General features: G+C 41.2%; 2 protein-coding genes across 3 annotated transcripts in view; one reads left to right on the top strand and one right to left on the bottom strand.

The window, feature by feature from the left end:
* The window catches only part of cndp1 (carnosine dipeptidase 1), an 11,818-nt gene extending 11,077 nt beyond the window's left edge, over nucleotides 1–741 (bottom strand). The window contains exon 1 of one of the 2 annotated variants that reach the window (XM_084357772.1): nucleotides 676–741. The gene's annotated coding sequence lies outside the window, so the exon portion shown is untranslated. The remainder of the gene's footprint in view (nucleotides 1–675) is intronic. The other variant, XM_084357771.1, reaches the window with a different exon arrangement.
* A 29,379-nt stretch (nucleotides 742–30,120) lies between these two features.
* On the top strand, nucleotides 30,121–68,462 carry taf2 (TAF2 RNA polymerase II, TATA box binding protein (TBP)-associated factor). The gene is made up of 27 exons (XM_084357748.1): nucleotides 30,121–30,603; nucleotides 30,859–30,913; nucleotides 31,387–31,547; nucleotides 32,857–32,975; nucleotides 34,273–34,414; nucleotides 35,761–35,992; nucleotides 37,892–38,076; nucleotides 38,274–38,387; nucleotides 41,162–41,261; nucleotides 42,303–42,388; nucleotides 42,516–42,651; nucleotides 42,759–42,913; nucleotides 43,366–43,480; nucleotides 44,282–44,391; nucleotides 45,059–45,124; nucleotides 46,820–46,946; nucleotides 48,374–48,499; nucleotides 51,869–52,009; nucleotides 52,975–53,085; nucleotides 53,277–53,470; nucleotides 53,789–53,928; nucleotides 54,453–54,522; nucleotides 55,135–55,244; nucleotides 61,601–61,830; nucleotides 66,596–66,760; nucleotides 66,928–67,030; nucleotides 67,129–68,462. Exons 1-27 carry the CDS (start codon nucleotides 30,554–30,556, stop codon nucleotides 67,425–67,427), a joined length of 3,642 nt encoding a protein of 1,213 aa, XP_084213874.1. The 5' UTR covers nucleotides 30,121–30,553; the 3' UTR covers nucleotides 67,428–68,462.
* Nucleotides 68,463–72,089: the final 3,627 nt, after the last annotated feature.

Here is a 72,089-nt window from a genome sequence, read left to right as displayed (position 1 = left end):
ACTCTGGACACTTTGTCTTAAATTGCAAATTAGAGAGAAACAAACAGTGTGCAATGGAAAATGTGTTTTCAACTTTGGCATTATTTATTGCTCTGTATATATGTATATTTAGCGGAGTGTACATTTCTTATATTTTTGTTTTGATTCTTGTTTATATATAGTTATTATTCTTATTATTATTTTCTGCATATTCTGAACTTCGAATGGGAGCAGCTGTAACGTAAACAATTTCCCCTCGGGGATCGATAAAGTATTTCTGATTCTGATTCAGATTCTGAAAATGGTTGCCAAGTAGTTTTCTGTTGATCAGCTGATCATTTAATTGACTTATTATTTCAGCTCTAGTCTGAATGCTTTTTTAAAGCCAACCCCACACCGGAGGATGTAATGTAGACTAGTCTATCTAAATTGTTGCCAGATCAACAAATACATTTTGTTTTAACCAGTCAAAGTTAAGAATATTCACTCTAAAAAAATCAACTTTTAAAGCCGGTCATCCGTAACTCATGTATTATTACACAATTTAAACAACTTTTCTGGTCTTATAAAACCTAAAATTCCCCTCACCAAAAAGAAACGCATCAAGTCATCAATAACACTACACTCACAGTATATCACACACAGCTGTGAATATTTTCAAAGTACAACAACACTGTACATGGCCTTCGGTCTTACCTTGCTCTGCTGAAGGTGTGTGCGACAGTCTTGTCAGGCAGGCAGACTGTGGTCCCGTGCTGTTGCCTGGACATTTATATACCCTCTCTTCATATCAGCCTCCTACTGGGCCCCGGGGTCACACAGTGAAACATTTCCTGACACAATGCCAAGACAGCTGACAAATTAATTTTTTTCTTGCTGACAGGCACAAGAATTACACTCAATCTATTGATCGGGCTCCAAGAGTGCTCACCAGGGTTCAGCAGGAACAAAAGTAGCGTGGTATATGAACAAATTCCTGTTGTCTGTGTTTTGGAATCTCCAAGCAAACCCCTGGTTACACAAAAGTAGAGCGGCTTTTCTTGGTCTATATTAGGCAGGACCCCCATTGTGTGGAACTTAATGCTGAGCAACTAGTAAGCATTCCTAGTTGACATGCAGTTATATTAGATTATTACCCCACGACAGGTTTGTCTGAAAATATTTAATCCCATCACCTCTTCATGTTCATTGGATAAATTGTCCTTGGTAAAAACTTCCTGTCTCTTTCTGTGTGTCCCAGTGTGAGACAGGACAAGAGCAGGGGGATTTGTCACATTAAAATCAAACTTATAGGGGCTGAAAAGACCAAAGCTTTGAGGCAACTGGAACCTTTGTGTGCATGTGTTTGAGTTTGTGTGTGCCTGATTGCACTATTCTCTTTTCATGGAGTTGACAGCTTGTCATTGTCCATGAAGATATGGACTAATCACAGTGAAAATGAAAACAGGAATTAAACAAAAAAGAGAAAAAAACAGTAAAAGTAAAAAAGCTACCCGTTTCAAATCTTACTTTAAATTGCAGCATTTTTGATAAGTGCAACTAAATCTACAAATTTGCAGAAATAATCAATGCTTTTCACTTCTTTCCAGTCGGCAACAATTATAAGTAAAATGATCAGGTAGTGATTAGCAGAGTTTTTAGTGTAAAAGGTGGTCAATAGACACATCATCTGTTGTCTGTCTGCTTGTATACACTGTCAAACACACCTTTTCTCTCCAGCTCTTGAAACTGCCTGCTACTGGATCTGTTTTCAGGAAAATAATAATAATATTGAATCATTTTCAGATCAAAAGAGTAAAATCTGAAGTGAAGTCATGAGTGATGTGTTAAGTGAAAGTTCACGTTAAGTCAAATTCAAGCCACATGACTCGAGTCCACATCTCTGCATGTAGAGCAGGCAACATATTGCTGCAAATATTTTAAACGCATAGGGAGAAGAATACATAAATAAATACAGAAATCAATACATAAATGAATAAATTAAAAAATGAATAAAGTGATAAATACAATTTTAAAAATAGGAAAGTAAATAAATTGTTAAATTAATACAAAGGTAAATAAATGCAGAGGTAAAGTAAATCAGAAATATCAGTTAATGTCAGATTGTATAAATTAATTAATGCCTACATTTATTTTCAATATTATTTTGGTGCAGTTAATGGCATATTAATTTATTTATTGAACCTTTATGTATGTATTTTTTTCTTTTCTTTTTTTCCCTTTTTAGCAGTTTCAGTCCTTTCACTCTGTGTCGCCCTTCGTGCCCTCGCCCTAGCTGCCATCTCCTAATCTGAAAATACAGTCTGACAGAGACCTTTAATCTGTTACTGAACCTGGAAAGGCATGACAGCATGAACATTTGTCAGGTTCAACTTAAAGTTTAGTTTAAGGATGATAATTAAGATTTTAAAATTTAACCACAAAACTAAATAAATATAATCTAAAAAATGTACGGTGAACAAATAGATAACGTATTCTATTATATTTTAAATGAGTGAAAGGATGGGTGAATTCATTGAAATTCTAAGGTTTTTCAAATAAAATAAATTTGCCTAAATACTGCAAACACAGCGGAAAGTCACTGCGGATGTTAATGACGAAATGACTTTAGGATTCTATGGTTGCTATGGGTTGCACATACCTCACTCACACACTGTATGACCTCGTCATCACGTCCGTCTCAGATCCATGAACCAGGAGAGAGACAGCGCTTTGACAGCGCTCATTGTTGAAAGATACATTTTAACTCTTGGCAAAGCTTGCTAGCCAACACAAGCTGACAGTTAGCTTGTTATTCAACGTCAGCAGACAATAAGTTCTTTAGCTTCCCGGTCGGCATGTAATTAGCTGCTTTGCACTCAAATGTTAGGGGAATATTAATATCAGATTTCTCTGTAAATAATTAAAATTTCAAAAAATGACTAAAGTAATTATTTAATCGCAAAGCATGTTAGACATTGTGAGTATCTTTGAAGATTGTCGCTCACAGATTTAGTGTAACTTAAGATAGCTAGCTAAATAAGTTTACTGACTGCAGTGATTAATTGAAATTTGACAGAGATAGGCCTGCAAATTATTGAACTAAATAAGCAAACTGACTGTTCTACATTTTTAAAAACTATTTTTTGAGGGAAAAAGTACTGAATACTGCACAGTCATGTATGTAGCACAACACCTTCAGTGCTTATCAGTGTAGCATGAAATGGCAAAAAATAAATTACACATTTTTATTAGGGAGGAGTTCAGACTGTTATTAGGCAATTGTTACAATATCTTATATTTCGAGAGTATTTCTTTTGCTGTGTCTAGTGAGTAGCAAAGGCAGCTGTTAAGAGCAGAACTATGAAAGTCTGGTCCTGAAAGCATTTATGTACATAATCTCTATTTAACGATTTGAATGACATCATTTCCAGGTAAATTATGTTTAATCTGGGTTTCTGCAAGACAGTCAAATTTACCAGATACTGTACGGATCACTTGCATGGAGATCTGTCTTATTCCAGAGTTTTAAAAATAAAAAGGGGTCAACATTGCATGAGACAGTCAAGGTCAAAAGTTTACATGCATTTGTAAAGAACAGTCCACATGTTCTCGATGGAGTTCAAGTCAGGACTTAGGAAGACCATTCAAAAACTTTAATACAAGCCTGATTCCTATGGAGCCAGATCAAAGCCAAAAGGGTTTGTTAATTTAAAAAATAAAAATAAAATGAAACTGAAAGTTCAAGTTTTGATCTTGAGTTATAAAAAAAAGAGAGAGAATTTTCAAAGGAAAAGGTTCATTTCAATTCTGAAATTCTTTTGAATAAATTATTTATTTTTAATTTTCACTTAATTTAATTTAATATTTGTGTTACAGTGAGGTTATTTTTAGGACCCAAATGCAGAGAATGGAAACAGGAAATCAGTGAGTAAAGGATTTATTTTACAAACTGATTTTTGTAAAAAAAAAAAAAAAATAATAATAATAATAAAATCTAGGGCGGGAGGTGGTGAGTGGAAGCCGGGCTGGCAGATTGTGAAGATAAACGATAAGATAAGATAAAAAATGTATATATTAACATTTGACTAATTTAAATCGGCCTGTAAAATAATTTACAACACAGAAACCTGTGGTAAGTGGTATGTGATGATTCAGATGTGAAGCCTCAACAATATAAACATAACCTGATTCTGGGTAACTGATTTCATTTCAGAGTCCATCTCTAAATCCACAATAAATGACTTCATCTGTGGGTCCCAACAGAGCACCAGGTCCACTGGCAGCAAAACAGCCCACAGCATAATACTACAGCCACCATGCTTGAGAGACAATATGGTTTTCTTGGGGGATAAAGGCCTGGCTCCAAGCATATTGCTGGTCATTGGAGTTTTCCCAAGCTTTATTTAGCTGCGTCTGGAGCAAGGAGGTAGAGTGGGTCATCCAGTAGAAGGTCAGATGGTCGCTGGTTCCATTCTCCAAAATTGATCATTCAAGTTGTTCTATGTATATTTTTGACCCAGCAGATTTGGTTACATTTTCAGAAGACCTATAATAAATTAATTTTTTAACCAAACTTCATACATGTTTTTTTTGTTACAAAAAAAAAAATCATTGGAACTCATGACTGCAATGATAAACAGTACATGTTCTTTACAAGTCTATGTTATCTTTTGACCATGACTGTATTGAATGTATAATGTCTGTGATGATTGTGGACTGTGTGTAGAAGTGATGCGCGGGTCGAACCGTAACCCGGGAACACACCTGTGGGTCAGGCGGGGTTGGGTCAGCTTTACCAGAAAATATCATGGGTGCGGGTGACAGGTCAATGTGACTGACAAAGCAGTGTACAGAGTTAATCTAGGTTGTTAATAACATAAAGCAAAAATTTACAAAAACATAATGTGTGCAAAAGTTCACTTTCCATTTTCTTTTCCCTCTTTCTGTCACTCTTTGTGGAGAAGCCAACATCTGTATTTAACCTGTGTTATTATTTATTATTTGTTTTGGCTGCACACATCCTTTTGGTTATAGTCACTTCCAAAATTGGCACCTGGTTGTGGTTTCACATTTTAACCTGTTCACTTCACAGCAGGACAGGAACAAAGAGGGCGAGTAAGGCTCCAGTATTTTCTGTTGTCCGTCAGGTCTTCCTTTGATTATTATTGCTTGTCAGTCTTCTTGTTAAACTAAACAGTTAAACGCATCTGGACATCATGGATTTTTTGGAACAAGTGAGAGCTTAGCCTCTTAGTGGCTTTTGAATTGATAGTAGTCACTACACTCTGTCTCTCAGTCATACACAGACACACACCACACGCACACAAGCAGATTTATAGTCACGAAGCTCACTGTGAGTGTTTTTCCCCTCTGTAAGTGGTATCCGTACTTTTATTTACACCGCCGATGGAGAATGTTCATAGAATGGGAAGAAACCCAACGCCAGTCACTTCACTTGGACGAGTGCCAGCAGGACGTCCTTGCCTGTTAGAGGGATCACCTTGTGCATACCCTCTTAGTCCTCTTCACTTTTTCATAAAACATGAAACTTGGTACACTTGTACAGTTTGGGACCCTGAACATTTTTCAGAGATGGAGCCATCGCAAAAATTCTACATTTTACTTTCGGCCGTAATTGAATTATGTATTTTGCATCATATCTCCTGAACCATACATAATAACACAGAAAAGATGCTGTCTAACCCTATGTTTTGATGGTCAAGGATTACAATGTATGCTACATCATGAATTGATCAGATAAACAGTTAATGGTGAATTCAGATACGTGGTGATAATGACACTAGATAGTCAGGGTAATATGTCAAAAAACCTTTTACTTCTCCATAGAAGCATGAATTGGTACAGATGTACAGTTTGGGGAACTGAACATTTTCAGATATGGAGCCATTGCAAAAATGTCATGTGGCAGCCATGGCAACCCTTTTTACTTTCCACCATAAGTGAATTGTGTATTTTGCATCATAGCTCCTGAACAAAACATGACAAGACAGAAAAGTTGATGAAAAGTTTACTATATTTTGATGGTCAAGGTGTCACATTCAGTCATTTTTCTTTTGTGGATTTGTGCTGTGGTGTTTTCTGTGTGTTTGTTATGCTTTCAGAGGTGCACTGAGGCCTGGACTACACGAATACGGATATTTTTTTAAGCGGATATTTTTGTCCTCGTTTTAAAAAAAAACTCTGTCCACACCACAGAAATATCTCTGTCCATACGAAGAGGCAAAACGAAAATGATCGCCTCTGAAACCTGCAATGCCATGCCCGTCCGATAGGTGGCGATTAGCAAAATGTAAAATACCACAGAAGAAGAACGTTATGAGCATGCCCAGTCAAACGGTCCAGAAGAAGCAGTCAAACGGTGTCAGTTAGGGTAAAAAGTTATGGCGAAGAAAACGAAAATAGAATCTTTTGTGTGGACCGACGATGAAGTGGAGTTGTTGCAACAACGTTATGTTCATGTGAGAGCTGAGATGAGACCTAAAAGTGCAAAGCACACATAGATAGCCCAGTACATGTCGGCCATTGTTGTTGACAACCGTTTTGCCTCAATGCGCATGTGCGAACGGCTTGTTGCTAGGAGCTTGACGTCATCGCGTCAACACCAGCTCCGTTTAACATCGCTACACGGATCCACTCAATCGGATATTTTTTTATTTCTCCACGTTTTTATCTGTTTAAAAATATCTCCATTTATGTGGGTGAAATGCGTGTTCGTGTGGTTGAGAGGCCCAACTGGACAGAAAAATGTGCGTTTAGGAATATATCGTATTCGTGTAGTCCAGGCATGAGAGGCTGGGCGGGGTTTCCCCTCACCGGAGCTGCTGACTCACACACACCTGCAGCAGATTGGCAATCAGCGCCTCATTGCTCTTTTGCCTTCAGTGTTTTATACTTAATACATCTACCAGCGGCCCTGCTTCCAGTTACTCAGCCTTCAGCACCTCTGCAGCCAACAGCCTTGCCCTGAGTTCCCCTGAGCTCCACACTCTACGCTATCCACCAGCTCGACCTCCTCTTCTCCGGCGGATTCTCCAGCCAGAACCTGGGACTATTCATACCTGCATACACCCTGTGAAGCCTCAATAACTTTCCTTGGTACACTACTCCCTGCCTTGTTATCTACTTCAGGGTCCTATAACACATACTAATTGTAACAGAATCATCTAGCCAAGAATGGCCTCAGTGGATCTGGAATCCCTCCACCTGGCACTCAATGCCCAAGGCATCCTCGTTGGCAAGCATGAGCACATGCTCCGGGAGGTCCAAGCTTTATGCTCCAACGTCACTCAACTCTGCCACCAACTCAACCAGCTTACCTCCCAACAACCTGCACCACCCTCGCTACACCATCTACTGTGAGTAAACTACCTGTTGTAAACTCTGCCCCCCCAAACAGTATTCAGGAGATTTGGGGTACTTGTGGTTGTTTTTTGATACAGTGTTCTCGTGTATCTGATTTACAACCCTCCAGCTACGCTACTGATAAATCTAAGATAGCTTATACTATGAACTTATTGAGAGGAAAGGCAGCACAGTTAAGCAACAGCTTAATGGGAGGGGGGTTCAGCAGCTCTAGATTCACACAGCGCTTTTGTTACTGAGATGTGGAGGGTGTTTGATTATCCGGTACAGGGGGCAGAGGCAGCTAATATATTGTTTTCATTACACCAGGGTTCCCAGTCAGCAGCAGCTTACTCCACTGACTTCTGTATCTTAGCAGCAGAGAGTGGTTGGAACGAGCCAGCACTCGTTAGTTGTTTTTAAGAGGGGGTTATTAGACAGCCTAAAGGACAAGTTAGCCTCTAGAAAGGAGCCAGCTTCCTTAGAGGAATTAATTACCTTGGTCATAGGATAAGACAACCGTCTTAGAGAGAGACAAAGAGAGAGAGAGCTTTCACCAGTGGTAGACCGGCCAGTGAGAGGGGGCGCACTGTTGTGCCAGACTTCCTCCACTTCCAGCTATCGTATTCGCATGAAGCTTCACCGCATCCCCGAGTAGTCATGTGAGTCTTTTCCAATTCATGTTTTTGTAGATTCTGGCGCTGATGACGGCTTTATTGACTCTGCCCTGGTTGAACAAGTACTAATTCCCATTGAAGCCCTCGATGCCCCCCAAGACGTTAAACGCCTTGGATGGACGGCATTTGGCTACAGTCACTCATCGCACATTGCCCATCACCTTAACCATCTCCGGAAATCAGTGAGCTCCTCCAGCTGTTCGTCATTCCCTCACCCACTTCACCAGTGGTACTGGGTCTCCCCTTGCTTAAACTACACAACCCTCTACAGGTCGGCAGCCTCCATTTCCAGCTAGAGCACCTTCTGCCACTCCCACTGTCTCCATTCCGCAACTACACATGCCAAGGTATCTGCCACCATCCCTCCTAAACCTGACCTGTCTCTAGTGCCACCAGTGTACCATGACCGGGCTAAAGTATTCAATAAGGATCTAGCTCTGTCTCTGCCACTTCACCGCCCATATGACTGTGCAATTGAGCTTCCCCTGGTGCTCCGCTCCCCTCCTGGCGCCTGTACACCCTGAGAGAGAATCTATGGAGGAGTACATCAACAACTCCCTGGCTACTGGCTTGACCAGGCCCTCCTCTTCCCCCCTCAGCGCAGGCTTCTTCTTCGTGGGCAAGAAGGATGGGACCCTTCGCCCCTGCATTGTTTACTGAGGTCTCAATGACATTACGGTGAAGAATAAGTACCCCCTTCCCCTGATCGTTCCCTCTTTCGAGCCACTGTGTCATACTAGGATAATCCAGACCTGTACAAACACACACTGAGTACAAACACACACACACCCCCCACACCATCAGCCCACCGCCAATGTGCACTCCACCATTGCCCACCTACCAGTGAGATACCTAGCATCATAATACATAATATACAATATACCGAACCTTTTTTTGAGGCAGTTCGGTATATTGTTTTTTCGGTTTTGTGTGTAGCAGTAATGGATTCAGTGAAACGTTGCAGTTAGCCTACTTGTAAAGGACATCAACATAGTGCATGTTGGTTTTTATTTACTATGCATTATTTTAGGTATTTTATTTTTTTCTGTTACACAGATATGTTTTATTTTGAAAGGGTTTGGTAAATGAAAAAGGAGTGAATGGAGGGTAAATTGATTGAGGAAGGTAAACAAGCATCACATGGATATAAGGAAATTCACAGATAAAGGAAAATAACTACAGTGTTGAACTAAATTACAAAAGTGATTTATTAGCCCGGTTGAAAGTGGCAACAAGGTAAAAGCTTATGGTACATTTATGTTTGTGTTGAAATTTAAGTTTGTTTTATGTAACGTAAAGCTAAATGCCACAAGCTAATTATAGATATAGATACATGGACTAATGGCTTTTTATTTGATTTATTTTAGCTCTTACGTTGTTGTTGTTGTTGGTCATAAAGAATTGCTTCGAAGAATAAAATACTTCAGACCACCACCAGTAAAAGCTTCATTAATTTTAACTGGCGCTACACTACAATTTGCAACACACATTTTGCATTGGCTGAGATCTATAGGGATGCAGGTGATTAGCAGTGACAGCAAGCAGGCAAAGAGGGATTGGTTATCTTGCCACCCTGACTTGCTTGAGGCACTGAATTGAATTGAACGTGCGAAGCAATTGGCTAGGAGGGGCAGGTGGGCGAGGGTGTTAAAATGTAGCGCTCTGATTGGCCAAAAGCTTTTCACTCCACTTACACGCAGATTGTTGTGGCTCAGCGGCAGAATCAACTTCATAGATTGAACTTACATAGAAACTGAAACCGGGGAACTGTGAGATGCAACAAAATGCGTACCTGGAGAGCAGCAATTCGTACAAGCATACTTAAGGGTCAAAATGCGTACCGAGTACGAAAAATGATAATCACAAAACTTCACAACATCACCTATCATTTTGTCCGTATTCGGGAGGGCGATGAGTGGAAGACAGCCTTTAACAACCTCTTTGGCCACTTTGAGTATCAGGTGATGCTTTTCGTCCTTACAAACGCGCCAGCAGTTTTTGAAGGTTCATCAGCAACTACAGCCAAGTCAGCTGAGCCAGCTGACCTCAACCACCTCACCTTTCACCTGGTCTCCCAGAGTCTAGAAACTGTCACATTCATTAATTTTTCTGTTTTTCTGTTTTTTTGCTGTTGTGTTTTGTTTTTTTGGGGGGAATGGGGTTTGTGCTTGTTGTGCTTTCAGAGGTGCACTGAGAGGCTGCGGAGGGGGTTTTCCCTCACCGTAGCTGCTGACTCACAAACACCTGCAGCAGATTGGCAATCAGTGCCTGCTGATAAGCCCTGGTCTTCACTATACCTGCTGCCAGATGATTTCTGAGCTACCTCTCCTCCTCCTCTATGGCAGATTCTCCAGCGAGAGCCTGGGACTATTTATACCTGCATACTCTCTGTGAAGCCTCAATAAATGTCCTTGCTACACTACTCCCTGCCTTGTGGTCCACTTCTTGGACGTGTGGCTCTCTTCCCATGATCTACCTCTTCAAGTTGACTCGGGTAAGCTTGCTCCTCGTTTCACTGGACCGTTTGAAGTGGAGTGGCGAAAATGCATGGCATTCTCGCTTTTCATTTAGGCATCCATGTTAACAGGTAAGACTGTTCACACTGGATGTATGAGACACGCTTCTCACGTGCCTGTCAAGCGTGTCTGCTGCATCACATGACCTAGAGATTCAGAGTCTCGCCTATTTCTACTGAGACAAGCGCGCGGTTCTCGTCAAAAACAGGCCTGAAAACGACCTGTAGACGGTCATATCCAAATCATACCAGCATTTCACTCCAGTTTTAATGTCTGCATCTGTAGAATATGTCACAGACATTAAGAGAATGTTGATGAAGGTTCTCATGTATCCAGGTCATTGTAATTCTAAGTGCTGTATCATAGGCAACTGGCCCCGTTCAGTTTCTTGAAGATGTTTCACCTCTCAAGAGAATACACACAAGTGAGGGGGAGTTTCTTTCACTTTTCTTACACTTTCTCTCCCTACATGCCTCCTTCTCTTTCCTCCTCGTGCTCTCTCGCTCATTCAGGAAAATCATGTCATCATAGTTATTGATCATTATCAAAGGCAAACTCCATGTAAACACAGAGGGTAGGCACGAGCCGCGCTGCAGCAGTTATGGAGCTGCCACCCAGCCTATGTGAACACAAACACGCGAGTGAGCAGCAGCAGCTCAGCAATGCAGCCACCACGTAGCACACAGACATCTAGTGGGTGCTACCACTAGATGTCTGTTACGTCCTCTTCCACCTCTGGGTGGTGTAGTTCTCCCTGCTTGTATTTTCTTTTGGCTGCTCTAGTTCTCTGCCTCTCCCTAATATGTTTCAGGTGTGAATCCTAATCATGGGGTGGAGCCTCTACCTATAAGAGCAGGTCTTCCTGCAGTGTTCGGGCTCTCTCTCATCCCAGGGGTGCCTCCATGCCAACTGTTGCGCCTGCCATTTTCCTGCTTTTGTTATGTTTTCACATCCTTGATTTCCTTTAAATTCCCTGTTTAATATCATTTTGTAAATAAATACCCCTAGAGATGTGCTCCTTTTGACTTTGGTCATTGTTGTGTTGCAGTTAGGATACCTGGTTGTAACATAATGGGGGCTCGTCCTTTGTTGAACTTTTTTTTTGGGTAGGAAGCTGTAGGTTTTGATTGTGACTTTTGGTGAGTACCTCGAGTTTGCTGGGTGTTAGTGATTGCACCTCAATTAGTAGTCGCCGGGCGGAGACAGACTCCGTCACTTTGTTATTTTAGTTTGTTATTTTATTGGTGGTAATCCTTATTCGGTTTGTTATCGGTGGGCTGCAGTTGGCTGTGTAATTGGTCTGTTGTGCCTACGCGAGCTAAACGATAAATCCAGGTAGGGAACCCACCGAAGACTAGAGAGAGGGTGAGTTTATTTTTTTTGTTTTGGTAGGGGTTGAGGTGTAATTGCAAAACATCCAGTCATCCGGTGCTCACTAGATGTTGCTTAGTTGTAGTCTTGTGCACTGCGAGTGCAGTGTTTTAACAGGTTGATCTGTATTGGATTAGACTTTGGGCTGCTGTGATTTTGTGGGTTGTACCCATATTTGTTAGTCTAAATCTTCGATTCTCCTGTTAAGTGTTGTGGTGTGGTTAAAGGGTTTTTTTTTGAGAGAGCTGTGGTCATTTGGGGGGATTTAATGGCCACTTGTTTGTGTTTTGTATTTTAGTTGCAGCCATTCTAGTTTGCTTGTTTGTTTGTTTGTTTGTTGATTGTCACCATGACATCGGTGGCAGAAGATTTCATTGAAAATCCATCGGTGGAGGCATTCCATAGCCTCACGAAGGATCAGCTGTTAGAGGTGGCAACTGCGTTTGACATTGAGCTTAGTAGCTCGGAAAAACGGTTGAAACACACAGTTCAGTCAATAATTCTTCCTTTTCTTGTTGAAAAGGGTAAGTTGCCACCTGTAGATATGAAGGAAGCTATTCGGCTGAAAGAGCTTTCTATCCGAGAGAAGGAACTTGACAACGAAAGAGAGAGGTTGCATTTAAAGGGTGATGAAAATCAGCTTGAGTTGAGACGTCTAGAGATTAAGGCAAGAGAAGATAATCTTGATTTGGCTCAATCTAGCTTGTTTGATATAGCAAAGAACATCCGACTCGTACCACCATTTGTTGAGAAGGATGTAGAAAAGTATTTTCCGCACTTTGAGAAGGTGGCATTGACACTTAAGTGGCCTAGAGATGTATGGCCGCTGTTGCTTCAGTCTGTTTTAACTGGCCGTGCTCAGGAGGTGTATGCAGCACTGTCTGTAGAACAAAGTGCAGACTACAACAAAGGCATCTATTCTCCGCTGCTATGAGCTTGTTCCAGAGGCGTCCCGGCAGCGCTTTAGGCGCTATAGAAAAACTGAGCGTCAAACCTATATGGAGTTTGCACGCGAGAAAGAAGCTCTTTTTGATCGCTGGTGCTCTGCAAAGGAGGTGAATAGTCAGGCAAAGATGCGTGAATCAATGTTGGTAGAAGAGTTTAAGAATTGTATACCTATGGCTGTGTCGACCTATCTGAATGAACGTCAGGTTAACACCTTGCGTGAAGCTGCAGTCTTGGCAGATGAGTTTGCCTTGACCCATCGCGTTTTTTTTAAAGATAGGCACAAGTCTGACTCTTCCCAGTCTGGTCATATCGAGAAGTCAAGTAATTCTTCCAGTAATTCTGAGCCAATCTGTTATTACTGTAAAAAGCCCGGGCACATAGTGGCAGAATGTCCCGTGTTGAAGAAGAAACAGGCTGCTAAGGCCGTGGGTTTGATTAAAGCGACTCCACAGCCATCATCCATTGTTGCATTTCCTAATGACTCCAAGTCTGGGTACGAGCCTTTTCTCAGTGACGGTTTCATGGCCTTACCTGGTTGTAACATACTACCAATTCACCTGTGCAATTCAATAAATTCCTTTGATCCATTCCCTCTGTCTCAGCATCCACTTTTGGGTCCAAAGTCAACCTACAAACTGTAACATTTCTTATTTTTGCTCTTCTCTTTGGTAAGAGAAAATTGTAAGAGTGGTCGAGAGCAGGGCAGATCAACCAGAACCTGGAGACGGCCCTTTGTTTTGTCTCTGCTAAACATCGCACCTCCTGGAGCTCCCATCACCCTTGGATTGAAAGTGCCCACATTTCCCTTGCCAGCTTGGCCACACGTATGTCCCCATTTATGGTTGCTAATGGCTTTTGGCCCCCTCTTTTCCCCGCTCAGGAGGAAGAAGAGGCTGTCCCAACTGTCCAGGCTCATCTCCATCGTTGTCAGGAGGTTTGGAGGATTGCTTGTGCAGCTCTCACTTGCTCATCGCTCCGTTCATCCTTCTGGTATCTATGGTAAAACCTCTCGTGCTTAATTCTAGTGCTTCTAGCTCCAGTATCGTTTTGTTTGAACCGCATGTCTTACTCTTGAACTCTCATCGTTTTTAGATTTTCTCAAATTTTTGTTTGTATCCACGATTTTCTCTTATTTTGAGAGTATCCATTGAACCAATGTTTTCTTATTTTTGCTCTTCTCTTTGGTATGAAAAAATTGTAAGAGTGGTGGAGAGCACTCTTAACAAGAAAAGAGAAAAACATGCCGTTTACACAGTTTACACAATTTGTTTGTCTAATGCACGGAATCATGTTTTAAATTATAGGAACATAAAAAAAAGCTTAATAGAATCAAATTTAGATTATCAGCCTATATGTTTTAGAGGAATTTTAATGATTGGATTGTTTAATTTGTGGTTAAAAATATTTTTGGTCAATTTATCCTAATTAAGACTATAAAAACCCTGGGATGATAGCATGTGTTCAGCACCTGAATCATGGCTTACCTACTGCTACTAGATACTTGGCAAACCAGGCCTTACGCGTTCCCTTTCAGTCGACTCACTCAGTACAACACATAGTATGGGATATCACGCCCCTGCGTGGCCTGACTGAAGACACCTCTATTCACGCCTTTACAGCAGATGATCTGTGGTGACGTATGTGAGGCCCCGCCTGCACATATATACGTGCACCGCCACAGTCATCCTTCAGTTCTTACGCTCTTCACCTCACTAAGAACACCTCTACCAAGTCAGGCTAACTAGCTGCTGCTAGCTAGCTTGGTCTTGTTGTGGCTGCCAGCTCGAAATTAGCTTAACTGCCCCTGTTGGTGTTAGCCCATGGCTACCCGCGGAGCACTAATTTCGTCTGCTAAATCTGGTTTGTGTGTCTCGATATGAGCGCGGAGCCTAAGCGAGTGAAGGGAAAGTCTTCTGTTCGCCCCTGTCCTCAGGGGTGCGGCTTCTCCCTTCACGAAAAAGACTTCCATGAAGCGTGTCCCATCTGCCTGGGGATTTTCCACGCTAGGAGAGCGTTGACTGAGCCCGAGTCCTGTGAGTCCTGTCTCTAGCTCTGGAGCTCAACCCTGGAAAGACGGGTCAAGTTTGTGGAGAGAGTGCTGGGAAAGACAGCCATTGCACGGCACGACCCCCTCCTCTCCGAGTCGAGGGACCCGGCTTCGTCCGAGTCCGGCAGCGAGGAGCTCTTGGTCGAAGACCCCGTGGGGAGCTGGGCAGACCACACGGAGTGTGCTGACGGGCTAGCTGGGTTTGAGCCGGCCCCCTCCAAGGGCGCTAGCCAGCCGCTACCCGGGCTAGCCTATTACCATGAGGATGATGATGACGTGTTGGACATCAGCCTGGACGTGCATGGCTTATCGGAGGATGATCCTCTCACTGTACCGCCGTGCAGCTGAGAAACTGGGTGTGGACTGGCCCTCTCCTCCACCAGCTCAGAAGCCATCGCGGTTCTCAGGGTTTTTCCTTCCTCCCAAACCGACGAATGTCAAGAACAACCTGTCCATGTTCCCTGATTTATTTTTTATTTATTTAACCTTTATTTAACCAGGTAAAGCTTATTGAGATGTAGAATCTCTTTTTCAAAAGCGACCTGGCCAAGAGGCAGCAAAATCACAATTACAAGCAGTAATACAGATAAATAACAATAGTCCAATAAATAAAAATGAAATTATCAGGGATAGATTAAAGGAGGTGCAACATCTGATTTAAAAACAGTGACAGAGCCCAATGCTTTCGAGTTCCTTAGTTTTAAGAATCTTAGCAAGGTTATCAAGAGGGATCAGGTTCGACATTTCTAATTCATCTTGCAGAGAGTTCCATGCAGAGGGGGCAGCAAAACGAAATGCCTTTTTCCCCAGTTCTGAGAAAACACGGGGGACAGTTAGAGTAAAAAAGCCACTGGAGTGTAGCCTGTAATGTCAATGATTCCTAACAAGGTGAATACCGAGATAGGAAGGGACCATCCCAAGTAGAGCTTTATAAATAAAAGTCAACCAGTGAGTGAATCTCCTGACAGACAGGGATGACCATTCAGCTTTTTTGTACAGGGTGCAATGATGGGTCAAATTTTTGCATCCAATGACAAACCTCAGGGCACAATGATACACAGTATCCAGAGAACGTAGACATGTGACTGGAGCATGCATGTACAGTACATCACCATAATCAAGCTGTGGAAGAAAGGGTGCTGACAAAAGGCGTTTCCTGGCTCCAAAAGAGAAGCAATATCTATTCCTAAAGTAAAAGCCCCATTTTACCTTAAGTTTAGAAACTAAGCTTGAAATATGGCACTTGAAAGTTAGACGTTCATCAACATGGAAACCCAGGTACTTATAGGACGAGACCAGCTCAATGGCTGTACCTTGACAGGTTAAAACGGGAAGATTTTTCGACTGCACAGTAGCCCTGGAAAACATCATAACCTTCGTCTTCTCAGTGTTCAAAACCAGCATCAGCCTTTGCAGACGGGCCTGAACAACATCAAAGGCCAACTGTAAAATTGTGAAAGCTTGCACAACAGACGATGCAAAACAATAAATTATTGTGTCGTCTGCATAAAAATGAAAGAGGGCATCTGACAAATTATTGCAAAGATCATTTATATAGATCCAAAACAAAATGGGTCCTAACACCGACCCTTGTGGTACCCCCTTCAAAACACTCAAAAATGTTGATGAGGACCCTGCCATCTGGACACACTGTGATCTGCCCGATAAATCATTTCTGAACCAAGAAGCTGCGTGCTCAGATAAGCCCACTTTGTGCAGTATATCAATCAGGATATTATGATCGAAGGTGTCAAACGCCTTGGACAAGTCAATAAATAAGTCTACACATACTTTCTTTACATCCAGCGCTTCAATGATGTCGTTTAGAACCTTAAGGGCTGCAGAAACAGTGCTATGTTTTTTCCTAAAGCCAGATTGGTATATTGATAAGGTGCTAGTTTCATTGAGGAAATCCTTTAATTGATTGCTAACAAGTCTTTCGAAGACCTTTGCTAAAATGCACAGCTTCGAAATTGGCCTGTAGTTGTTCACAATTGAAGGATCTCCCCCTTTTAGCAGGGGAAGAACAAAGGCAGACTTCCATATACTTGGGACCTCACTATTAAGAAGACTCAGGTTATACAAATTTGATAAAGGCTGAGCAATGACAGCTGGCAGCATATCTGGCCCCGGCCCAGAACCATGGTGTCGGCGGCCCCACTACGCTCCCATCCAAGCACTGCAGATTCCCAGCTGGAGAAGATTTACCAGACACAGGCAAGCACGGTCCGTGCACTGAGCTCTGTCACCATGCTTCAGACATATCAAGCTATGTGTCTGGCGGAACTCGGGTCACGTAAGCCTCCTGACAGTCCACTGTCCCCTCTCCTTAACGAGGTTAGAGTTGCTACGGATTACAGTACATCCTCTGAGTGACCCGCTGTGCAGCGCTCTCCCTGGCAAGAGGGATGGCTTCCACAGTGGTGGCGCAGAGGCACCTGTGGCTGACTCTCTCCGACGTTTCGGACAGGGACAGAGCTGTCTTTCTGGACAAGCCAGTGCCGGCTGATGGTTTGTTTGGACAGTCGCTCGACGCCAGGCTAAGTTTGAGCTGAGGAAGAAACAAACCGAGCCTCTGAACAGCATCATCCCCAGACGTGATTCTAAGCCCAACAGCCAGCCAATCTGCACAAACCGGCACCGCTACCTCCTCCCAAAAGGACTGTGATGCCCGCTAGTTCGGGACCCCAGCCGATGAAGCAGCAAACACTCGGTCAGAACCCACGCCCCTCGGCTTGGAGCAAGGGTCCGCCACCGGGCCTCCAGAGGGGCTCAGCGCCCAGGAGGAAGAAGCAGCAGTCATCCTAGCTTCGGGATCGGAAACTTACAAGTTCAAAATACTTACACTCAGACCGGGAGATTGGTTTACAACTATCGATCTGGCAGACGCTTACTTTCACGTAGCAATTCACCCGGACTGCAGGCAGTTTCTAAGGTTTGCAATCGAGGGCACAGCCTACCAATACCTGGTGCTGCCGTTCGGCTTGTCGCTCACCTCCCGAACATTCACCAAATGTGTCGAGGCAGCGTTGGCTCCACTTTGGGAGAAAGGCGTTCGCATATTAGCCTATCTAGACGATTTGGCTATTATTGCGAACTCCAGACAGCGAGCAGCGGCTCAGCTGTCACTGACCCTGTTGCACATCCAAATGCTGGGTTTTTCAGTAAATCTACAGAAAAGTTCACTGACCCGGAGTCAACAGTTTTCTTTCCTCAGGTTGGAAATATGCTCCGTTTCGAGCCAAGCACGTCTGTCAGAGCACCGGGTGGCTGCATTTCACTGCTACCTTGCTCAATTTCAGTTGGGACGCAAACTGTGCTTCTGGACGATTTTACAGCTGACAGGCATGATGGCATCTATGATCCCTGTAGTGGGGCTGTTAAAGATGGGTTAGGGTTGCATGTCGGCTCTTCTCCCGTGAAGGGAACCCGGTTTACTGCAACAAGGGTCCCTTATAGGGAGGGCGTCTTTTCGCAAGGTGGTGTCCACAGACACATCCCTGAAGGGTTGGGGGCTCTGTGTGAGGGCGCAGCAGTAAGAGGGATTTGGACGCCAGCACAATGCAGGCTCTACATCAACCACCTGGAGCTATTAGCGACCCTTTTATCTCTGAAGCATTTTCGTCTCGTTTTGACAGGCCATCATGTTCTGATCAGGACGGACAACAGGATGGTGGTTTCCTACAAAAACAAGCAGGGACGCTCACTTCCCCTGTTAAAACTGTCTCATTCTCTGTTACTGTGGTGCAGTGCTCATTTTATGTCTCTCAGAGCCACACATGTTCCAGGGCACTTGAACCTAGGGCCAGACCTTCTCTCCAGGGGAGGTCCTCTTGTGAGGGAGTGGAGAGTGCACCCACTGGAGGTGGCTCAGATATGGGACCGCTTCGGCAGGGCGGAAGTGGATCTTTTTGCCTCCAGAGCAAATACCGACTGCCCCCTGTTCTTTTCCATAACAGACCGCAATGCCCCCCTGGGAATGGATGCGCTAGCGCACACATGGCCCAACATGCTGCTGTATGCATTTCCCCCGGTGCAAATGATTTTGTCTGTGCTGGAGAGGGTGCACCAGCAGGGGCTCTCCCTGATCCTGGTGGCTCCTCGCTGGCCGGTCGTGGTATGCCGAAATAATCAGTCTGCTGGCGGCAAGGCCTTGGCAGCTCCCTCTTCACAGGGACCTCCTCTCCCAGGCGGGAGGAGAGGTGATTCACCCATGCCCAGAGCTGTGGCGACTACATGCCTACCAGTTTAATACAGGTCCAATTTGATAGCTCAAGTTCTGCCCCCAAATGTAGTGGCAACAATCCAGAGTGCAAGGACATCATCTACTAGGGGCCTATATGCCTACAAATGGCGGGAGTTTTAGCAGCGGTGTCAGGACCAAAATGTACTCCCATTTCAGTGCTCTATTGTGGATGTTTTGACATTCCTTCAGGAGCTGCTGGATAAGGGTCTCTCTTTCTCAACAATTAAGGTCTATTTGGCGGCTATATCTGCATGCCACGTTGGTTTTGATGGAGTGACGCTATGCGCTTCCTGAAGGGAGTCCGCAGGCTGAGGCTTAAATCCAGCGTTCCCTCATGGGATTTAGTGTTGGTGCTTGAGGCTCTTTGTGGACCCCCATTTGAGCCTATTGAGTCTGCAGATATGAAATTTCTTTCATACAAGACTGTACTGCTACTTTCTTTGACTTCTGCAAAGCGAGTGGGTGACCTTCATGCTTTGTCTGTGCATCTTGTATCCCCACAGCCTATAGTTCTATGACTTTTGAGCTCTTGAGCTACTGCACCCCTCCATTTGCATCTGAGGAGCAGAGGAGGTTACATTCCTTGTGCCCTGTGCGTGCACTACGCACTTACTTAGAGCTTACTTTTAGCTCACTCTGTCCTTTCTGCTGGGTCTACGATGCAGTAGAGTGTTGGAGGTTTGACTCCGGTTCGGTGGCTGCTCTGTGGGGCGTGTATACATGTCCCATACTATATGTGTTGTACCGAGTGAATCGACTGAAAGGGAATGAAATGTTATGAATATAACTTATGTTCCCTGAAGGAGAGGAACAAGGTACAACACTATGTTGCCCCACTGCGCAGCTGGGCTCGGTGAAGAGCGGCTATCGAACAGAAGGATGACTGTGGTGGTGCATGTATATATGTGCAGGCAGGGCCTCACATACGTCACCACAGATCATCTGCCGTAAAGGCGTGAATAGAGGTGTCTTCAGTCAGGCCACGCAGGGGCTAGATATCCCATACTATATGTGTTGTACCTCGTTCCTCTCCTTCAGGAGACAGAAGTTATATTCATAACATTTGGTTTTTAGAGATCACACGGACTGTTACGCATTTTATAGTCCTCTTTGAGCTATGCGCTTCCGAGAGTACTGAAAGCAATAGTACCATTCATGCCCCAGTACATATTGTTCCCATATACTGCTAACCAGCAGGTAGAGATTAATAACGCTTTTTTCCCCCTTTAGCTTTAGATTGCATGCATATACAGAGCAAAGCACCCTCTCCAGATCCATTCCCCTTCCTCAGCCAAAAGCTGTATCACCAAATTGTGAAGGAATTTCCCTTCACAGTTAGTGACCTTCTATGCTGTGTCTGTCAGCTGATTGCAGCTGCCTTTGATAAGACTGAAGTAAACACCACTATCAGTCCTTTGATACATTTGTCTCTCACTAAGCAGCACATCTCAGGCTAGACTGATTATTGTGTCTCAGTACAGAATGCATGTGCGTCAACCCAAAGACAGCGTATAGGATATGGTTCTACCCAGGTCATAGGTAGGTAGGTTAAATAGACTACTGATCGAAATGCTCTTCAGAAATGTTAGTGATTGGCTACTAAAATTAGCTCATCTCCTAGGCCAGACTTGTTGCAGACGCCAATACCTAATTCTGATATGATGCTCTACACTGATGGCTCAGCTTGTAGACCATCAGATAACCAACAACTGGCTGACCATGCAGTAGTGAATGATATAATCAGGACATTTTTCAGCTGTGTGATGGTTGTGCTCTATTAGTTTGGTTACCTCCAATTCGTATGATGGGCCATGAAGAGCCTGTTTTGATTAGTTTGAGAGAGCTTGTACAACTTTTAATATTCATGTGCCGCTACCAGGCTAGTGCCAAATGTTTAATTATTCATGGCTGTGAAAATGCAGTACATGTTTCATTCCATTTGTTGCAGTAGTTATCACCCTTACTGTCCTCTTAATCAGTAGAATGACCATACAAGAGCTGTCTTGACTACAAAGTATGTTTAACTGTCTTTTGCAAACATTTATTTTTCATAAATTCTATTTTAGGTGTCCACTGCCACAAAGTAAATAAATGCTTCTTCTCGTCAACTGACAAAAACACTATGTAATTGTATTGTGTCATGGGTTAATTAAGTTTTTTCTTTTTCTTTAAATTAGATAAGTTTAATGGGTAGTTACGGGTTTATTAAAGTGAGGTCTTGGAAAAAAAAAAGGGATAAACCCAATATTGACACCTCACGAAACTACTCTGCTTTGGACTGATGAGTACCTGATAGAATATGTTAAGAAACTAACTCATTAAAAAACTAACTCATTTTGAGAAAGTTTAATTTGCAGGTATCAAGCAGGTTGCCAATACCACTCAGTTGGAGACAGGAAACCAAGGCCATGGCGAGTGAGCAGATGGGCCTTCCTCTTCTCCCTACTACTGGCTGGTCTCGAGCACTGAACCGTGCTAGGCAATCCGAGGAATCTAGGAGGCGAGGGCTCTCGTGCTATAGTCACTAGCCCCATTCACACTGCCCTTTTGGTGCAGGAATCATGCATCAATTCTCCACATCATCGTCTGTGTGCATGTTTCAGATGCGGAGAGGGGGGACATTTTCACTGTGACTCTGATGCACCTCTGGAGGTAGTATCAGAGCCGCAGCAGAGGCGAGCCGGCGTCTGTGTGAATGGATAAGCCAGAGGCACGGATCAGGGGTGTGTCGGTCTGATGGTGTTCACAGTCTGACAACTAAACAGATTCTTCACTCATCAAATAAAAGAGAAATGACCCACACTTCAACCCACAGAGCAACGTTACAGGACCAAACAACAGTAATGTGGTAACTGGTAGTGTCCTTGGCAACTTATATGAGGAAAAAAAATGTATGTCATCCTTGTATGGCTGTGATTATGTGACGCAATGTGTTTTGTCTCCTTCCACTATTGTGTTGCTGTAGTTACTATCTTGAAAAAAATCACTGTGACGATCAGCCCTCCCAACCGAGACTTCAGTGAACTTTCTCCCAAAAAACAGCATCCCTCCCCACCAATGAGTAAGTCAGACAGCGTCTGCTGTTTATTGATGGCGATTATGTAATTATGTAATTAATAGCGAAAAACGTAACTTTCCAGGATGTATGGTGGGTCAGGATCTCAATCACAACACATTATAACAGCATCCACATGATTATAACGGTAGGCAAACACATGTTTAGATTAACAGGTGGACATCGGAGGAAATACGTTGAAAAAAACACACAGATGTAAACGTCATGATGTGTACTGTCATGCCTCTTTTGAATCCACAGCCCCGGAGTGCTGTGTGAATTGACACACTGATAATGAAAGATCAGGCACTTCTGCGCTTGCCTGTGAAAAAGAGAAAGGAATGTTTTTCACCTCGGTGCTCAGCAGATACGTAAGAAAACTCACCACACAGACATACAAAGACAAGAACAATATGTACTGGCAGGTTAAACACTCTCTGGTACGCTCTAACACAAATCCTACAAAGAGACTGGACATTGTTGTGATAAAACAGCATGGAATGAACAGTTCAGAAAGGACGAATGTAAAGGTTTTTCCAGCTCTCATCCGGACAAAAGAGAGGTGGATCATATTGTGTTTGAATGTCCTATTGACAGATATAAAATGAATGACTGTTATGTTGCATATCCTCAGGTCTTTCCACAGATAAATGGTGGGGGCTTCCACATGCTACAATACAGCTGTCACAGCTTTTGCAAAGTTTGATAAAAGTACTGCTGAATATTGGTGTTTTATCAGACAGCAACTGGCAGTTCCTCCAGATTGTTGGATGTGGAGAGCTAAATATCATAAGATATATACGGTGTAGGTATCAAATTGGAAATCTGAAACACCCAATAATCTTTGATGAGAATGTTGAGTATCTCCAGCGTGCCTCCTTTTCCTCATACATACAAACAACCAAAAATTCAGATCATCGCAAAACTAAGTAGCAAACAAAATAGTGAATAGTGCTAAACAACCTCAAACAGCCATTAGCCTAATGATTGACTATGTGCATGATCAAAATCTGAGCAATTGCTGGAATTGTCAAAACATGCGTAAATCATTGCACTCTCCAGTGTTTACTCCAGCTCCAATTACTAAAGCCAATTACAGATTGCTAAATTAGGATGATCTTGTTTCATGAATGGAGGTAGGAGCAGACGATTGTTACACCTTGACACATTCAGATCAATACTCACAGTATCAAACATTGCCAAATTTGTCCCAAAAACAATTAATGAACAATAACAATAAAATGAATATAAATAACCCTAGCCCTAACAAATTGTTCAACTCCTACAGAGCTTATTAGTACTGAAGGTTGTTCTTATGTTTCTGATGCCACAGCAGACATTATGGATATGGTTCACAGGGCTGTTTGGATAATGGAAATCTGGATTGGTCAAGTTCTTGACCACTGCTGATTTCAGTTATTCTCCTGATTCTTCTGTGCTCATGTTTGGTTACTGTGGTTAAACTGTTTCTTAGGATCTCAAAGGTTGCTATACAAGCACCTCAAATGGTAAGCAGTACAAATAATAATGTACAGATGAGGTAGTATGACTACCAAGGTTTTGAAGGATGGGCTCCAGTGAGCTGGGGGTTTGATGCAACAAGTTCATAGTTTCTATGAAAGGGTTTCTAATAAACAAGGTGTCTGAAAATGTTGATTAATCCTACAGAGAGCTGTGCTGCTACCTCTGTGTCTCACGATTAGGTTAGTCTTTGATTGTAGTTAAATGAATGATCTAGTTTCAACAATTACAAAAAAGTATAATTTAGCAAGCACTAATCAAGTTTATATACTGTTAATGATACAGAGGATGATTGTTATTGGTTAGTTCTCTTTACTTGTTTTATTGTGTCTTTAATCTCAGATGCTTTTACTTTCATTCGCCTGATGTCTTCCTTGAGACATCAGAATTATTTGCGTGAGGTGGTTTGAATGTTTCTTTTGAAAGGTCACATGTGTTCTATGCAAGCTAATCTTTTGAAATGTTCTTGATAATAAAAAATATGACATTTTTGCCTGATATTATGCCGTGTTTTGCCATGCCATGTTTTCTTTGATTTAACAATACCTCAGCCTCACTGCTGCTGACATTCTTCCTCTTCTTACTACCCTTTTTTGGTGGCATCTCGCCAATCATTGTGCCAGTGTCAGCTATTTGCACATGGCACACCTGCCCTTATATGGTGTTTAGTGGGCATTACCAATGCTAAAACAATCGGCCACGCGCCTCCAATTTACGATCAAGTGGGATTCATCATTCAGCGCACGTTTGGATGGTAAGAACTTTTGGTGCATCTGGAGTTGACTTCTCTTATTTTTTCTCTTGACAAAAAAGTAAAAGAAAGTATAAGAGAAATTTAAGAGAATGTTGCTGCATGAGGCCCAATGTCAATAGAATTAGCAACCTTCAAATTCATAATGTAACAAAGGTTGGTAGAATTATTTTTCATTTGAATATGATAGCTGACACTGTCTAAATTTAAAACAAATAGTGGCTAATGTCAAATAACATAAATTGGAAAATGCAGAGCTTGACATTGACTTTTGACGCCTAACATGATGCCACCATTAATACTGCACAAAGAATTTCTTTCAGAGTAGTCAACGTGACAGAGTGTGGGTATAACACAAAAGTAACTTATGAAACTCTCTAAAATTATAAACCGATGATATTAATGACTGCTCTGTCCCATGTTGATCATATGTTCAGTTTGATATCAAACATCTACTTTATCAACCCAAGTCTATATTTTATTCAACCAATATATTATACCCAATAATTAGCTGCCTCTTGCACCCAATAGCTGATAAAAAACGATATTTTTTTTAATATTTTTGTATTTTAGAAAGTGCCAAAAGAGTAGTATCACCCTAGGGTAAAAAAGCTAAGGGCACAATCACACTTGGCCCAGTTGCTCCGTACTGTGCTGAAGCATGTCCCCCGCTGTCCTGCACTCACTCTGCTCCGGCCACAACCGGGCCTGAGCATGTTTACCTCTTGTACATACGTCATCACATTGTAGCGCGATCGCAGCACAATGGAGAACAACACAGAGAACATGAATTTACTGACTTTTTTTGGTCATAGACAGCCCTCTAACGTTCCTGGATTTCTTGATTATGCTTCTACTCGTGCATGAGCAACCAAACCGTGCCGAAGCACACCTCTTCCAACCATGCCAGGGCCAAGAAAGTGTACCGTACTTGAGCACGGTATGGAGAGCTAACACTAATCAAACAAACTGGACTTCCATCTAACTGACATTACTATTACCCACAAAAAGACAGAACAAAAGACAGTTTTCAATGTTTTACATTTTTTTTCTCGTACAACACATTTACAAAACGTCAAACATACTTTGGCTGTTAAAGAGTAGTTTTCTCTTTTAAAATAAACGCTTTGAAATTGCATGCATGTGAAAATACTGAATTCACTGAAGAGCAGGCAAGCTGCCAAATGGAAGTAATTTATATAATTTAATAGGGGGATAGTACTGGTTAAAGTGAGGCTAAAGTTTAACTAATATCACCATTAAATGTTCCAGTTGCTAACCTACAACAATTACTATAAGTGTTTTTTGTTTTCTGAGATATGGTTTATATGTTAACAATAAGGCATTATCTAATTAAAAAAGGCACTAATTTGAACACATTTCCAGAACAGAAATCTGAACTAAAATAAACACCAAAACATGTGTTTATTTTGGACATTTTTTCATGGATCTAGCAAAGGAAATCAGTATGAATGCATTCTACTATTGCTCCTGGTCATTGTATTGTTCTGTTTTTGAACCGCAGAGGGCGCAATCATACTGCTCAAGAAGACAGACTCATTCTCATATGACCCACCCTACTCTGCCTCTGAATTTGGTTGGCTTTGTTGGTCTCTTTCTCAATGCTTGACTATTTAACTGTCCATTTTTGCCATGAACACCAGACAACTACCGAACATACAGTTATGATATTATAATGTGTCACACCCCCCTAGGTGCTGTGGTATTCCCCCTGTACAACCAGAGGGAGCGAGGGATTGCTACTGGCTGCTGTATTGTTTTGTAATTGTATAAATTAATAATAAAGTCAAAATCCCAAAACAATAAAATCCTAGCCAAGTAGTGCAAAAAATACCAAAATACAAAGAAGACACACCAAAGCTTAAACAAAGTACAAACCAAGAAAAGCAAAGACAAATCAAAAGGCAAAGTTCAAATCAAAAGGTCAAAGTACACATTGGGAGAAGCACAAGGAATAAACGCCAGAACAGTCCATGGTAGAAGGGACTTGAAGACACTGGAACAGGTGCAGGGGAACAAAACAGACGAACTGACAAAGACAGCAGGAAGCACACATAGTATATACACAAACTCTAATTAACAGGACAAACAGATGAACGCAGGAAAAGGGTAGGAAATCATACAAAAGGAGGAAATGAAAAGCAAAACATGACACATGAGGGTAAAACTTCAAAATAAAGCAGGAAATCAGAGAACGTAAACTCAGACACTTTTGTGGCAATGCAGACTTTTAAGTGACTTAAGATTTGTTGTCTTAAAACTCAGACTTTTTTCCTCCTCTAGGAACCCTTACGGAACATGTATTGCACATTGCAATTATGTTGTCTTCCTCTGAAACTTAAAATCTGGGCGACGACATGTTTGAACCGCTTGCATGCTATGCTTGTCATTCTACTCGGTTGTGCTAGAATGTATGGGACGTTGGAGGAACACTGCTGTGTGCTCTGCACACATTACCTAATCAGTAGCTTACAGTGAAACAAGTTATCACAGCATCGTTAAAGAGTTTGTGACAGAGATTTCAGCATGAAGGATTTCAACCGTATCCGACTGCACTTGTGTGTGTGTGTTTTTGTGGCGGCTGGTTTGTATTGTGATACAGCAGATTGCCAGCTGTACTTGGATGCTGGAAAGGTTATTAGTTATGGCAAGGCAGATTTTGCTACCTGACTGCTCGTGGAGGTGCAGCATGACCGCACTTAGCCCAAAGACACTCCGGCAGTGAAGTGTGTATCGGCCGATATTTTTCATTTATCCCTAGATTTAACTGAACAAAGTTGACCGAATTCCTTCTTTTTATACTTCTCTTCATCTCTCTAACAGGTCAACAACAAAAGGAAGAGGGGGCAGGAGAGCGGCCCTGGAGCCCTCAAGGAGTGTGCAGGAAAATGATCCTGCAACAGCGAGAGGAGCTCCAGCCCCTAGTCCTCCACCTCTGGCCAACATGTGACCTCTTTCCAGCCTGACAGGAACTCCAACCCCCAGCTGTCAACCTCTGGATCACAGCGTGCAGCATTGCTTCAGGCTACCCAACAGAGGATGAGAAGCCCACTCCAAACACTCTGCTGAAGTGTGCACACACAGAGAACTGCCCTCTGCGGAGGTTGCCCTCAGTAATGCCTAAAAATACAAGAAGTAAATAACTGAAGAACTCCAGTAGGCCTTTTGAAAGCACAGTTTAACAATAAAAAAGTTCATGGTGAATAAACAAGGGCTACTTTGATGTTGAAATCATGTTCAGCTGGCCCCGACCCTCTGTGCGCATGCCCCCTTGGGATCCATCTGCCACTGCACAGGCAGTCATGACAGCCCTGGGATGTAAGTATGGCTGGATCAGCATGTACAGTATAATTAATGGCAAATCCACCACCACTAACACATGTTCTGCATCATTCTGTCCAACTTTTTCTTTTCCTCCTTCAAAAAGCTAAAAAAACAAACAAACCAAAAAGAAACCTAGAAAAAACTTTCAGTAATGTTGTTTTAAGGATATAGATATAGTAAGAAGTTTAGGTTTTTTAGGTGGTTATGTTATAGATATGTAGTGTTAAGTGTATAAATAAGTAAAGCTGCAAAGTTTCATTGATTAATCAATATGTTAATAGCAGATAATCAGCTGTTTTTATTATCTAATGAGCTTTTACTCTGTAAAAAAATGTTGTTAGATGGACCAACATAGACACTGAAAGATGTCCATTTAGACTGAAAAGTGATGCCAACTTTTCATTATTTTTGTGGCATTGTATAGACCGAACATGAAATCATTTTATAAGGGAAATAATTGGCACATATATCGATAATGGAAATCGTTACTTGCAGCCCTATAGATAAGTGAAATGTTTTAATATATATGTTGATGAAGGTTCTCAGTCATCCAGGTCATGGTAATTCTAAGTGCTGTATCATAGACAACTGGATGTGTTTCAGTCTCCTGAAGACGTTTCACCTCTCATCCAAGAGGCTTCTTCAGTTCTAACTAACTGGAGGGGCGTTGGCAGGCTTTTAAACACTGTGTGGGAGTGTCCTTACAGAGTCTACATGTGATGTTTATCAATTTAAAAGGTAATTCTCCTAATCGATAAAGTTGCAGTTTGTCATAAAACTAAGGAAATACTAGGAAAGACTGTGAAAATATGTACTAATAAAGACATAAAAACAAAGCCAACAGTTGCATTAGTGATGTCTTCTTGTTGAATGCTCACCAAAACCTGTAATTAAAACATTTTAGTGCTGGTCCTGTATATTAGCAACTCGCAGAACCGACTTACTCTCCTTTCACTTAGCTGCAGTAGTCAATATGAGCAGATTTATTGTGATTTTCCCCTTTGTTAATACTTTTTCTGTGCTGAGGTGGGGGTCATGTTGCTGTTGGTGCCGAGCGAGACAATGTAGTTCACTGAGCGTTTAACACAAAAGTTGATGATACTTTACTTTATTTACGACAAAGTGTGACTTTCTTGACTTGGAAAATGATGTTTAAAATTGAACACAATTCACACAATTCCAGCGGAATAAAAAGCGGAATAATATATATATATATATATATATATATATATATATATATATATATATATTTCTCCATTCACCACCATACCAAGTTTTTCCTGAAAGTCACATGGGGTCTACCTGAAGGGGTGGGACGCCGTCCTAGAGGTTGGTTGTTACAGATCCAGTGATCTTAAACTAATTTAGGGTTAGACAGCAGTTAATACAGGCCTGTTGAGTTTGATATTGGATTAGAGAATGAATTAAATGGGATTTGAGTTATGCGCTATACACAGTGCCACCCACACTTACTAGTAATATATATAAGGGGAACAATGATATAATATTGTTTATTCAATATGTCAAGTGCAAATAATGTGTATATATCATAGACGTAATTGGAAAGTTCCTATGGCTGCATCCCAAGTCTCCACTCTCCGGACTTGCGGACTGAGCCGTACCTACCGTGACGTGTTCACTGTCATCACGCCAAGATATGAGTGCGTGAGGGAGGAGGCAAATATACCGCTGATAGACACCCCTAAAGACTACAATAATAAAACCGATTGGCTTAACTCTAAAGCCTTTGTTTCTACATATTTCTGTATCATGATGTGGTTAAATATTATTTCTGGCTGGCCTACACGATTCAAGTACCGTTACAATTAAGTAATTATTTTACACATTTATAATAAGTTCGACAACATCGAGCTCGTATAACAATGAGTTGTGGATGATTGTGGATGCTCCGCAAGCGGACTCTCTGGAAGTCTGCAAAAAGTAATATTGTTATATTTAATATAACGTCCTTGGTTTGGACAGTCCTCAAGACTCGCGGACTTCCTGCAAGCGCGCCTGCAAAGTCCGTGAGTCTGCAAGTGCGGTTACGTCCGGACATTTGGATGCAGCCTAGTTTAGCGCGCTCCCGCGGAGCTCGTGCACTTCCGGGTAGATAGCAAGGAAACTCCGCCCCGATGTGACGTAGCAAAGATATAAACTCCTTTTTTGATAAATATAAAGTAGTTTAATTTCCTTTCCTTTCCTTACTTAGTTCTATGAACAGTTATATGTTACCTAATATATAATTCTAATAAAAATGTCCGTGATTGTTGTCATTTTTACGCGGGAGGTCAAAGGTTACAAACAAAATGGCCGAACACACTGGAGCTACGGTCACAATGCCTTGAGCAGCCGGATAGACAAGATATATTTGGACGTTTTGATGCCTCACAACTGCAGCAATTATCACATGAACCAGTCCATCTGTATATAACATCGACTGCTGGCCGTGTCCAACTCATACTTATAGATACATCTGCTGTGGTCCGTAAAAACACTGTACAACAGTGTCCGGGAGTAAAGCTCTCATCACAGAGACGATAGTAACGGCAGCGGCATTTGACTCAGACGGTCGTTACATTTAACGTTGTTTTCATTGTAGCAGTGTTGTTGTTTTTTTTGTTTTTTTTTACTTTTTGCAGTCTGCCAGATGCACGAGTTTGCTGCATCTCGAGCTAACTGAGAGGAGACCTCACGGAGCAGAGTGTGGGCATGCTGAACCTTATGTCAAAACACATCATCAAGAAGCGAGGATGAACAGGAAGAAGGATAAAGGATTCGAGAGTCCGCGCCCTTTTAAATTATAAGTATTATTCTCTAATGTTTTGCTTGCTGGCGTGAAATATTTTACTGTTATGTTAGACAGTAAAGCAAAGGGAACGTTAGTTTAACATCAGTCAGACATCCTTAACTAGCCTACATAGCGGTGTTCCTTCAAGCACAACAAAGTAAAAGATTTAGCTGAGTGAGTGAATGAGATGAGACTATATAACTAGTTAAGTAAAAAGCTCCGTTTTTACATCGCATATTGACATTGTGATTCTGTCGTTGCTTTTACGACCCACCAGGCGGTGTGCATCAACAACATCAACTTCCAGAGGAAGTCTGTCATTGTGAGTACAGTTACAGTATGACAAAAATGTATTCAAAGTTTTGCCGTGGCTGCTCCAAACTTGCATCATATCCTTGCGTTCTTGTGTGGGCCCCATTTTACTCATTGTAAAGTAGTTGACATTAGGTGATAACTGCATGACAATAGTGTTTCTGGCCACTAGTTTTCACAATATATTCATTCAATCAGGGAGAAATTCAAATTCCATTGCAAGCATCACTGTATTTAAAACTTGTTATATGTTTGTTACATAGTAAGTGTAATGATAGAAACATGTTACAACCCCGCAGAATTATGTAGAATGTAAGTCACAAGGACGTGGAAAGACTTGTACAGGGATGAAGCCAGCACAGATGCTTGTCTGTTGAACATTTTTGGTTGAACTCACCCTAATCCAGACAACGAAAATCACTTCAGCTACAGATGACAATTGTAGTCGATTTTCGCCAACTTCTTCTCTTTTGCATCCGGCAGGGCTACGTCGAGCTGACCATTTTCCCTACAGTGGTCAACCTGAACAGGATCAAGCTCAACAGTAAACAGTGCCGCATCTATAGGGTCCGAGTCAATGAACTCGAAGCCCCGTTCATTTATAATGACCCCACGCTGGAGGTGTGCCACCACGAGTCCAAGCAGTGAGTAAATCGGTGCACTGTCGATATCTTTGATGCACATTTTAGTATAATCTGGAGTCATGGCTTGTAATTTGTAAAATAGACTCATAATTGTTTGTGTGCAAATCCTGTTGGATTGCATTAGATCTGTCAGATCAACACCATGTACTTGTTAGCAAACATTAGCTAAGTTGTATCGTTGTGAAAAAGGCTGAATATATAATTTAAACGTAATTGAATGAGGTAGTGACTTAAGGTCTTTGCTAATTTAGAGCATCCACATGTGTGGATCACTGTTAATATTGAATTTCTTCGGTGTCTTTTGGTTTTTTACCATTCAAGTCTCTCAACAGCTCTGGAAATATGTGTGACTGCAAACAGTAGGTTGCGGCGATACATAAAAAACAAATAACATTGTATGACACTATACTATCCTAAGCAGTCAGGAATAAAACTGTCCTGCCAAGATTTCTCTCCCTTTGTTATATAAGTAGTTTTTGGCAATGGTGCAAATAAGTGAAATTGACTTCTTTATGCACAGTTCTCCATAACATTATAATGTTGAAGAGCAGCAGTCAAACTGTTTTGGGCAAGTAAATGACAGATCTCATGGTTGTGGTCAGTCCTCAGTGGACTTCATTAGTAAATTCAATTGTTTTTGGGTGATTATTATTTATTTCCGGATCTAGCTTTTCCAAGTCTTTGTGCGCATAAATAGTAATAATAGTGGTTTTAAATGATATGAAATTCTGTATATTTTATTGAAAAACATAAAAATGTTCTTGTCCTCCTCAAACTCCCTGCCGAATATGTGCACTTAAGTCTTCTAAAGTCTGACGGAAACTATGACATTATTGGTATTACAGCATGTTTGCATCAATATGATGAATTATCTTGCTCTGTTCAGTATTCAGTTGACCAAATTGGTAATAAACCCTCATAGCCATCTGGCTATTTCATCTGTAAACACTTTCTTGATTAAAATTCCGGAAAATATACCAACTCACAGTTGTTGCAGAAGATCTACTTCTGTTGACTTTCTAACTGTAAATTACTGGTATCTGCGTAAAATAATATAGATATCCTGCTAACCAGATTAGTTTTGAGAAAATTAGAAATCTGTTTGGTTGTGATGGTGAAATGTGGGGTAAGAAGTTCATATCTAGTATTTAGTAGTAGTAGTTTTTTTTAAATGTATCTCCTCACATTTAGACCTTTATAGCTGTCTAATATTTCATTAGAAGTGGGTAAATTACCAATATCACTGTCTGTCTACTTTGTGGTGGCAATGTGACCATTTTGTGCATTTTTTTAATGTGTGTGTTTGTAGGAGAAACCTCAACTATTTCTCCAGTGCCTACACAGCCGCAGTGAGTGCTGTGGACCCTGATGCAGGACATGGGGAGCTGGTCATCAAAGTTCCCTCTGAGCTATGGAAACAAGGAGATGGTAAGACTGTGACAACAGGGCCACCAAAACAGGATAATTTAATTATTTACATCATGTACATATAGTGCAGTGGAATCAGTGTGTGAAGACTAACATAGTCTCTTCCTCCTCCAAAATTCCTTGCCTGACGGCTTTTCATTTATTCATTCATTTAACCTTTATTTACATCTCAGAAAAATCATTGAGGGCAAGCCCTCATTTTCAATGATGTCGAGAGCACAAAAAACATCGCATATTGAACAGAATAGGTGAAAATATGTGATAACGAACATAATCACAGAGCGAGTAAACAGAATGGGTACATAAAAATGATAACAGATAAGAAGCAATATGACAGAATACAAATAAAACAGAAAAAGTGCTGAAAATCATAAGAAACTGCAGCAAATGAACATGACAAAACACAAATTAAACAGAGGTGCATAAAAGATAAATGGCAGGCAACCATACAGGACGGCATGTAGTTAAAACTGTTACATTCAAATGCTGAGTCGTTTGAAATTCAAGTGTTGAACTGACCTATAGGTGTAACTGTATCAAGTTTAAATGTACGTTGTAAAATGTGTATGGAGCCCTGAAACTGAAAGCAGTTTTCCAAAATTAAGTGTTTACCTGGGGAACTTGGAACATTATACAATCACTAGAGCGCGTTGAATAGTGACTCTGTGACCAGTTTAATAAAGAGCTGATATATGGTGGCATGTTGCCCTTCAAGGCTTTAAAAAGCAACACAAACCAATGGCTGTCACGTCTTACTGTTAAAGGTACCCACCCAACTTTTTCGTATAGAATACAACGATGAGTGGAATAACAGTCACCAGTAATGAATCTGAGGGCGGAGTGATAAACCCAGTCTAGTGGAGTAGGAGTGGAGACAGAGGCCTGTCTATAGATAACATCACCATAATCCAGGACAGATAAGAAGACCGCTTCAGTCATCTGTTTCCTACAGAACATGGGGAAAGTAGTTCTGTGTCTGTATAAATAACCAATTTTTTGTCTTAGTTTGCTAACAAATGTGTTCATATGAAATTTAAATGCGAGTTTCTGATCCAACCAGATACACAAATATTTTTTTTCAGAAACCCTTTCAATACTGTGTCCTGTTAGAGTGGTAACATAGAGACCAATGTCTGCAATATCTCTGCATATCTCTTGAATCAGCATAGTAAATTGAGGTGGATTACCCAATTTCCTTAGAATAAGTGAAAGGTTTTCTACTCTTGAATTATTGACAGAAATTGATCTGTAAGGTCTAGACTGATCCACTGATGTTTCTGTGTGTTTTGGTCTGCAGATTTGAAAGTTTTAAAGGTGTATATTGAGTTTTCTCTGGACCAGCCAAAAGGAGGTCTCCACTTTGTTGTTCCTGATGTCGAGGGCAGTATGGCAGAGAGAGGAGCTCACGTGTTCTCCTTTGGATACCAGAACTCCACCAGGTCTAGTAACAATGACTAACCCTGATAGATAGAAATAAATAAATAACAACACATTTCAACACATGCCATTAAAGCTACACATTGTATACACTGCCCGGCCAAAAAAAAGGTCACACACTCCAAAATTACGTTGGACTGCTTTTATCTTTGATTATGGCACACGTTCGCCATAGCATCATTTTGATAAGTTTATGCAATGTCACAACATTTATTTCCGTCCAGAGTTGCATTCATTTTTTGCCAAGATCTTGTATTGATGATAGGAGAATCTGGGCTGCTGTGTAAAGTCTTCTCCAGCACATCCCAAAGATTCTTTTCTTCTTACCCTGATGCGCCCATCACTCTGGACCAGGGTAAATCTGGACTCATCAGACCACATGACCTTTTTCCATTGCCCCAGAGTCCAGTCTTTATGCTCACTATCAAACTGAAGCCTTTTTTCTGATCAGCCTCACTGATCAGTGATTTTCTTAAGGCTTACACAGCTGTTTATTCCCAATCCCTTGAAATTTTTTTCTGACATAATTTCCTTCAGCAGTGTTAAGCCTAGTTTATGCTTCTGCGTCGCGGCGACGGCGGAGCTACGTCGTCGACCCTACGCCGTCATTGAGCATTCGAAGTTCTGCGTCGAGGGAACGCGTTCAATTCACCGCCAAGCCGCGAGGGGGGGTGGGGGTGGGGGGTTTGGTTTCGGGGGGTTCTTGCTCTCTTGCACTGCAGTTGCGGTCAGAGCGGATATGCTGTGTAGCATTCTGGTCACAGTGTGGGGTTACAAGCTACATGCTGCACAACACCAACACTCCTCCTGCCCTGCTGGGATCTCACAAAGCATGGAGTTCACAAGCAATAGGAGACAAGCATGCAAGCAGCAGAAGTAACTGGCGGTGTTGTTATACTGTTGACCGGAAAAGCAACTGCCGGAATGACGGTCTGAGCGGACCAATCCCAGTCCTTGCCGTTCGCGTCTCGACGCGTCGACGTGACGCGTAGTCAGGATTTTTTGGAGGCGCACGTCAGGCTACGGCGCAGGGTCCGCGTAGGGGTCTGCGTCGACGACGTAGCTACGCCGTCGCCGCGACGCAGAAGCATAAATCAAGCTTTACAGCATTACTTTTGGTGTCCAACTCAGGAATTCATGTAGTTGTGCCCTCCAAAATTTGAATTATTAGATGAGTCAAGAGTGGGTCAAAGATGTGCTTGTCACGCCTCATGTATACTTTATGGCACACTTTATGAATGTACAAAAACCTTTTTTTGTGTGTGAGACCTCCACTGCTACAACTCCATCCTAAGGGAAACACTGGTGTGCATACGTTCACAGCTCATCAGATTCTCTTCTCTCTCAGATTCTGGTTCCCCTGTGTCGACTCCTACTCAGAGCTCTGTACATGGAAGTTGGAGTTCACTGTGGATGCTTCTATGGTGGCGGTGTCTTGTGGCGATCTCGTGGAGACCATCTATACCCATGATATGAGGAAGAAGACTTTCCACTATGTCCTCCCCATTCCTACTGCGGCCCCCAATATCTCTCTGGCTGTGGGGCCCTTTGAAATCCTAGTAGATCCCTACATGCATGAGGTGGGTTTCAATAAGGATGTTTCTGCATGTAGTTAGGGTTGTTGGAATAGGAACCCAGTAACACTGTTTCTGATGTCTACATTTATTATTTTGTGATATGCTTTCTAAAACATATGGTAGACTTTCTGGTTAATGTTTACAAAAAGAGAAAAGAGAGAGATTGTGCTCCATAAATGCTCTCTACTCTACTCTACTTTTTTGACAAATATTTAGCTTTCAACAGGAGGTAACTGAACAATCAAAACAGGGCAACAGAAGTAGAACTTGCATGTTTTATTTCACTGTGTCATTATTAAGAGCGAGGGCAGTTCATAGGAGCCAGAAAATCAATGCGACAAAGCAAGGAACACTTGTGACTCTACAGCAATGTTTGTCGCAGCAACTCGCATCTTGCAAAGAACTGTTAGAAATCCAGTTTGTGGGTTATTGCTGAAATGATTGGTTGATTAATTTAGAAAAAGGAAAGTAATAGACAAATGTTTAAAAACAGTTTATTCAATTTCACATCAATAATTAAGCAAAAATGCCGGGCTTCCAGCTTCTCAAATGTAAGGATCTTCTACATAAGTCTATAAGCCAGGCAAAACAAAGACATTTTTGTTCTGGAAATTTTGGATGGGTAATTAACACCATTTTTCTCAGACATCAGTCAATTTTGAATATAATTGTTAGTTGCAACTCTAAAGTGAGTGGACCGTACACTGCCACTGTTACTGATGCACCAGCAATGCAGGCAGCATTGCTGCAAATCAAAAACACAAAAGGAGTTTCATAAACTGCTAGAGTCTGGAACGTTCACAGGTACAAAGAGACCAGCACTAGTTTGAACATAAATTGGAACTTAAGAGTTTAAGCACAACTAATATTTTAAGGGTTGCATTAGTTATGTAGGCATAAGTTATAACTTGATCCTGACACCTACCCTTAGGTAGGTGTAAAGTCCTCTGTAAAACAGGAGTTTGCATGGAGCATTGTTTTGAAAGGTGGGATAACTTTGCAGTTTGATATTAGACACTAATGTTATAGTGTTGGGAAGCAAATATATAGTGTTAGATAAGTTTCTAATTCACAATTACTCATTTATAACAGGTTGTAGTTCACTCAATGTCAGTGTAAATATTTTGGACCAACTAAGGTTGTATATCAGAAAATCTCAACTATCTCTAACTATGGACTATTGATCCATCAATTGGTCCATAATAACTACAGAACTGTTGTAAGTACTAGTCATTTGTCCATCCTATCTTCTACTTATGACCACTAGATGTCCCTAAACAAAAGGTGGTAGTATTGAAATTCAGGTTTCCTTCACTACAGAGAGCCCTTCAATTTGATGAAAGTTGTAATAATCAAATATACAGAAGAGTATTGCTGCCACACAAGGGGAAAAAAATCTGTCACATTATAAAATATCATGTTAAAACGTGATCATTTATATTGTTATAATGTCCCATTTACACAATTTGAGTTCTACTTCATGCTTGGGTTGAGACATGGCAGGATTTGCTGAGCAAGGTGGATGACATTGTGATAAGTATGCGTACAGTAAGGAGGGTTTTAAAATGCACGGTGCTGTACCACCATGATGCCTCCAGCTGAACAGTGAGAAATAACAACACCTCCAGAGGGAGGAGGACAGAATACTTGCTCTGTACAGCCCCATGCATTTTAAAATCCTCCTTACTGTACGCATACTTATCATGATGTCACCACCGTGCTCAAGCCGACATACAAAGGGACATCCTAGGTATTCTGTCTTGGTTACTGTCATTAAATTACCAGAGAACAAACTTTAAAAAGTTGTATAAATTAAATAATGTGTTTTTTGTTGTTGGCATTTTTCACTTTTCACTTTCTGACATTTTGAATTCACAACTCTAACATTGTGCTCCTGATCAGGTGACCCATTTCTGCCTGCCACAGCTACTGCCGCTGCTCAAACACTCCATGTCTTACCTACATGAGATTTTTGAGTTCTATGAGGAGATCTTGACATGCCGCTACCCTTATTCCTGCTTCAAGACTGTGTTTGTGGACGAAGCCTACGTGCAAGTGTCCACATATGCCTCTATGAGCATCTTCACGTAAGTATGAGATAGAGTGTGTGCCTGACTCTCTGTCTTTTCAGATAAGAATACAATTGGTAAATTTGTTTGTGTGTGAATGTAGAGAACGTGTGGTATTTTCTTAAAGGATACTATTAACTTGGAATTGTTGCAATTTGTAGCCTAGTTTTACGCATATGTTCTCTGTATTTATCTCATTCTGTCTGTTTTTTCAGTACTAACCTGCTCCACAGTGCCATGATCATAGACCAGACCCCGCAGACACGCCGCTGTCTGGCCCAGGCATTGGCTCAGCAGTTCTTTGGCTGCTTCATCTCCAGGATGTCATGGTGAGAATCAGCACAACAATGCTGTCGAGTCTGACACAGGCAGATATGCCATTTGGAGCTCATTTCTCATTGGCTGATCAGTGTCAAACAAGAGACTCTCTTTGCACTATATGGATGTATTTTTTTTGCATCTGCCAAGAAACAAACTTTAAAGTTTCAGTTAAACGGCTAATGGAGTGCTATTTGGTTCGGCATATTTCCATTTTTCTGTAAAAAACAGGCAGCAAGGAAAGGAATCATTACACATGTTGATTGGCGTTTAAAGTAGCCAATATCACTGAATGTGTACACACAAGTAAAGTTATCTGTCCAGAGTTCAGGAAGAGCAGCCAGAGTACACCAGTGGTATAATCAGACAATATTTGTTACATTTGTTACATTATCTCCTGTTGGATAATGTCATAACAATTTTTAGTACAAGTTATAAAGTTGTGTTTTTGCAACTTAAAAAAAAAGAATAAAATAAAAACAAAGCCACAACCAAAACTAGTACTTAAATCAATAAATAACAGTGCGCTGGTGTCCAATATTAATGATTTACCAATGGCACTAGCATTCACTGAAGAGCTAATGTCCTTGAAATAGAGCTTGTTGTTGCTGGATGAATTAAAATTACTACAAATTATATAGACATTTCTAAAGTTTGTGAAGGCCACTTTCAAGTGTGGTCATTGGAAACCAGTATGAATACCTTTGCCTTCAGATGTGATGAGGCGGCATGTTGTATGAAGTCATTCATTCAAAGTAATCTGTGACTGTGAGTAACTTTAATTAACCCCAGAGGCCAGATTTATATGTAATGGAAAAGTACTGACATAAGTTTTTGGAATAGTGCTTACCTATTATACAAACCACTTTTGATAGAGCCCAGCAATTCTCTCCATAGTGTTCTGGTCTTTTTGAGAAGTGTGGTAACATTTAGCCTTCAGACATTTTCATATAAGGCCAGTGATGAGAGATTTACAACAGAGCCAAGCTATTTTGTCAGTACTAGGAGTCAGAAGTTGGGCCAGCGCTGGCCTGTGTTCTCCAACGTGATGGATCACTGTATTACTGCTTGGCAACTATGCGAGTGTGGTCAGTGTGAGAGAGACTGAATGAATAATCCTGCTTGCTTGTGTTAAGAGGCCCATCAGTAGGACTTTAACTCTAGAGCCTGTAAGTCCTATAGAGGAAGAAATGCATACGTGTCCCTCCTCTCCTCTCCTCTCCTCTCCTCTCCTCTCCTCTCCTCTCCTCTCCTCTCCTCTCCTCTCTCCTCTCCTCTCCTCTCCTCTCCTCTCCTCTCCTCTCCTCTCCTCTCCTCTCCTCTCCTCTCCTCTCCTCCCCTCCCCTCCCCTCCTCTCCCCTCCTCTAAACACACATCAGATGTGGGGCCTTGGTCTGCTCATGTTGTTGAGCTGGTGGGTGTTGTGAAACAAAAGTCAGATCTCTTTGATTTTAGCAAAGCATGGCAGCACGACTGCCTGCTAGCAGTTAATCAGAGTGGGGGTTACCTGGGGCCTGTAATTCAAAACAGGCCCTGCTCAGTAGCCTGTAAAGGCTGAAGGCTGCTCTTTTCCAAATCCATAAAACTGACTGACAAATAGTGAAGTGGGTCATGAGCTTCAGAAAAACAAGACCGTGGATTTCTGTTTTATCTCTGCAGTGTGTATCTGTGTAATTGAAGGTGTACCAGGTTTTTCTCTTAATGAATATCTGCTGACATGATTTGACCTTTGGTATATAAAGGTTGTCTAGTTTGCTGTTTTTAAGGGTATTTTGCTATTGTCCATGACTGAACTTGGGGCTGCTGTTCAGTAAAGGTATCTTACACCCGGGAGGTTAATCATGAAAGAAAGGAAACCTCAATCTTCACTCGGAGTTACACAGGTTTTAATGATCAATTATGATATGATCCATAGAGTACTAAGGTGAAGAGTGGGTCAAATCTTTGTCAGAAAATACTGTTCTCTGAAATGTCATTTATGGCAGATACACTGATGAAATCATCCTAAAAACATAAGCCAGACTGGATTCAGTTCAGCTTCAAGCGGTGAAACCACTGAGGTTTAGTCAGCGTGTTGTGTCTCTGTTTTTACAAGCTAATAAATCCAGGCTGATAGATTTAAGAGAGATGTGTTTACCATGCCATTTCTTCCTAGAAATACAGCCAGCCAGAGTAAAACTCAAGTGTGGCCTTAAATGATTTAAAATGATTTCCACATTCAAAGAGCATAAAGCAGTGCAGCAGAGATGGAATAGGTAAAACTTTCATCATCAGACTCTCAGTTTCAAGTTGTTCACTCTTGTAGCTGCATATACCTGCCTTTCACCCATTGTTTTTACATTTTATTCCTCTTTTATTCCTTGTTCATGCCTGATTATTCATACCTAACTGTATTTTATCGTTGTGTTTTATGTGTTTGTTACAAAGCACTAAGTAATGCTGGTTTTGATATGTGCTCTAATAAACTTAATTATACTGTATTATTTAACTTGACACCACACCGCTGGAGAACGAGGAGGAACAATGAGCGTGTAATTATTCTTATTCTGATTCTCACACTTCTTGGTTGCCATAAATTACTCACTAAAAAGAAGCTGTGGAAAGTGTGAATGAGGTCTGAAGTTAATTCACTTAAAAATCCTCAAGTTAAACTCATTCATGCCTGAGTAATAAGGTTGGACATTACCAAAATCCATTAAGGGAGTTAACTCACCTCTGATGAATTCATATTTAGTAAATATTTGTTTGTTGTGAGTTTTGACATGATCTGTTCTTACTTGTAAAGGGCTGACGAGTGGGTGTTGAAGGGAATCTCAGGTTACATCTACGGCCTCTACCTAAAGAAGACCTTCGGAGTCAATGAGTACCGGCACTGGATCAAAGAGGTAACAGTTGTTTTACCTGTCTTTGGTCATTAGAGGTGGTAGTAACAGCCCAGCTCCCGCAGTGAGTTTTTTTGTCACCATTATCTGTTACTTTCTCAACAAAACTAAGATTTTCTTTTTTCGCCCAGACGGTGTGAAATGTCATGTAATCAGTCATCATCATTCAATCACCTGTTCAACTGAATTTATTTTATTATCAGTGTAGTAACTACATATAGCTGTTGGTTAAAAAAGTTATTCATGACATATTTTGCCTTTACTGGAAATCGTAGCGCCATTGTAGTGCTCATTTTCCCTAAACCATATAAAGCCGAAGATTTCATAAAAATGTAATAATGTCCTATGATGTAACATCATAAGACATTAATAAACGCTTTACTCCAGGCAGGGTGGATGGTTGTGGGGTCTTCAGTATTATACGCAGCAAGAAGCCCTTCAGGAAATTCCCTAATGCCAGTTTTTCCAGGGAAACTGTTCCTTTGATGCTAAAGGAAAACTGTGAGCTGGTCCATAATGATTTGAGTGGTCTAAGAGTCGGTGGCCTTTTTTCAGCTCAAAATAGTCAAAATTGCCAGACATTCCATGATTCAAGCTCTTTTACTGCTTCTCTACCATGTATTGTTATAAATTCAATATCTTTGGTGTTTTGACATTTGAAGACGTCACCTTGGGTTCAAGGATTGTTTCACTGCTGGCTGATGTTTCATTAGAGTTGCAAGTAGATTAAGTGATTATTTGATTGAAAAGTAATTGAAAACTATTTTGATTATTGTTAATTTTATATTATTATTATTTTTTGGCATCTTAATTCTATCCGGTTTTAGATGTTTATTTGGGAAAGTTGAATAGAACATTTGAATACTACATCTTGGGCTTTGGAAAATTATATCTCTGTCTTCTGACATTTTATAGACAATAATCATAGACATAATTGAGATTAATCGATAATGAAAATAATTTGCTAAAAAAATAGGAAGAATTACAATTTTTTCCCCCCTTAGCTTTCATAATTGTTGATAAATGTTATTCTGTTGTTTCCAGGAGTTGGACAAGATTGTGGAATATGAACTAAAGATGGGAGGGGTTCTGTTGCACCCGACATTCAGTGGAGGCAAAGAGAAGGACAAGTAATGCTTCAGTTTGAATCCCTATGCATCAATTACAGTAATTTAGTTTTTATCTTTCAAGTGTATACGAAGTAATTTAATGAATCATGATGGCATGATGGACTGACAACAGTGTTTTTCTCCTCAGTCCAACTCCCCACCTTCACTTCTCCATCAAGCACCCCCACACACTGTCCTGGGAGTACTACAAGATGTTCCAGTGTAAGGCCCACCTGGTGATGAGACTGATAGAAAACAGGATCAGCATGGAGTTTATGCTGCAGGTTGACCACCATTTTCTTGTTTGTCTTATCTGCCTCCCTTAGAGTACACTTGGAGTTGAAAAGAAACTGGTTTAGTCTTCATTTGAATTTTCTGCTGTCCTCTGTAGGTTTTCAATAAGCTCCTGAGCCTGGCCAGCACAGCCTCATCCCAGAAGTACCAGAGTCAAATGTGGAGTCAGATGCTCCTGTCTACTCATGCCTTCCTCAAATCCATCTCCAATGTCTCTGGCAAAGACATAGGACCCCTCATCAAACAATGGGTGTATCCTTTTATCCCTAATGGTTTGTGGTTATTATTGAACTGGTTGAACTGTATGACCTTTCACATTTAGGAGCAATATTGCTTACTTAAATAATTACAAAATAAAGCTGTTAGCAGTTTTTTTTTTATACCCCCTTGTGGCTCAATTCCACATCAGCTTATTTCATAGGAAATAAAAACACCTGTATGAACTAAAACTTGTGCAGATCCAAGGTTACTTAAAAAATCCTAGCCAATATGTAAATCTGAAAGGCGAATTTTCACTACTTCATCTTTTGTTCTTGAATTGAACAGAAGCGTACTTGTACTGTACGCATTATGAAGCATTATTGCAGTATTATTAAACACTGACCACCATGTTTAGTTAAAACCTTTTCTCTCAGCAGGTTGTGTTTTCTCTAGCTGCTCTGGGTTATTTGCATCTGTTTTTAATCTTAACTGTTTGTACTCAGAGACCAGAGTGCTGTGGTGAAATTCTTTGGCAGTTTTGCCTTCAACAGGAAGAGGAACGTGCTTGAGCTAGAGATCCGTCAGGACTACACGTCATCGGGAACCCAGAAATATGTGGTGAGCATTGAGCAACAGCCTGTGTAGTGAGTATGTTGTCTGTGTCTAGAGCAGATGAAAGCCTATTTGTGTTCACCAAGGATTTATTAACATTGCAGAGCAACACACAAACTTCTCTCCGTAATCTTTCATGCCATCCTTGAGCAGTGGAATTTTTCCAAAAGCCGTGACTTAAACATGTGAATTGATCAAGTTTACTTAAGACAATCAGAGTTTTTAGGGTCATTCTGTCATTCACGTGAATTGTTTGATCTGGAGAGTTTTTAAAAATGCGTTTATGTTTATTTTTATGTTTGTTTTATTTTCGTAGCCCACTTGTGTTGTTACTCTTGTCAAGTTTGGAAGCTACAGTGCAGCATGTAGCACACATGCTGAATGAATTACATGAGAATGATTGTCCAACACTGTGTTTACATACAGAGCATTGTAAACAATGTGGACTCCTTATATGTACGGTAAGCTAAACTAGCTAGCCTCAGCTAACTAGATTGCATTTCTCAAGTCAGTTACCATTGGTGGAAAGTAACTAAGTACATTTACTCAAGTACTGTATTTAAGTACAAATTTAAGGTATTTGCACTTGAGTATTTTCACTACCCCCATTACCCCCAATGCTCCAAAATGCTTCATCATTCAGATCACTAAAATTGTCTTGTGATGGAGAACACCCCTGGACCTTTGTCACTACTCTACAGTTTGCAGGTCTGAGTAATGTTAGAGATTCAATGTTTGTAAGGGGCTACAATTACTGTTTACATATTACTTTGGCCGTTAAATAATCAAATGTCTGTTTCCCTGCAGGGTCCCATCAAAGTGACAGTGCAGGAACTGGATGGATCCTTCAACCACACGCTACAGATCGAGGAGAACAGCCTCAAACATGACATCCCCTGTCACTCCAAGAGCAGACGGTACGTACAGTAGCAGAACACGATCCCTAATTAATTCTCAGTATTGTATGTTGCACACTTAATATTTTTATCATATTTTACTACACTACATTATGTTCTATATTATATTATTCCTCTTTAAAGCAACATTATGTAGAAAATGGCATTTTGTGTGACTGTGCCCCCCACAGTTTCAAACCACTGTCATAAATACAAGTCCCAGGTCTGTTGCAATTTGTCAGACGTAATGTAGGTGCTAACTATAAACAAAACTTATTACGTAATAACAATGTTTTGTCTTTGAAAACTTGTATCTTGAAATAAATATGTATGTAACACTGTGATCCTACCCTCTCAAGTTCTGAAGTTACATAGTGCAGAAACAAGTGACAGGGGGGTGAAGTGGCTCTGATAGAGACACCATTCACCCTATTACAAGACACTGTACCATCAAAATAATTGAAAAGCTGTTATTTTAAGGTAAAAAGGTTACATAATGTAGCTTTAATATTTGTTATTTATATTTGATATGTTCATCAAGTCAATCTGTAATCTATTATTGCTGTTTCTCTCCTCAGTCTTCTTGTGTCTGAAACAGAAATGTCGGCAAAGTTTTTAAAGAATGGATGTTTGAGTTGAGATATTTGGTTACCTAATGACGGATTGTTCTGTTGGTTTCTTTTCCCAGAAACAAGAAAAAGAAGATTCCTCTGATGAATGGAGAAGAAGTTGACATGGATTTATCAGCCATGGAGTAAGACATCACTGCTGTCACTATTTGACATATTATCAAAGAATTTAGTTGTTGTCTTATCGTCATCACGTTAATATATTATAAATAACATATATTTTGCTTTTTTTTGGTGTTAAAGCTGCATTAAATAAAACTTAAGGGTTCCCATGCATCCTGGAAATCCTGGAAAGCAGCTGATGAATTATGCAGTCTTGGAAAACACATGGAAAATGAGAGAAAAAGCAAAATATCTTGGAAAAACTTTTTCCTATCAGAGCTCCGTTAAGGACTTATGTTAAGGACCATATTAACGTTCAAATGGTAACGTTAGTTTGTGGACAAGTGTATTATGATTAGCCTTTATGCTGTGAACACACCCCTCACATCACACAGGAGCACCTGCAGGCTGGATGACATTAATGTAAGGTTACAACTTAAGTTGCCCAAACTCCAAATAATGTAAGTTACATTATGCTTCAAATGTATTGTTAGCATTAGTCACTGCTGGCTGGTGACTGTGGTAGTTGTCATAACGGTTAATGTGATAGATTAACGTTTTTATTCGATCTTATTGAATAGACCTATTGTTAAATAGATAAGTATGGTTCACTTTCTAAATTTGTCTTTCTCACTAGCTTGTTTTGCCTGCAAAGGTTGAAGATTTGTAATTCAACTCAGGCTAGGAGCAATGGTTTCAAATGTATGTTGGGCACTGTTGAGAGAGTTTAATAATAATGAATGGGACGCCGGGCTTAAAACTATGAATAGCAGGTCAACAATCATTGGCGAAATACTCCCATGTATTTTTTTGGACTTTGCTAGCATTGTCTCTACAAACACAATGCTGCACTCTTATGGTTTAATGGACCATAACATGCAATGAAATGTTTACCTTTTGTAGGGGTGTCTCATAGTGAGTGTTTAGCCTCAAGAATTTGTTTCTTCAGCACAGTCCACAAGTCCTCCATGGGTTTCAAGCCAGGACTTTTGGAGGTCCTTTATTTAAGCCTGATTTAGCCATTCCTTAACCACTTTTGGTGTTTGTTTGGGATAATTGACCTGTTGGAACAACTAGGACCCAATCTTCTGGCTGATGACTAAATGTTCCTGAAAAGTTTGGAGATTATCCTCCTTCTTTACTATTCCATTTAATTTCTTTAGAGCACCAGATGCCCTGGCAGCAAAATAGCCACACAACACAATACTACCAGCACCATGTTTGACGGTAGAAGTGGTGTTCTTGGGTTAAAGGCCTCACCTTCTCGCCTTGTCATTGTGGACAAACAACAATTTTTTTGTTTCATCTGGTCACAGAACTTGTCCATGTGGTCAGCAGCCTGAACAAAGAGTGACCTCTTAGCATCTGTGACTGACTTCCAGCATCCCTGGTTGTTTGTGTTCATTCTATTCAGTTATTGATGGTCAGGCAGCAATGGATAATACAATTCACAGGAGCTTAAGAGATTAGGGTTATAAATGAATTAGTTATGGAACATATTAGTGTATGGGCGTGATTCCTGTCTGTCATACTAGCTAGACTTCACTGAAAATGTCCTGGAAAATAATCTCTAGTAAAGAGTGGGAAAGCTGTACTTGACAAACCTCTGCCTGCTTAGCTTAACATGATTTATATCACCCACACCAGCTACCTAAAGACACCTGCTGAGTTGAATTGACATGCTTTACTTTTCTTTCCCTCACTGTATTTGTCTGCAGTGCTGACTCTCCTCTCCTCTGGATCCGGATTGACCCAGACATGTCCATTCTGAGGAAGGTGGAGTTTGAGCAGGCTGACTTCATGTGGCAGTATCAGCTGCGCTATGAGAGGGATGTAGTTGCACAGGTGGGCTAATGGAAAGAGTGCAGTTCTCCACACTGGCCTTTGTTTTTTGAACATTTGTAATCTAAATATTTTCTTATTAATCCAGATGGACATTAAACCATGCATTTTGTTAAGTTTTGTACCTACACCAAAGGTGAATTAACACACTCCTAATGTGTGGCTTCAGTAGGGATGGCTTCCAAAAGCAGGTCTTTGTAAAATACTCGTTCCCCGTCTGTAAAATACTAGAATTTCCAACACTGACTCCTAAACAAAAAGAGTAAGGAGAGATAAAGGCAGTTACTCTTTTTATTTGTCAAGAGCAATTAAAAACATTTTGGTAGATATTTCTCATCATCAACTGTCACTGAGCCTGGTTAATGTCAGATACGTTCAATTAACATTTCATATCGTATATATTCTGCTCATGTCATCGGCAGGTTGTAGCTGCAGGTGACGATCATAAAATAGGTTGCAGTTTTTCTGCCCTCTTGGCCAACAGGTGCTGATAAGACAGGACGCAATGTATCTTAGCCTTTAGTTGCATCAAATGTTGAAGGGTAAAGCTCATATTATTTGATAAGGCACTTGAAAGGATTTGAATTTGTTAAGTGGATTTTTTACTGGGTCTGAACATGATAAAATGCTATTGAACCACATGTACCTTATCCAGAAGTGGAAGTAGTCTTCAAATTGTTTATCAATGATCAAGTAAATTAGTGATACCAACCATACAAGTAAATGTCCTGCATTCTAAATTTCACTCAAGTAAAATATATATTTTTTTAATCAGTGCCTTGACAATTATTGACGCATCAACATGTTGGCTGACATGGTGCTAATTTTAGATGTTTTGTATACTTTAGGCCAGTGAAATCTATAACTTATTGTCATATTTTAGTCTGTATATACCAGTGATGGGGACTCAAGACTGTGACTTGGACTTGAGTCACACTTAAGTCCCCACACACAGAGACTTGAGACTTGACTTGGACTCTTATTCAAAAGACTTGAGACTCGAGTCGGACTCGCGATCAGGTAATTTAATGGTCCATATTCTGTGGCCAGCATGTCTGCCGATAGATAAAGGATTGATAATAACACAGTGCATGCTTTAAATTCCTCAGACATAGTTATGCAGTGTTGTAAGCAGACCAGATAGCATACAGCATCATTACAGCCATAAGACACTTGAGACTTGACTTGGACTTGCAAAAAAAGGCTTGTGAGCATCTCTGGTCTATAATGATCACATGTTTTGTTTTGAATCTTAATCTGAAAAGGTAACTAGTAACTCGCTTTCAAATAGTTGTAGAAGGGTATAAAGTAACATAAAATGATAACCAAAAAAAACCCCAACTCGAAGTACAAGTACCTCAAAATTGTACTTAAGTACAGTACCTGAGTTAATGTATTCTATTCTTTCACTGACCTTGTCTCTGTGTTAGGAGGAGGCCATCTCAGCATTGGAAAAGTTCCCAACTCCTGCCTCCAGACTGGCCCTGACAGACATCCTGGAGCAAGAACAGTGTTTCTACAAAGTCCGCATGCAGGCCTGCTTCTGTTTGGCCAAGGTGTGTATGTGTGTGTGTGTGTGTGTGTGTGTGTGTGTGTGTGTGTGTGTGTGTAATAATAATGGTTTGAACACTGGTTTTGACAAAATGAAGAGTCACATTTGACATGATCACCCATACACACTTGATATGAACAATCACCTCAGACGTCACTTAATCCTTCTTCATACTAAAGCAAAAAAGTGACTTCCACATGATGCAAAGATGATAGTTCTGTCATCATTCTTTGTAGAGGCTGATTTAAAATTGGACGTAGGCTCTACATGGAGCCAAAACTGTAACCTTTGCACGTTGCCTACACTGTTGTGAGTAGGGCTGGGTACCAGACTCGGTAGTGTTAAGGGTACCGAATTACGTCGGTACTACTGAGTACCAATTCACATTAAACCAGTCGTTGTGTCCTGAGAGCGCATCTTTCCGGTAACGTTATAGAGAGAGAGACAGACAGAGTTAGGCGTCTCCCCAAAACTCAGCCAGGCATGCTGTATACAAGAAAATATATCTGCATGCTTTTGTTGATTTCCGAAACAATTTTAAATAGCAGCACGGGGGTTAGCATTGCTAACGCAGTAAAAGTATATCTACAAACAATCCATTTTAATTCACATACTTAACATAAAATGATACGTGTGCTCATATTTACAGGCATACGCAGTATTTAATATACTTTGGAAACTCATTTATAACTGCTGACTTCACATAATTAACTCAGTCTGCTGCTTCAACAAAGGGCCACCACAGCAAGCTCAAGGGCCCAAAACGAAAACTCAAATTTCCCAGTCGGTGTGAAATACAGCCACCACCAGTGGAGACGTTGCGTGCCAGGAGAGGGCAGCACATATACATCTTGATGTTTTCTATTATATTTATTCTTATAGGACTAGTTTGATGAGAAGGAACAGCTAAGTATAGCAGTTTACTTCATAAAGTATTTTATTTACCAGATTAATATGATATAATATAAGACTGACTGACATGTGATGTGCATTGTTTCGGGAAATATTACTAATGATATATTGTCTCTAGAAGTGAATGATTCAACTGTTTAGAACTGAAATAATTTTTTTTGTTATTACAGAGAGAGTACGGGTATCGAATTCCAGATACCTGTATTGGATCTGGTACCTGGTTTAAATGTGAATGGTACCCAACCATAGTTTTGATACATGTGCGCTGGCGTGTCTTGTTGCTGGTGGTGCTGATATAGCAGATTTCCAGCTGTACTTTCCCCAGTAAACACTCTTCTGCTTACAGCTGTGTGTCTGAGCTAGGCAGATTGGACAGGCCAAGTGTCTGCAGAGAGGGCAGACACTCCATACACACCAAGCTTGAATGCAGGACTAAGTTACTTGGTTTTGGCAAAGCAGCATTTGCCACCGAGCTGCTCTAAAGGGGCAGCCTGTTTTTTGGACATCTGGCTTCTCCAGTAGCAAAGAGCAGCTATGGAAGGGGAAGAGCAGTGGTGTGTTTACTTGGGAAACTATAGGTCACAATCCCCTGTGTTAGCATTGCTGTTAAGCACCAGAGGAGAAGCCATAAATGAGATGCTACCAAATGGATCAATCACAGAGGTTGTGGTCTGCACTTTATTACCTCAGTAAACAGTTTCCTAATGAGTTTATGGGCTCAATCGTAAGTTTTAAGTCTTCCTCAAAACAGCATGCTCTTCATTTTGGAAAATAGTCCTATTTTAGAGTCAAATAGACATGAAAGCAGGGTATGCTGTAGGGCATGACTAACTTATCAGTGACAAGTCAATTGCCATTGTGTTTTCTGTTTTGCTGTTGTTGTTGTTTTGCACTTGAGAGCATGTTTTTTTGTTTTTTCATGTCACATGACACTCTTTATCTGGAAAATACATGAGTCTAATCCCAATATAAACAAATGAGCTCAGAGATTGACACTACAAAATATTCTAAAATGAGCAAGGTTTTGTGTTAGTTATTTACAGAGAGTCTTTAAATGTGTTAGAGACCACAAAAATGTGATTTAGGTGGCCTGTGGAGTGGTAGAGTTTAGTGAGAAAACAGTCTGGTCATGAATGTGGTTTTCATCTTCTTTAGTTTAATTCGCTCTGGAATACATGGAATTCAAAATGGCAATAAAGAAAAATCTTGAGAGTAACCTACAGGGATATAAGAGAGACAAAGTAACTGTTCATAGCTTCACAGAGATACTGAAAATATCATCACTGTTAGCTGGAATTCCTCTTCCTCTCCATCTCATCTCTATTCTCTTATTGTTAAAATCTTAAGTTTTTACAAAATCTATAGCTTAGAAAATATTGTGTAAAGGGCTACAGTATGAGAACAACATATAACTTCCCTGATAGCAAGGCCACCCACCAGTTCAACGCCGGCTGCGCTTCAGCTCAGTTGACTGAATAATCCTATTCTGTGGCTACAGGAAATTCTCGATTTTCTGGATTTGGTCTATTCAGACTTTAACCTCAGTAGATTTCCGCCATTTGGGTTCCACCTGAACCAATATTTTCACAACATGATAAACTGGGTGGAGGTTGAAATGGCAGCACTTCACTTTTTTCATTAAGTTGCTGTGTTTGGCAACAGAACCCCCAACAGACTCAATCGTAATGGCCATCGTATACTACACACACACACACAGATTGACATACAAGCTCAAACAAAAAGACACACACACTCTGACACGCACATAAACACATGCACTCACAGACTTACACTCACCACAAAGAGAAATCTCGCTGACTTGAACCCTCAAATGGAAAATGGAAAACGTGTTGAGGAAGAACGAACAGCCTGGGGCCAACATAAAACCTGACAAATGCATGCACATGTTAAAAACTCAGACACAGAAAATACAAATGTGTTCGTGAATGCGTGCACACACATACAAAAACATTCTGGTGTGCATGCCCCCCTTTATTTACCTTACCAAATGACAACATCCTGTGCCAGTGACCCTTGGCCCCATATTACCACATTAACATAAATTCCCCAATATCCTGTTGGAAGCCAAACACCACTGGAGCCACTGGTCTTCATACCTGTGGAAAGCTCATGTGCTGCTCATGTGCTGCTCATTTGTACATTTGCCTTCTACTTTGTCATTCAGTCCTCACCACAAAAATTAGAACAGACAAAAAGGACATTGTTATACAAGTTTCAACATTCTTGACTTGTTATTTTTGTTCTGTGCAGTGTTTTTCATGTTACTACCATAATCTGAAAGAGTGCAGAGATCCGGAGTAATTTAATGTTGCTCTTATTTGACTGTGCGGACAGCAGATGGAAGACAGCTGACAGATAGTCTTCCTGATGTGGCATCATTTACATAACTCAACTCAAGTAAAACTTCTTTTCTTCTCTTGTGTGCATAAACACCTTGCAGATAGCCAACGCCATGGTGAGCACATGGCAGGGTCCGCCAGCTATGAAGTCCCTGTTCACCCGAATGTTCTGCTGTAAGAGCTGCCCCAACATTGTCAAGACCAACAACTTCATCAACTTCCAGAGTTACTTCCTACAAAAGGTACATCAAAAAACAAAATAAAGCCCCTCTCACATATGCACTGTAACTTAAAGAGTTCAGAGGAGCTGTATGTGTGAATAAAAATGTCTGCATTATTTGCCCCGGACATTACCCTGCCAGGTCCCTAGTCCTAAGTCCGAGTGAGCCACATGTGTAAACAGAGAAGACAATTGTCCACTGAATTCACAGCAAGCCAGTGGGCATGTCAACATTGTGTAATCATCTGTGTTAGTGCTGGGTTAATCAGCTGTAACACATACTCACACATACACCGGGACATTAAATGGCATTTCAACTGCTCATAGCCAAAGTTCTGCAGAACATCTGCCCAGAAACATTCCAGGCTCGCATCCCCATATGGCCCATTCCACGCTGCTGCTGCACACGGATCCACAGTGCTGCAGCTTTTTTTTCTACAGTGGGATCTGCTTCATAGTCGTCTTTGCTTGCCTGTATATTACTTTCCACTCTTTCTTGGATATTGTGGATATGTCAAAATACATTTAGTATTGATAGAAACACAAAAACATCAACGGCTTCATTAACCAGTGTTAGCCCTACAATTAGAAATGCATGGATCAATCAGCATTGCCAATATATTACACATACAGTCATGTCAGTGTTGGCATTTGTGTTGCCTGAAGAAACAAGAAACTTCAGTACAGTATTACCACAAACATGTTTTCAGATTTGTAAACAGTGTTGCAGTTACGTATTTTGTCAACCCTGAAAGGTTTATTTCAGCTTAAAAAAACAAAACATATTTTGGGCACAATTCTTAAACAACCAAATTTAGGTTCCTTGTCAAAAATGTTTATGCATGTTGATGTTAAGAAACTGAATGTCGACTATTGTTTTACTTACAAGGCCATGTGATACACTGAAGCACACTGTAAAATTAGCTATCAAATGGGTTTCTCCATCCTAATCATGATTGCTGTTTTGTCTTTGTTTTCTGTGTCAAGACGATGCCCGTTGCCATGGCATTACTCAGAGATGTCCAGAACCTCTGTCCCAAAGATGTCCTCAACTTCATCCTTGACCTGATCAAGTACAACGACAACCGAAAAAACAAAGTAAAGACGCACATTCACACACTTTTTGTTCTCTAACATAGTGCCTGTTAAAGACTTATTTGGTTATAACTATGGCCAAAGTTTCTTTTGGCACATTAAAAAACTAAAAAGCAATTTGATGCCCACAGGAAATCCACAAAAATGATTTCCTTTTTCTTTTCCTTTTCTCTTCCCCTCCTGTCTGTCCTCAGTTTTCTGATAACTACTACCGTGCAGAACTGATTGAAGCACTGACCAACTCTCTGACCCCAGCCATCAGCATCAACAACGAGGTGCGGACAGTGGACAATTTAAATGCTGATGTCCGTCTCATCTTGGAGGAGATCACAAGATTCCTAAACATGGAGAAACTGCTGCCAAGCTTCAGAAATACCATCACTGTCAGGTGAAGAGGGTGTGTGTATGTGTGCCAGTATCTGTTTAACAGATGTTCTCCTAAAACACGTCTCTCCTCTCAGTTTTTAACAGCAAAATAATTTGAAGTGTTGATATGTTGCTTCCTGTTGCTGTACAACAGAGTAGATTTGATTTTTGTACTATTAATATAGAATTTATCCAAAAGGAAGATCAAACTGTGTGTTGTTATTTTGACATAGAAAAGGTGTGTATCCATCTTCTAGTCATCTTTTTGTATTTATTTCACACACAGCTGAAATCTCAGATTTTTCATCTGCTCTGTTCCCCTCCTCTTCCATGTCTCCAGTTGTCTGAGGGCGATTCGCCAGCTCCAGAAAAACGGTCATATTCCCAGTGACGCATCACTTTTCAAATCCTACGCTGAGTATGGACACTTCGTAGATGTTCGCATTGCTGCAGTAGAGGCTCTGGTTGACTATACTAGAGGTAGGACATTTATCACAAGTATGCTGACTTCTAGCATTTTGATTACTATCATCATTCTTGTTAAGCTCATTGATCAAGCTCACAGAGATCAGCATTAGTGGCTCTTTTGTATATCAGCTGCAGTCAATGTAATAGGTTTGAGAACGCTGGTTAAAATGGATGTATCCAATTATTTTATATAATTAAGACCAGGGTACGAAATTAACTTTACAAAATATGAACATCAGCCACTGACGGATAAATGTTTAAATTAACAGCCATTCAATAGTAAATCAATATTTTGTGTCTGAAATCTACTGTAGATTACCACCAGTACCTACCATGCTTCCCATTCTGATTGAGACCGTGTGTTTCTTTCAACACACTCAAACGTCATGAGTGTGTTGAAAGAAACACACAGGATATATTTGTCCTGTTTTATTTTGACACATCTTCAGTATCTTGAGGATGTTTACCTTTATGACATGTCCTTGTTTTCAGTTAAGTAGTGTTCTTTCTTGTGTGCATGTTTTTTTGTCCTGCAGTTGAAAGAAATTCAACTGAACTGCAGTGGCTGCTCAACATGGTCCAGAATGACCCATGTCATTATGTCAGGTGAGCTAGACACACATTCATGCTATACATTACACACAGTCTTTCTCAGTATAACTATAGTGATCTCATCTCAAGGTTATTTTCCCTTGTTTTGTATGTCATTATGCCTTGTACAAATGTGTTATCAATTCTGTCATCAGACTTTTACATGACACTGTAATGCAACTAGAATATTGGAAAAAAGATTACTAATAGTCTGATGACTGTTCTTGTTTGATAAAGTAACAGAATGTCACTGTGATTACCAAATTTGACTTCTCATTAGAGGAAATGATTTCAGTGAAATCAACGTGGGACAAAATACACAGTCACATCCTTGAATTCTTAATTTGAATCAAGTATCTCTTGGCTCAGGGAGAAAACACTGTGCATGGAAGCGCAGCAAGTGTATGTTCATTCCAAAATGTGTCTGTGGAAGATAACCACTTGATTTGTCTCTCTCAAACTGCTTCAGCCTCATATTAGCTTTTCCTTTATAGTACAGTTTGTAGAACAGGCCTGGAATGGCTTTATTTGCAGCCAGTAACCAATAAACCTTACAGTGTAAAAATGGGTATGTCAGAAATGTTTATCTTAGTGTTTCTACATATTTCTTATTTCTTGTTCAATCAGACATGAGATCCTGGGATTGCTCTGTAAAAATCCACCTTTCACAAAGACAACAGACTCAGCTCTGTGTAATGAAGCTCTGGTTGACCAGCTCTGGAAGCTTATGAACTCAGGTGAGACGTGCACACACACACACACACACACACACACACACACACACACACCTATACCTATACATTTTCTTAGCCCAGCGTCTTCAGTATAGCTAGCTGGCTATCTTTGTTTCACGCATCAGGTGCCGGGACTTTAAACCTCGGAGCTTTAAAGTCTGACTCAACCATGTAAAAATAATTCACGTCATTGATCAGGTACAGTTGAAAAGTAGGGATGTAACAATACCAAAAAGTCATGGTACGATATCATCACAATAAATAGTCCGTGACATGATATTAATCACCATATTAAAAAAACAATGAAAAGATAATTTGAGTAATGTCCTTTAATAATAAATCTGATGTGTGCGGCATGTATTATTTATATACAGTTTGTTTCTACTTTTTACTTGAGGTACGTCTGCTTTGCGTCTATAGTAAAATAGAAGTCGCCAGTCATGACCTAAGTATGTGCAAAGAGTAGCCATGAATTTTCTTCGACAATGAATGATTGGACTATGTACAGTTGCAAAACCATACAGCAGCCAGTAGCCAGTAGCAATTCCTTCCACCTTCTGGTTGTGCAGCAGGAATACCAGGGCACCCAGGGGCTGTGACAATGGAGGATAGCCGACAAAACACTCTCCATCTCCCTCCCTCTTGTTGTCCAGAAGACGACCAGGGCCAAGAAAATCTCTGTCAGCGTAACTGACACGTTATTATTCCCTAACTGTATGTTCAGTGGTTGTCTGGTGTTAATGGGTTGACACTGTGTTTTGCTCATGTGACCAGTAGTTTTACTGCCGGTAAACACACCGCCACTTGGGCTGTCGCAACTGCAGTGCCTCTGGGCTTGTTAGGTGAAGCAGACAGGCTCGGTGGTACAGCAGCAGCAGGGCTGCCCGCCCTGTGGACAACAGGCCTGTTGGCTACGAATGAGCCTAGTGATACTCTTGCAGCGAAGAGCGGCTCCAGAGGATGAGAGTAGAGAGTACTTTAGTCTCTTGCCCAGAGACACTCCGGCAGAGAAGAGAGGAGGAGTGTTATCCAAGACAAGCAGCTGCCGACCAGTCAGGAGCGCTTTGCTGCAACAGCCAAAGACTGCAGTGTGTTTACTAGGGAAACTACAGGCCACAATCCCCATTTGCACTGCCGCTAAGCACCAGAAGAGAAGCCGGAAAATGGGCTGACTCCAGGTGAACCAATCACAGTCGTTGCAATCTGCGGTGCTGCAATGTACATTTATAATTCTATGCCATAGGCTATAGTGTAGGGCATGCACCTACGCAGAGGCTATGCCTTAGGTATAAGAGTAGCCAGCCTGTTCACACTGTGGCATCAAAGACACATTTCATCATCCTTTTTCCTGCACAAACATGCCAAGTTCAGTTGTGTTTGGAGTATATGCCCAGCCAGTTCATAAGGAAAAGGACAGGGTACCAGTCTTTTAGCCTAACTGAACCAGTTTCTTTGTGGTGACATACTCACATTACTCATTTTTAAGGTATGAGTCTCTCAACTCATAAGGTTTGTGGATATAATATAACTAATTATTGGATTCAATAAGCATCAAATGATCAGTATGTTTTGGCCAGTTGCTCTTTGGCTTTTTCACTCAAGAACAAAATGTAATTTTAGTTTTAGCTTCTCTCATGTTGGTGGATCTAACCACAAATGAACTGATCCAACCACAGGTAGTGGGAATACTATGTTGAGAGTTTGGTTAATGCATGCTCAATTTTTCTTGGAAGAGCTGCTCTCACAATACTTAAGTCATAAACACAGTGCATGCAACAGGCTGAAGACAACATGTTATTTACCAACATATTATCTTTGGTTTCAATTAGAGTTCAACAAAGTTCAACTAAAATCATTTAAGTAGGAAAAGTTTTCTTGATTTAGAGAAGTATCTGCAGCTTATAATGTTTGTAGGTAGCATTAAAATATACTATTTCATCCTGTTGTTTGGCATGATTCAAGCCTTGTTTCCACCAAAATACTTTTGGTATAAAATCCTTGAACATGTTCGTAACGAGATTTGTTCAGCACTCCTGATTGGAAGCAGGGATGTTACAGTTCACTTCTCCAGCAGCTGGAAAACAACAGACTGGTCTTTACTCTTGAGAAGCCGCTTAATTTATTAGCTGACACACTGACTGTGTGGTTGTTTATTACAACAAGGAAGCTTTGCTTGAGAAAAGTCTACAGGCAGCAAGACAGAAGACTGCTGAAAAAACAAAAAAGGAGCCTGCACAGTCCATGAGAAACCTCTGGTTGTTCCAATTGATCAGTCAGTTGACTGGAGTGTTTTATCTCCACTTTTTAGGGCACACTCACACTAGGCAATCCTGACCATGCCTAAGATCATATGAACCCCAAAGTCCAGTTTGTTTGACTAGTGTGAGCGCCCCATACCGTTCTCAAGTACGGTGCACTTTCTTGGCCCTGGCATGGTGGGAAGAGGTGTGCTTCAGCATGGTACAGTTGCTCATGCACAAGCACGGGTGCGCAACGTGGACATAAAGTATAATCATGCGTATTACACCACCTTGCATAATCAAGAAATCCAGGAATGTGAGAGGGCCGTCTATGACCAAAACAACACAAAATAAGCCACAAAAAAGTCTGCAAAAATGTTCTAATGTGTAACAAACTGAACTGAACTGAACTGCTTGGTGGAAACTAGGCTGTACTGTCTGTGAATGCCAGCAGGTCCTGTTAAGCACTGATAAAAGCAAAATATCTTTCACAACAGGAGCCATTCTCATTTTACCAGTTCACTTCTGTTCACGCTATGGATGTGGAGATATTTCACAGCATACTGGTTCTGTTGAATGTTTTCAAAAACAAAATAGGCTTGAGAAAATATCTAACCCTCCCTTCAGATGTTGTTGTGTCATGGACTTCATTAAAAGTAGTTTTTTCTAAAGCATTTGAAGTTCCCAGCCGCACAGCTGGCTACTTCAATATGATGTGGAAGTTAGACCACCAGGGCTCCTCTTTGAGCTGACACAAGCCAAACTCAGTCACCAGACAGGAAGGGACTCAAAACTGGATTAGCAACACCGCTCTGGTGTGTTCAGGGACCTTTTTTTTTTTCTGTTTTTTTTTTTTACAACTGCGGATTTAGTTTGAATGGTTTTGTTACTCCAACCGGAGCCACTTACAGGGAGGGTATATGCAGGATCGCAACCCCTTCCCTTGGGGCTAACAATTGACATATTTAGTCATCTGACATCTGTTATCAATCAAATTGATAAAAAGAGGTGATAACAGATTGCATTCTTACTTTATTAGTTCCCCCTTCTACATATGTTTGACTGGACGCACTTCTATCAGACACTCAGTCACTGTGAGTCCACTCACTGACACAGATTAATCCTCCACAATCAATCCCAAGAGGTTTTGAATTAACTTGAAAGGAATCACAGTGAAAGAGTTGGTTCTGCTTTTGATTATTGGGTTTTCACATGAGTAATACAACACTTGTGTGGCTGAATCAGTTAATCTGCAGATTTTTATACTGCTTTGCTCTGATATTAAACGGGGCAAACCATCAAGCGTTGCTGATTATGTTGATGAAGGTTCTCAGTCATCCAGGTCATGGTAAAATTATACGACTAGACTTTTTCTTGATGGCAGCAGATAGAAGGTGCATCGAGCTGCACAGAGCAGATCGAGCCAGGCAGGAAGTTAGACAAAGGAATGGCATACAGCAACCGGTCAATTTCCAAAATAAAACCCCCTCTGAAGAATCGGAATCTACGGCAGTTACAATAGACACAAATACAACAGACAATAAAAGAAACCATTTAACTACGTAGCCTACTCACTTAAGGTAGAAGCACTAAAATCAAGGAACCAGGATGCAATAAGTTGATGAAGGTTCTTATTCATTCAGGTCATGGTAATTTGAAGTGCTGTATTGTAGGCAACTGGACGTGTTTCAGTTTGTTGAAGACGTTTCACCTCTCATCCAAGAGGCTTCTTCAGTTCTAACTAACTGGAGGGGAGTTGCAGGCTTTTAAACTCTGTGTGGGAGTGTCCTTACAGAGTCATTAAGGACACGTGTGAGCTCTGAGCTTCAGAGCCGTTGGGCCACTTGTGGCCTTCATGTGGGTTGCTAGAGCTCACTAACCCTAGCAACCCACATGAAACCCACAAGTGGCCCTAACAACTCTGAAACTCAGCTGTTTCAACCATTCTAATCACTGAACTCGGGACTGATATAGCGACATCCCTTTCAAATCATGCCCTTTTTAGAGTTGTTGATTGCAAAACGGCTGCTAAATTCTAAATCAGTGAAGTCTTGTGACAGTTGTTAATTCAAATGCAATACATTCAATTCTTTCTTGTAAAAGGGTCAGTTTGTCACGGCATCGCTGTACATGCTGGTCTGCTCCCATGTCAAAAGTGTGTCTTACCAGCCAACATTTAGCTGCTGTTTCTACACACTGTACACCTGTGACCAGACTCCCTCAGCCAGTCCCCAGACTCCCATGAAAAGTGAGTTGTTGAGTTAGGAGAAGCTTTATGAACATTGTGAAACATTGTCCTACAAATTCTCAATTATTTGGAGCTTCTTGTAAATTTGGTTAATGTTATACATTTAGTTTCTTTGTTTAAAAAAATTGTGTCAGTTTGTCCCAGAGATGTACGCGTTTAACTGATGGACTTGGAGCTGCACATGAAGGATGTTAATACCTGATCTGAACAGCTTGTTATGCACAATAATAGCTAACCACCCTCTGTATGAAGAAAGTACCACATTCTTCATGGAAGTCGTTGCCGTAGCTTCAGGGGCTAAAAGTGTGTTTCAGATCAAATATGTTGCTCCCTGTCTTCCTTTATTATTATCCGGTTTCTTCCTGTCACACACTGAAAAAGCTTAAGGTCTACTTTTTGGTGTTTTGCCTGTACCATATACACACATGCTTCTAGCTTCTATTGTGTCCTCAGGTTTCATTATTTCTCTCTCTTCCAGGGGGTCCTCTTTGTCTTTCAGCCAGCTAGCCAGGCCATAGCGGTTCAGTCTGCCAATCCAAATACACGGCACCTCAAAACCCAAATACAAGTATATGTTCACCATTCCAAATTCCTGCAGACCAGCGGCTCTCGTTGCAACATGTTATTTCATTTATTGACTTACAAGCTTGAAGGATGGAGAAAAATATTGACGGATCATTATTTCCAGTGAACTTTTGTTTGTTAGTCAGTCAGTGTGGGTGGCTGCTGGACAGCCTGAATGTGCAGCCAGTTTAAATACAGAGTGACCTTAGTGTGGTAAGCTTAAATCATATGTTATGAAAATGTGTTGGTTGCTTTATTCCTCTCCCCCCATAACCCAAAGCTCCCTGCATGTTAAACACACACTCACAGAGGATGATGTTTCACTGGCTGAAGGTCAGTGCTGTAGGAACACAAACTCAGAGCACATTTTGCTGCTGTTAGAGTCATTTATCTAAACATTCTTCTAAAGCCACAGTCCATTCTCCATGTGGGGGCCTGACCTTTGGATTGTGAGCTTTAGCAGTTTTTGGTGTTCAATTCACTTCAACTCTCAACACACCGCTACTCAAGTATCTCATATCGGATCTCTTGCCATTAAGTGGTGATTATTTTGTATTTAGTTTGTTCACATTGTATCTATGGCAATGTCAAATAAAATATACAGTTGAAGAACATGCAGCTCAGGATTAATTGCTGGGGTATTCTAGGAAAAAAGGGCTCCGGCTCCACTCCGTCACCTGATAGGTTTCACTCTAGTATATGTGTTTACTTCCACTGGCTCCGCTGCGTTGCATATCTGCTCCGTTTCAGCTCCGGCAGTCCGGACCCTTCCAGAGCAGATACACAGGGCTTCCATTTCTGCCGGTGCACAGCGCAACAATTCAGCCGAATTCAGCACAGAGCAGACAGGAAGTCACACACCGAAACAACATGACATCTGGATAATTTTCATAATAAAACACTCCGTCTTGATGCCAGCACAAAAATCTCAAAAAAAGAGACAAATCCAGGCACTTCTTCTAATCCTTCCGTTGGGAACACTAACCTTTTGTCTGTTTTTTGTTGTATTTATAACACATAGATATAACTGCGGTTGCGCGTGATTCTGTAATTATCACGGGAACTGCTCTGTCTCGCAACTCCAGCTGCCCGGCATTGCTGCGCTGTGCTGCAAACAAGACGCAGCCAGTGGGGGTTGACAGACGACGAAAACCATAGCTGAGCCGTTCCGCAACGTATATGCAACCAGTGGAATTCCCTGGTTAAATAATTTATTAGCTATTTTCTAGCTCATTTGATCTAACCAGCTTTGTCTTTTCCCCGCATCCGTCTGCGCTCACTTATCACTCTGTATTTCCTTTTCTCAGGTACCTCCCATGACTGGCGGCTGCGCTGTGATGCCGTGAACCTCTACTATACGCTGTTCGGTTTGACTCGGCCATCCTGCTTGCCCCTGCCAGAACTGGGCCTCGTGCTCAACCTGAAGGAGAAGAAAGCTGTCCTAAACCCCACCATTAAGCCTGAGCTTGGTGTCGGCACTGTCATGGACACGCCTGCCAGTATAGGCATCCATGGTGTCGGCATGAGCTACACAGCTGTAAGTTGTTTGGGGTCATTTAGATTGGCAGGACAGTTAGTTGAGTGTAAATAGAAAAAGCATTTTATGAACTACTGATTGGACTAAATTGTTATTTAGCAAGTTATTAACAAGTTATTTCTTGAAAGCTCATTGTCGTAACGCCAGATGGTCTTTAGCATAGCTCTGCTAGAAACGGGAAAAGAGCAAGCACATTCAAAAAATACTTAACAGGTAACAGTCTTACGAGGTAATGGTTTATGTCTTTAGCTTCATCTATTTTAGGAAATGGAGTGTTGATAATGAATTGAGGAGTCTCACAGTCGGGGTAGTGAAGCTTCTCTGTAGTCTGGTGGTTTGGAAGCGGATGTCTCAGGCTGAACAGTCTGTGACTGGAGTGGGTGTTTCCTTGTACTGTAGTATCCTTTGGGCTCTTTGCAGACATCTCACTTCACCGATGTCACTGATGCTCTGTGGACTGGGTACCAGTGATGTTCGTTCACCCACTGCAGAGCCTTCCTGTCCTGGGCCTAGTGATGCCTCCAGAAATGTTTCATAGGGGTGGCCATATGGGGCCACTGAAAATCTTTGGGGCGGCAGACCAAATCCAAAAGCCATAACTGAATTTCAGGAATTCTATTATACTGTTTAATATATAGGCTAGTTAAAAACTATGGCAAAGAGTCAAGGAGTCGTCTCCTGATATACTTTGGTTTCTTATTTCATATTTAATGTTATTAATTATCTGATGTGCATAGACTTATACTGGTAAAGTTAACATTTTGAGCACACAACAATCCTGTCTTAATGTTATGTATCTGTATATAAATGTGTTAGGCGATTCATTGTTTTTCAAATAAGCTAGTTGTCCTTTTCCTTAAAAAGACAAATATACAGCTTAATTTGAAGGAGTACATTTATTGTAAGGAACAAGACGTTTTACAAGCCAGCTCAACTTTAAAAACACCACACTGACCTCCAGAGCTGGCCCTGACCAATTTGGTGCCTGTGGCAAGATTTTAGCCGCTTGCCCCTTGCATGTTAGACAGTGGCCATCGCACACCAATTATGTTAATACACTCACAAAGACACCACATTGCTTTATGTCAATTTTCTTTATTTTAGAAATAACACAGTATTCAAGAAACAATCGCATAAAATGAAATATAAATACAATATAAATGAGGTATTGCACAAAAATATAATATCAAAGAAATCGGTGCAGATTTATAAATATAAAGACTATTGCATAAAAAACTATATTACAGAAACCTCAGTGCAATATGCATAATGTAGACATCTGTTGAGAGACCACATGATTTACTCTAATGATGGAAAGTCCGCTGAGATCGTTGGTCGTCATCGCTGGCCTCGTCTGAGGTGAGGGGGACAGGAGCACTGCTGCATCGCTGGAACCTGCTGAGGTGTTGTCAGTAGATGGCCAAGGGTGAATAAAATAAGCTGCTGATGGTGAAACCCAGTAAATAATAGCACCTAAGCCACATTAAGCCAGTGGTGGAAGAAGTATTCAGAACCTATCAGTAGGAAAATTTAGTGACTGTATCAAAATAAAAGTAATGGTTTGGTCCCTCTGACTGGCATATGATTATATATGACATCATTTGATACACATTGATACTGAAGCATCAATGTGTAAGCAGCATTAAGCTGTTGTTGCTGCTAGAGTAGAGTACCTCTGAATTCTGCTTCAGTGGGGGGCTAATGTATCAGGGTGATCGTGTCCCCCCTGGCCCCCTCCTGATGGTGTCATTACCTGGGCCGTGCTTGAACATGCCAGTTTGTGACGGTTCCAGTCAGGATGCTTTCTATTGCTCCTCTGTAAAAGTTGACTAGAATCTGGCTCCGGAATTTAGCTTCCTAAGGTCCATAGGAAGTAGAACCTTTTCTGTGCTTTTTTAACCAGGGTGGTGATGTGTGATGCCTAAGATACGTACTCTGTGATGGTTATTCCCAGAAACCTTAAACTGTTCACCTGCTCCACCTCAGCTCCACTAATGTAGATGGGGATGTCTTTGCCTCCTTTTTTCCAAAATCATGGCCAGGTATATTATCTGGACCAGCAGCATTATTTATATTCACTCTCAGCAGGATTTTTCTTGCATCCACTGTAGTTACTGACGGTGGCCAGTCCTCTGGAGGTGGAGTAGACTTTACAGCTGAGACTTTCTGAGGAGATCAAAGTCAGCATAAAATGTATTCAGGTCATCCGGCAACGTAGCCTCACACTAAGTGGGGCGCCTGTTTTTGTAGCCTGACATTTTGAATTGCCGACCACATATCTTTACTGCTGTTGGTGTTGAGGTCCCTCTCCAGTCTCTGCTGATGTATCCTTCTTGCCTCCTTGATGCCAGCTTTCAGTCTTGCTCTGGCTGTGTTATATGCTTCCTTGTCACCTGACTTAAAGGCAGCTTTTTTGGATCTGAAAAGAGCCCTCAACTCTCCATTCATCCAGGCATTAGAGTTGGGAAATAAACGTACTGTATTTGTGATTACCACGTCATCAATACATTTACTGCAATATGATGTCACTGAAGATGTATATTCCTCAAGACTGACGTTGTTATGCTGAGTGGCAGCATCTCTGAACATTTGCCAGTCTGTGCACTCAAGTCCTGTACGGCTGCTGTAGCTTCATCTGTCCACACTTTAACAGTTTTTACTGATGGTTTGACCCTCTTTATAACCTGAGATTATGTTGGCAGAAGAAGCAGATAAATATGATCTGACAGGCCAAAGTGAGGACGTGGGAGGGCTTTGTAGCTGCCAGGAATATTTGTATACACATGGTCGAGGATATTTCTTCCTCTGGTGGGGATCTGGACATGCTGGTGGAATTTGTTTGATTAAAATCACCAGCCTCAATGAAAATCCCATTTGGTTGTTTAATCATGTTGCTGCTGATGACATCATGCAGTTCCTGCAGTGCATTTTTTGAATTAGCATCTAGGGTAATTACAGCAACAATACAACACTGGTGAATTCTCTTGGCAGATAATATGGTTTATATTTCAGCATCAGAAATTCTACATCTGGTGAACAGATCCATCACTTTAACTGCGTTTAAGCACCAAGCACTGTTTATGTAGATGCAATGCCCCTCTCCTCTTGCTGCAGTCCTGTTGCCTCTGAACAAGGTCTATTCACTGCATCCATAGCTTGGTCTGGGATGTCAGGGGTTAACCACATCTCTGTAAAGATGTGCGCACATGAGACTCTGTTTTCTTGTTGCTGAGTGAACCTGATTCTCACCTCATCCACTTTATTCTCCTCCAACTGGACATAAGCCAGAAGAAGGCTTAGGAGAGGAACAGCTCCTGGTCCGAGTCAGGTCAGCCTAGCTCTGATGCCACCACTTTTTCCTCTCTTCCTGGGGCAGTCGCATCACTTTCCATAATGTTTTATCCCGCTGGTCTGGCTGGCCACTCTGCAGATACCACTGGTGGAAATCCTCTTGCGGCCTACTGCTCACAATACAAACCCCACACTTCCTTTTCTGATGTTGATGAGTGCATCTCCATCATAGGCAAAGCTTGCTTTAGTAGAAGGGGCATCGAGGCGAAAAAACAAAAAAGTATATGAGAAATATAGTGAGGATTAAAGGAGCTACTGGCCATCCCATCTTCATGCGCTGCTGCGTCAGAACATGGCAGGTGATTAGACGAACCATCTGTCCATCATCGTCTGTCATGGACTAACTTAAATCAATCAGATTGACAGCGAGAGTGTTTACCCCAGCAGAACCTGCTTCTACATCAAACTCTTACTCAAACCAGTCGAGAAGCGTGAAAACCGTTTTCCTTTGAGAAAGGCTTTCACCGCCATTCTTTGCTCTTCTTTCAATAACATATACCCTCCAGTTCTGATATAACTTTTACTATAACTTCTAGACCCACCTCTTGAGGAGCCATCATTGTTGTTTTCAGATGAACAGTTGCTTCTTGCTGGTTGTCACACTGAAACCACGACCATAGCTGCCAGTAGTTCCTCACAGGAGGCGGATTGAGTCAACCACCATGTGTGATCATGTGATCTTGTGAATCCAGTAGCCTCGCAAGTAATCATTGTAGTAGTTTGACCATAAATTGTGTAGTTCCAGCCAACAAACACACGAGTGTTCACGGCATACTACATCATGCAAGGTTCCATTAGTTTATGCCAGTGGTGATGTAATCAGTGAGCTGCTGAGTGGTTTTTCTTTCTCTTTGAATGTCTTTGATTTAGTTTTGCTACATAAAGGTTTTCAGATGGCTCACAGATAGCAACTATTAATTACAGTGTTATCTTAGGTTTGATCCATGCAATTATGGCTACTATAGTGCTGCCAACAGTGTTTGGCTCTACCTCATTCCCATTGCATCAGAGTTGTACCCAGAACGACTGTAAAGAGCACAATTCTGGCAGTGTGGGCTTTAAAACCATCTCTGTGACAGCTGATTGAGTCTGTATTATCCTAGCCGGGGCTCAGGCTACCCTGCAGACTGAAATTACAATACTGACAAAACCTTGGAAGCTGCTGCCAAGTTATCAAAACTATTAACAATAGTATTACTTTTTCATTCTTTTTCTTTTTTCTGCTAAAAAATAAATGCCCTCAGAGGTTTCATATACACAATTTCAATGTGTTGCAAACTCACATTATTATTATGAGTGTCTGCTATGTTTAGGGAAGGAACCCCCCAAACCTGCTGCAAATACGTGTCCATATCTCTTCCATCAACCAAGGGAAAAGACTGGTATTCAAGTGTTCTTTGTTTGTGTGTGCCAGGTGGATGAAGAGCCAGATCCTATTTCATTAGGGGTGTGTGGGGTGGGCCAGCCCCCTCAGGGCCTGAAGAGGAAGGCTGAGACCCCACTGGGCTCCCCTCCAGAGCCAGGACAGGTCTTGCAGCAACAGGATGATGATGGAAGAGGAGCACGCTTCAAGATCAGGGTAACTAACTGCTAAGGCATGACTTATGACCTCACTGTTTGGTGTCTACACTCCTGCTGAGCTTTTATTACCGCTATCCCTGCAATCTACAAAGCCTCTATTAGAAAATACTGGTGGTTGGTTATTGGTCTTATCTGGTATTAATATGTAGTTCTGGTTTGCTGTAGTTCAACACAATGGAAGATGAAGATATTGATATGGAGACTGTTCATGATAGTCAGGCCTTCATTCACCATCATCTCAATCTGTTGGAAAGACCGTCGACACCAGGTAAGCACTCACAAACACACAGAATATTTCTTGCATCCGAAAAAGAAATACAAATACAAATAATCTGGTAACACACACTTGTCTCTTTCTCTCTCTAGGTAAAGAGCCACCGTCAGTCGAACAGTCCATGCTCTCCATGCCCACCACACCGGTGCCGTCCTTTTCCAAAGAGACTGGCTCTATGTCCTCCAAACATGGCAGCGAACATGGCCACCACCATCACCACCACCACCACGAGCACAAGAAGAAGAAGAAGAAGCACAAGCACAAACACAAGCATAAGCACAAACACGAAAGCAGGGACAAGGAGAAGGACAGAGAGAGAGACAACTCCCACGCCTACAGCAACAGCCCGGCCAGCGGCAGGTCCCTGCGCTCGCCATCTTTGTCTGACTGAAATATCTGGAGGGGAGATGGTTTCCAGTTTTTTCCATCAGGGCTAACTGGATACATCTTAAACATGTTTAATTGATTTAGATATTCATTACTCAGTAGTATTATGATACAGCAAGACAATTTTTTGATAAAGTGTGAAAGAAAATTATGCTGTTCCAGTGTTTTAATCCTTAGATGAATGGCAACACTGAGTTCCTCAGCAGAAACAGCACTGCATGTTGACTTGAGACAGGATACATGGAATTCCAAAGTGAGGTTGCAATGTCATTAAGGTAAACCCTCCAGAGGTGTCCTTGTGTCTTCATACCACAGAGACACACACAGCCTGTGAGAGTTTGTGGATTTTCAACACTGTTCAAAGCTGTCTGAGGCATGCCATACACCTCTCTCCACAAGCAGGCAAATACCATCTTAGCCAACCTCATACACTCCCCCACCCACAGACACACACACACACACACACGCACACGCACACGCACACACACACACACACACACACACGTACGTAGAAACCACTGTGGTGTGCCTCATCCCCAAAGCTCAATCCCAACATTCAGCGAGCAGCCTCTGAGGGGAAACTTGATTGATCGTGGTGTGGATTTATCCATTCTGTCTGGACTGAGCCTCCGGTGTCTTTAGCATCCGGCAAATTACAATTTTTCCCGTTTGCTCACAGATGAAAATTAAACAGGAATTTCACTGTGCTATACAATTGAAACTCGAGTAATACTATTGTGGTTTTTTTTATATACTTTTTGTTTCCAAACTTTCATGGTTGATCAAAGATGCTTTTGTATTCATGAATGTCTTCACTAGATTGAATCCAGCTCCACAAAGACATTTATGGCTGGGTTTACTCTGGCAATGCTTCCTGGGTTTAATGATTAGGTGGTTTTAAACAATGAAATGAGTATGCAGAATTCCATATTCCCCATGTAGATAACCAGAGGGGTGTCAAAAGTGTGGTTAAATTTTTTACTTTTATAAGTCTAAATTCATCTTCTCTTGAATACAATAAAGACAAATAAAAACTCAACATTCATGTTAAGAATCTTGACATTGGATAAATACTGTCAGCATTTATTCCCATTTAGTACTTGTGCATTATCCTAGGAACCTTTAGGGGATTATTGGTTTCACAGATACACTGTAGATATAAGCTACTGTATTCATGTCAGAAATGTAGAAGGAAAAAAAGGGTTTAAACGAGGTTTGGGCGGTCTATGTTATCACCATCCTTTTTTGGCACAAGCTCCTCATCCACCATGTTGCTATCTATAACTCGCGTTGCATTATTTACAATGTTACCCAAGAAAGAGCCATGTGAAGTAATTCATCCAATCACCATAGCTGTCTAGTTGGCTACATCGCTCTATTGGTTTGTTCATGCAGCACAGGTCAACTAGTCAATGAGGTCATGTAAAATGGAAACATAAGAAGACGCTAAACACATCACTGAACACAGTGATTGCTACGATTCACCTGAAAAATGGATTGTGGATGCCTTCAAGATTGATCGGATTGCCCATCCTTAGTTTTCAGTTTAAAGTAGGATTCACACGTTTCTGAAAAAAAAAGAAAAAAAAGGATGCAGCATTACTTATGAACCTGGGTCATTTTACCTTTTTTATATTGTCAATTTTGTTTCAGATCTGTTAATTTTATTATGTTTAAAATTAATTGAATAAAATGATCTCAAATATTTGAGTAGAAGGCAAAGCGTATTGATGCCTTTGTGGAAAATGGTTGTAAAAAGATACTTGACATTTGAAGAAGGTGTTGCTTTTTGTCTCATTGAACCAATTTGAACCCGTCACTTAAAGTGAAACTGTCGCCAAAATGCAACCTAGGCTTTTTTTGTGAAGGAACCCGAGTCAAACCTTCGTATAAAAGCATAATTACAACGAAAAAGCCATTTTTAAGATTTACCATAGTTTCGTTTTCGGGTCAAAATCATTTTCAATTGCGTGCTAGGGGCAGCTGTATGGTAGCATCAAAATTGCTATTTTTAAAACACTAAGAAGACTCGATACAACATGAAACTTTGCTCGTAGTGTCACCAGGGTGTCTACACATGAACACGAGCATTGAGAACATTGTTTGCGCACACAGTTTACTAAAAAGAAGGTTTTTGAACAACTCACGTTAGCAGTAGCTTGCTCCACTCGCCGCCATCCTGCCAGTCGAGAAGCGTCAGGACAGTGTTGCGTAACAATACATTTCTGCCAGGATTAAAACATGGTACTTCCACTGCATGTACAGATGTGTTACCAGTATACACCACAGGAGTACAGGAGTAGTTGAACCACAACTCCCCTATCCATAGCGACAACCGTAGCCATAAACATAGCATAGCCTAGTCTTAATAGCCTGATTCAGTCATCTCGACATTAACTGCAAAGATACTTGGAGTTGTGATTCCAACAGTGTTCAGTCATCAAGATTTGAGCTGTGTGTTGCAGAGCAGTGTGGTGAGTGGTGTGAAAATGTTTCATGTCCCTTTGAGACACAAGAACAGCACCAATGAGCTCTGAAACCTATTCAATATTATTTCTTGCAGGGTGCCACAATGTTTTTTGGCTGTGTTGAGCAAAGCAGTGCATGCAGCTCAGTATACAACTTGAACTTTGGGTGCAAGCTCACTAATGAACAGCTGAACCAGCAGTGAGCAGAGCTGAAGTTGCATTATGCCTTTTCTGGAGAAGATGCTCTAGAATCTACTCCACTGTGAGCTTCTTGCTCTGTCTTGGCTTAGTCAGGTTTTTGTTGTCCTCTGGCTTGCACCTATTTAGATTTGGACTGTGTTTTACCCTCAGGCTCACTGACTTAATGATGGCCCTTGTATATGGACTATGAACGGCACAAAGTCCTCATCTTTGCTTCACTGTGTGTTTCGCTCATTTTCTTGTGGAATGGCCTGCTTACTAGTGTTCGAGGCCCACCTCTCTATCTCCTACACAACCATACACTTCTCTAACATATCACAGATAGTCAAAACCCTGTTCCTTAAATTATCCAAGTCCAGGAGCAAGTTCTTCTCTGCCTCACAGATTGTTGTTTTCAGCTCATCAGCTCCTTTGATGGGCTCAACGATCTTGATTGGCTGGATAGCCTTCTCCTTCTTCTTCCAAAACTTAAGCGTCTTCTGAAACCTCCATTTAAAGCTTTGCTTTTCCTCCATAATTGCATCAGGAACATTGGGAAAATAGTTTTATGACTCTATTTCACTAACCCCTCTAGCTTCACTAACCCCAACCCATGGCACCTTGCATCAGAGCCTCTGCCATCAGTGTATGAATGTGACCAGTGTTGTAAAGCACTTTTAAACGATTTCCAGTCAATTTACTTCACTAGTGCTTTTCACAAAATACTGAGTTCTCATGTGAGCCATGAGCATGTCCTTCTGAGATTGATCACACTAGCCACAAGTGCTTACAGTGCATTTTTTTTTTAAAAGATACTATTGGCTAATGAAGGAAGCTAATGGAGTCAGGCACTGGGTGTGCTAGAAAGGTCAACCAATGAAAAGGGGTCTGTTGTAATCAGGGGTATAGTGCTATTTGTTTCAGTACTGGAGCACACCAAAGATGCGCTCATGAATGCCTACACGTGCAAAACTAACCATGGGAATATTTTTTAATCAGGCTTAGTTTTCAACTTATCCTTTTCTTAAATTTGTAGAAATGGGTTTCCATATTTATCACTGTGAGGCTTGCACAAAGCCTGGCACAGTACACTTTTGGAGTGGGTGACAACAGACAGCCTGACTGCAGCAGGTAGGTCCTAAAAGCAGTTGCTGCTTCTGTTCCTGTGCTGTGACTCTTAGTTACTTGTTTTGAGTGTGTAGGTCGGTGAAATGCAGCCCCCCCCCGCACAGAGCGAAAGAAAGCCCAGCTCGTTACATACAGAATACATCACATAATGTAAGGAGTTGTGCATGCAGAGCTGTTCAGCTTTGCTGATGAGTAGCTGCCAACCTTGTTCAAAACATGGCATACAACTAAGTAGTTTTAGGAATTCATCACTTTAATATTGAAACATTCAAGCAATTATATATACTGAACATTTTATTTCCACACTTGGAGATTAAAGGTGGCGGAGCTGTACAGACATGGTTGTAATCTTTAACGTTACTCTGACCTGTCCAGCAGAGAGCAGGCAACTTGGGGTTAATCTGCAAACATTTCTCCATCATCAGAGATTTCCACCTTGGAAAGGCAACTCCAGTGTTTATTATTGCTTTATGCAGTCGTTGGTCCCGCTCTTGTTTAGTGTCTTGGAGTTTCGTTTCTTCGACAACGATTCCTGTGATTTTCTTGTACACAATAAATATGATCTGCCATCTTTTATCAGAATATGCTTTCAAACTGCTCACAATACAGATAGTTTGGCAGGAAACAGCAGCCACTCGCTCTTCTTCGTCTTCCAACCGGTGCATTTCAGGCAGCCGCCCACTAAATTTAAAAACATGAAGGGCCCTCACTAGTGCCAGGTTTGTCTGTTCTGGGCTACTGTAGAAACATGGTGGTGCAACATGGCATCCTACGTGGAGGGAGACCCACTCCCTATGTAGATATAAACGGCTCGTTCTAAGGTAATTTCAGGTGATTATACACTAATTAAAACAAACTTGTGAATTTTATATTACATTTCTGCCAATTCT

Source organism: Pagrus pagrus (genome assembly GCF_965226575.1).
Source record: "Pagrus pagrus genome assembly, chromosome: 7".
NCBI classification, from domain to species: Eukaryota; Metazoa; Chordata; class Actinopteri; order Spariformes; family Sparidae; genus Pagrus; species Pagrus pagrus.
This window is presented reverse-complemented; position numbering and strand designations above follow the sequence as displayed.

Bases quoted from the DNA above. Each gene is read 5' to 3' on its own strand.
- taf2 (XM_084357748.1), top strand. From the start codon at position 30,554: ATGAACAGGAAGAAGGATAAAGGATTCGAGAGTCCGCGCCCTTTTAAA. The intron at 41,262-42,302 runs GTAACAGTTGTT...TGTTGTTTCCAG, and splicing joins ACCGGCACTGGATCAAAGAG to GAGTTGGACAAGATTGTGGA. The intron at 48,500-51,868 runs GTGTGTATGTGT...AACACCTTGCAG, and splicing joins CCTGCTTCTGTTTGGCCAAG to ATAGCCAACGCCATGGTGAG.